We start from the raw sequence: 60,948 nt of genomic DNA on the forward strand, positions 1-60,948 counted from the left end.
AGGTAGCTGGACTCCCGGGGTTCCATGGTCAGCCAGCCTAGCCTGATCTATGAGGTCCAGGCCCTGTCTAAAACCAAACCAACAAACAAAAGCAGTCACAACAGCTGGGTGTTGACCTTTGTTTCCATGTGCATCTTCCCCCTGCCACGTACACATATATAATGAATGTGTTCCCTGTACACACACACACACACCACACACACACACACACACACACACACTCACTCACTCCCCACTATGAAGGCACATGACTGGTTCCAGCCAATCATAAAGACTTATGTGAAGAGGTGACAACTGAATGGGGTTTCAAAGGCTGAATAGGAGTTCTGGAGAAGATTGTAAGTCAAGGCATAGGGACCAAGAGAGCTCAATAAGGCTGTCTCTAATCCAGCTTTATCCTCCTGCCTTAGCTCCCAAGTGTTAAGATGACATGTGCGCACCACCATATCTGCTCTAACTTAGCCATAACTGAAATCCACTCATATGAAAGGACCCTACCTCTGGAAGCTGTCTCTGCCTCCCAGTGCGGGCTCCTGCCTATCCTTTCCTGTGAGTTTGCCATTCTGTTCTCCCTTGACTGTCATCCATAGTCCATCTCTGAGCGCCCTAGTCTGCTTTTTCCAAGCTGGCTATTTATTTCTGGGAGCATTTTAGGGAACTCCTGTCTGCCTCTCCCTTGGCCCTTCCTACGCTGGGCTACTAACCTTCCTCCTTAGCTGTGAGGGAGATGACAGGGAGGGTCCTGCCTTTCTGTTTATTCCTCCTCCTTCCCCCTCTCAAGTCCTAGAGACAGAAGAGATTGCTCAGCAATTAAGAGCATTTGCTACTCTTGCAGAGGACCAGGGTTTGGGACCCAGAATCCACATGGTGGCTCATAGCTGCCTGTAATTTCAGTTCCATGGGGGATCTAATGCCCTCTCCCAGCTTCCTGTGTCACCATGGCTGTGGGTTGAATTCACTCTGGCTGGAATTCACTCTGTAGACCAGGCTAGCTTGGATCTCACAGAGATCTGCCTGCCTCTGTCTCCTGAGTGCTGGGGCTAAAGGCGTACACCACCATCTCTAGCAATAAATATGTCTTTTCTTTTTCTTTTTCTTTTCTGTTTTTTAAAAAAGATCACCAGACCTTCCATGCTTTTCTCCAGAGCTCCATGTCTATCCTAGAAAGATACTTCTGCTTCTCCTGCCCCATTTCCCAGGATGCCCTTTGTGCCTGCCCTTTGTCCCGATTCTCTCTGGCCTCCTGGAAGAGTGTGACCTCTCTTCATTCAGAAGTCAACACAGACAGATGCTGCCTTGATCTGAGGATCACCTCAGCTCTCACTTCTGAGGTGACTGGCTAGCCCCTTAGTCCGTTCTGATGGCTTCTGTCTGACTCGTTCACCTTAGTTTCTGTTTAACCGACTCCCTTTTATCCCCACCCTAGCTCCAGTTTTTAAAATTTGAGGCGGTAGGAATAGAAACAGAGGACTTACCCATACAAAGCAAGTACTCTACTGTTGAGCCACGCCCCTCGATCCTCACTGGGGGATTCTAGGCAGGGGCTCTACCACTGAGCCACGCCCCCAGCCCCTCACTGGGGATTCTAGGCAGGGGCTCTACCACTGAGCCACACCCCTCACTCCTCACTGGGGGATTCTAGGCAGGGGCCCTACCACTGTGTTAGATTTCAGTCTTAGTTTTATTTTATTTTATACACAGGATCTCATCACATAGCCAAGCCTTTCCCTCTGGATTCTGGCATTACAGGTGTAGGCCAGTATGTCCCACTCCACAAGTTTTATACTTGTTTGTGTATTATTTTTGAGCAGAGGAAATATAGATTAAAGAAACGTGAGAAAAAACAAAAAGCTTGGGGGCTTCATGGAGGAATAGCACCATTCCAATTGTTCAAAATATAGTATTCATTTATTTTTATTTTTTAAAATTTTTAAAAAGATTTATTTATTTTATTTATATTGCTGTCTTCAGATACACATCAGAAGAGGGCGTCAGATCCCATTACAGATGGTTGTGAGCCACCATGTGGTTGCTGGGGATTGAACTCAGGACCTCTGGAAGAGCAGTCGATGCTCTTAACCACTGAGCCATCTCTCCAGCTCCATAACTACTTTTAGTATATACATTTTGCCTGTGTGTATGTGTGTACCTCAGCTGCTGTAAACAAGAGCTAGAGACAGTTGTGAGCTGCCACGTGGGTGCTGGGAGCCGAACCCGAGTCCTCTAGAAGAGCAGCCAGCTCTTAACCTCGGAGCCATCTCGCCAGCCCTATTTGTTTTCAGATACAGTCTTGTTAGCTGGCCAAGAACTCCCTAACTTTCCATATAGACCAGGCTGGCTTCAAACTCAGAGAGAGCCTCCTGCCTCTCTGCCTCCCGAGTGCTGGGATTAAAGGCATGCAGCACCACGGCCCCATGACGATGAAAGTCCTGCCTGTGGATAACCTTTCTTGTGTCCTCCATTACCTCAGCCCACCCTGTTAGTCCCCTTACTCCCTTCCCACCACGAAGCAAAGCTAAGGTCATAACCCACGTCCTTACTCCCAGAACCAAATTTTCACACTCCCAAATGATTGGCAGTCCTTTTTGTGGGTAGCATAGTCGGCGCCCAGGCATCTCTTTAGCTATGGGGTGGGCAGAAAGAAAAACTCAGCTAAAGACTGAATGAGGGGCGCACACACCTGTAAATCCCTGCACTCCAGGGGCTGAGGCAGGAAGAGCCTGTGTCCCACTCACGTGGGGCTATACGGGAAGACTCTGCCTCCTAAAGCAAACAAGGGTCTGAGAGATGGTTCAGTGAGGAAAGACTTGTCACCAAGCCTGAGGACATGAGCTGAACCCCAGGAGAGAATCAAGTTCTGAAAGCTGACCCACATATAGCATGTGCATGTACACACACACACATGCATACACACACACATACGCAAACACACACACACACACATATATACACACACAAGCACATACACACACATACACAAACACACAAGCACATACACACACACATACACAAACACACATACACACATATACACACACAAGCACATACACATACACAAACACACATACACATACACACATACATACACACACAGATGGACAGACAGGTGTCTAAGGGCTGGAGGAAAGGGTAGAGTGTTGTTCAAGGTCCATGTGGCCTCTTAATTCCTTAGCTACTGTGTTCCCTTTCCCAAACCCGGCTGAGTTGAACACCATCCATCCCATCACAGAGTGGGGCCGGTGGGGCAGCACATGGCTTTCATCTCAACACCTGGGAAGCAAAGACAGACAGGCAGATCTTTGTGAGTTCAAGGCCAACCGGATCTGCAGAGTGAGTTCCAGACCAGCTAGAGCTACACAACAGGGAGTTCCTGTCTCAAAACAAAACAAACAAAGCAAACACAAATAAACAAACAAACAAAAAAGACATGCCATTGTAAAGAAACAAAAAGAAACAATTTGAAAAGCCCAAAGATGACTGCATCAACTCCACTCTTCAGCTATTTTCTTTGGTACTTTCTGTATACTGATTATCTCTTCCTGTTAAGACTAAAAAGAAACAGGTGACCTGTAAGATGGCTCACTGGGTAGTGGCAGCTCTGGTGACCTAAGTTCCACCCCCAGGACCCACATAAAGATGGAGAACTGACTCCTGCCCTCTGCCCTCCACATGCATGCTGTGGTATGTGAAAACCCCTTCGTCGTGCAGACACAATACCGCTCTGATGGCAGTAATGAGATGGCTCAGCACAGTGGGGGGGTGGGGGGGAGGAGCTTGCCACACCTGACAATCTGAGTTTGGTCCCTGGGACCCACAGGCTAGAAGGAGAGAACTGACTGCCACAAGCTGTCATGTGACCTCCTCGGATGCTCTGCAGCACACACACACACACACACACACACACACACACACACATACACACACACACAATTATTAGCTAATTAAAAGACTAGAAAGAACGGACAAAACAATCAGTCATCTGGGGTTTCCATTGAGCTCCCACCCTAATGGCTGAGTTTCTGGATTCTATCTCCCACTGAAGGCATCCCCCCCCCACCTCCCAAAACAAGGTCTCACTATGTACTGGCTGGCTTTGTGTGTCAACTTGACACAAGCTCAAGTTATCACAGAGAAAGGAGCCTCCTTTGAGAAAACGTCTTCATTAGATCCAGCTATATGGCATTTTCTCAACTAGTGATCAAGGGGAGAGGGCCCAGCCCATCGTGGGTGGTGCCATCCCTGGGCTGGCAGTCTTGGGTTCTATAAAAGAGCAGGATGAGCAAGCCAGGGGAAGCAAGCCAGTAAGTAGCATCCCCCATGGCTTCTGCATCCATTCCTGCCTCCAAGTTTCTACCTTGTATGAGTTTCTGTCCTGACTTCCTTTGGTGATGAACAAAGTGGATGTGTAAGCTGAATAAACCCTTTCCTTACTAACTTGCTTCTTGGTCGTGATGTTTGTGCAGGAATAGAATCTCTGACTAAGACACACTATATAGCTCTGGCTGGCCTGAAACTCACTATGTAGACCAGGTTAGCCTTGAACTCATAGAGATCTGCTTGCCTCCACCTCCCCAAGTGCTAGGATAGAAGGCTTGTGTCACTCATTATGCCTGGCTAGCACTTTTATACCATGGGGTGAATACTGGTGGCCTCTGTTGGCAATGGGTCACCTTCCAGCTGTCCTCAAGGACACTCTTGTGCTGTTTTGCTGTTCTCTCCCCTCCCTCTCACAGTTAGGAGGACCCAGCCCATCCACAGATCTTGGAGGACACCTGACATCAACAATATTCTTGGGTCTGAAATGGGGATGGGGCAAGACCACTTCCAGAGCCAGCTTCTTAGTGAGTTTGAACAGCACTCGACAGTTTACCAATGTGCTGTCTGTTGCATCACTATAAAGCGACTGAGGTAAGATGACCTCAAAGAGGGGGAAGGTGGTTTGGGCTCACAGCGTCTATCAGTCAGTCATGCATCTTCAAAGTGTGCAGTCGCAGGCATTCAGGAGCAGTTCTTCTATGAAACCATCAAGACAACACTGAATTCATCTTCTGGGGCCTGGAGTGGTTAAGAGCTCTTCTAGAGGTCCCAGGTTCAGTTCCCAGAGCCTGTGTGACAACATGGAATACTGAAGAAGGGGGGGAGGGGGGAGGAAGAAGGGGAGGAGGACAGGGAGGACAGGGAGGAGGAGAAGGGGGAAGAGAAGGAAAAGAAGAAATTATTTTATTCTTGTGTTCTTATGTGTATGGGTGTTTGCCTACATGTACGTCTGGACACCACATGTATGCCTGGTGCCTACATAGATCAAAAGGGGGAGTTAGATCCTCTGTTAGAGATGGTTGTGAGCCGCCATGTGCGTGCTAAGGACTGAACCTAGTAGCCAGAGCTTTAACCTCTGAGCAGTCTCTCCAGCTTCATCGTCCAAAGCCTTCTATGTAAGTGTCTTCCTCAGCGTTCTCTCCCAGCCCTCTGCCCCTGCACTCTTCTGCCGCTACTAGCTAGTCTGTACTTTCTAGGGTTTTATAGAGTTAGATTCATGCTGTATTCTTTTTGTTTTGTTCTGTTTGTTTGTTTGTTTGTTTGTTTGTTTTGAAGACAGGGTTTCTCTGTGTAGCCCTGGCTGTTCTGGAACTCACTCTGTAGATTAGGCTGGCCTCGAACTTATAAAGATCCACCTGCCTCTGCCTCCCAAGTGCTAGAATTAAAGTCATGTGCCACCACTGCCTGGCTTGTATTCTATTTTTAAAGCCAATATTGATTATATGTAGCATAACAGGTTTCATTATGTTATTTTCACGGGTTCATACAACGTATATTTCTCTCCCCCTCCCCCACCCCATCCTCACCCAGTTCCTCATCCTAACTAGTCCCGGATTTACTTTCTCTTTCTCTTACTTTCCTTTCTGGAGACTCAAAGAGTTTAATTGTCTGGGAGTCAGTTCTTTCTTTCCACACTGTGGGTCCTGGGGATTAAACTCAGGTAGTCAGGTTTGGCAGCAAGCATCTTTAACATTGAAGCCATCTTACCAGCCCTCCACCTTAGTTTTTGAGACTTAGCCTCTCCTCTCTTTCCTCCCTCTCCCTCTCCCTCTCCCTCTCAAGTCTTAGGCTCAGCTAGGGTGGCTGCCTATTGTCTAGGGATGGGCCTGTCTCAGCATTTCCAGCATTGGAATAAAGGCAGTGAGCCTGACTTTTTTCTTAAATTGTTTTATTTTATTTTGTTGTTGTTGTTGTTCAAGACAGGTTTTCTCTGTGTAGCCCTGGCTCTCCTGGAACTTGCTCTATAGACCAGGCTGGCCTCGAACTCACTGTGATCTCTCTGCCTCCTGGGTGCTGAGACTAAAGGTGTGCATATCCACTGCTCAGACCTTCTGTTAGTGCTGTAGGTTCAACTAAGGTCCTCATTTCTACAGCAAACACTGAACCCACTGAGCAATCTCCCTGGGTTTCCTTCCCCTGACCCTTCTGCTGTTGCTCAGAGCATCTTTGGACCCAAAGCCCTCCCCTCTTACCACCCTTTACCCTGAGCTGAAGGACCAAAGGTCTGAGGCATCCTTTCTGGCCTCCAGTCTGTACTGCAGCCATTTAAGATTTGCACAGTCTATGAAAGAAGAGGCTGTGTCCACTTCCTCCATCCAGTCTTGGCCCCTGACATAGGATTGCTTCTTCCACCACAAAGACAGAGACCCACCACCATCAAAGGACAAAGCCCAGGTCTGCCACTGTCAGCCTGCAGGAACCGGGACAAAATACAGAGCATCCTTGTGATCTGTGATCTTCCTTCTTTCTTTCTTCCTTTCTTTCTTTCTTTCTTTCTTTCTTTCTTTCTTTCATTCTTTCTTTCTTTCTTTCTTTCTTTCCTTCTAGCCATCCTTCCTCTTCTTCCTCCTCCCCCTCCTCCTCCTTTCTTCTTTGGTTTCTTTGAGATAGGGTTTCTCTGTGTAGCCCTGGCTATCCTGGAACTAACTCTGTAGATCAGGCTGGCCTCAAACTCAAAGATCCTCCTGCCTCTGCCTCTGCCTCTGCCTCTGCCTCTGCCTCTGCCTCTGCCTCTGCCTCTGCCTCTGCCTCTGCCTCTGCCTCTGCCTCTGCCTCTGCCTCTGCCTCTGCCTCTGCCTCTGCCTCTGCCTCTGCCTCTGCCTCTGCCTCTGCCTCTGCCTCTGCCTCTGCCTCTGCCTCTGCCTCTGCCTCTGCCTCTGCCTCTGCCTCCCAGGTGCTGGCTTTAGAGGGATGCACCACCATAGCCCGGTTTCCTCCTTCTTGTCCCCGCGCCTTTTAGATAGTATTTCATGTACCCCAGACTGGCCTTAGACTCATTATTATGTTGCCCAGGCTTTCATTGAACTCACAGACTTCTGCCTTCAGTCTCCTGAATGCTGGGATTACAGACTCACAACACCACACCTGGTTTGTGTGGTGTTGGTGATGGGATCCTGGGCTTCCGTGTACTAGGCAGACACTCTAACAGCCGCCCTGTATCCAACCCCTCTCTTTTCTTACTAATGAAACAGGAAGCAGTCCCCTACCTCCTCTGATTGTTAACAGATGGAGAGAATCTACCCACAGAAAGACCTGAGAAGGTCAGGGAGGGGCCCTCGAAAGCGCTGAGCACTGGCAAGTCAGAGAGTGAGAGGCAGCCAAGTGGAGCAGGGTTGCTCAACTGTGTAACCCAGAAGATTGGGAGTTCAAGGCTATCCTGGACTACAAAACAAAATTGTCTCCCAAACAAAAACAAAAGGGCTCTTTAGACAATGGTTTCTGTCCATCTTTCGGGGCCTTTCTTACACAAGGACACCCCACATCTATTGAGCAAGGGAGAGCAATCCACAAGAAAGCATCTAATCTATTTATTCCCAGTCTTCCTCAGCATACAAGTATCTCTAACGTCTTTCTTCTAAGGCTTGGTGTACAGCTTGGCACTGGAGTGCTGGACTAGAACCCCCCAGTGAGCCTCTGGGAATTCTCCTCAAAGCAACATTTGCCAAGCAAACCAGACCCCGTGTTCCATCTCCCCTTCAACCAGCCTTCTGGGACAAGGCTTGTTCTTGAAGTTTCTGCCCATCTCCACCTTGTCTCTCTGACAGAGTCCATGACCTCAGTTCTCCCTACTTCCCGTCCCCATCTTTACCCTATCCTCCTGTTGCTTTGCATGAGACAGATGTGAACACAGCTGTGCCCTTCTGGATCCACCTGAGATTGTCTACAGCACATAGCTAGAGCTAGGACAGGACATGGATGACAGTGTTTTGCCCAAATTCCTGCTTCCACCATTTTATGAATGGGTAGGGCCAACCCAGGTAAATTTGAGGTTTTGGGTTTTTTTTTTTTGTCTTTCTCTCTGTCTCTTTTTCTCTCTCTCTCTCTCCTTCCTTCCTTCCTTCCTTCCTTCCTTCCTTCCTTCCTTCTTCCTTCTTCCTTCTCTCTCTTTCTCTCTTTCTTTCTTCCTTCCTTCCTTCCTTTCTTTCTTTCTTTCTTTCTTTCTTTCTTTCTTTCTTTCTTTCTTTCTTTCTTTCTTTCTTCCTTTGGTTGGTTTTTCGAACTAGATTTTCTCTGTTTTGCCCTGACTGTCCTTGAACTCAGAGATCCACCTGCCTCTGCTTCCAGAGTGCTGGGATTAAAGTCATGAGCCACCATTGACTGCTATGTAGCTCTGACTGGGTTGGGATGCATCCTATGTCTGTGTTCTTAGTGCCGGGACTACCGGTCTGTACCCTTCTACCTAGCTGGAATGTGAATTTTCATGAAATGTTATCAATTATATTGGATTATTCATAGCTTGCTTCCAGATAACACCTGAGAACTATGGCCCGTCAGATTGCTTGCTTGTTGATGCGCTTGCTGCCAAGCCTGAGGACCAGAGTTTGATCCTCAGGACCCACTTGGTGGAAGGAGAGCCGACTCTCACAGGCTAGCTTCTGGCTTCCACATGTGTGCTTTGGCATGTGCCCAAGCACATAAACACACATGTGCACACACATAAATAAGTATTTTATTTTATAGAGAATGTTTGGCCTGCCCGTATCATGTATGTATGCATGAGTTGTGCCTACAGAGGTCAGAAGAAGGCATCTGGCTGGGTTCCTGGAGTTATGGACGGTTGTGAACTCATAGTTCACATAGTGCTGAGAATCAAGCTGTGGTCCTCTCCGAGAGCAACCAGTTCTCATAACCCAGCACCAGCTTTCCAGCTCCCTGTAATAACTTTTCAAAAGAGAAATACTGAGCCAGGCAGTGATGGTGCACGCCCTCATTTCCAGCAATCTAGAGACAGAGGCAGGCAGATCTCTGCAAATTCAAGGCCAGCCTGATCTACAGAGTGAGTTCTGGGACAGTCAGGGCTACACAGAGAAACCCTGTCTGGAAAGAGAGGTGAGAGAGGGGGTAGAGAGAGAGAGAGAGAGAGAGAGAGCAAGGAGGGAGAGGAGGATGAGGACGAGGACGAGGAGGGGACGAGGATGACGAGGGAGAGGAGGAGGAGGAGAAATACTGCAGAAAGCTTTGTTGCTAAGTGTGATGACCCACCCCTGCAATACCAGCACTCAGACAGCTGAATTAGTATTTTAAGGTCAATCCTCAGCTACTCTGAGAGAGCTCCAGACCAGCCTGGGCTAGAGATCCTCTTTCCAAAATGGAGGATTTAGGGCTGAAGAGATGGCTTGGTAGGCTAAGAGCACTTGCTGCTCTTGCAGAGGGCCCATTGTCAGTTCCCATCCAGCTACACACATACACACACACACACACACACACACACTACAGGGTGAGTTCCAGGACAGCCAGGGCTACACAGAGAAACCATGTCTTGAAACACACACACACACACACACACACACACACACACACACACACACACATCTTTGAGAAGGGGAGGATGCTCCAGGAGGGATATGGCTAGGGAGATGTGGCGTTTGGGGAAGAGAAGAGAAGCTTAGGGAACAAGGCCTCCTCAGGGGAGGACTCAGGGTAGAGCAGACTCCCTGGGAGATAGATGGAGACCAGTGAGTTCATGGAAGCTGCAGACAAGGGAGGCCCACAACCCCGAGTGAGTTTCAAATAGGGGCTGGGGCTGGGGCTGAGACTCCTTCTACTCTCTCGGTCCCAAATCTGGGGCTCCTCCCTTCTCGCACCCGGTCTACAGTTTGGGACCTAGACATCAAGCCCCCGGGGAGAGGGGGGTTAAAGGTGAGCGGGGCACGAGCGGGGCGGCAGAAGGTGATTGGCAGGCTCCTGAGCCCACGGCGCGCGCCACCGCCGCTCCACAGGCCACCAGCCTGAGGAGCGGCTGCCATCCACGTGCTAAGGAGAGAAGGAGGCACCGGACCAAGGGGCAAAGGACACCTCGGAGCGGGAGGGCGGGGGAACCTGCAGCGCCCAGCAGTCCACACCCCAGTCTAAAAGCCGGGCTTCGTGCGGGCGCAGCGCACGGAGCCCTCTGCCGCCTGCGCGGGGAAGGCGCGGGGTGAGGCCGCAGCGGCCTGAGCATCTGCAGCCTCGCGGAGACCCGAGGTCCCAGGATCCGAGCCCAGCCCGACGCCATCTGCAGATCGCGTGGAGCTCAGGTGAGCAGGAAAGATCTTCAGTTATCAGAGGGACATAGATGCCTCGCAGAGGAGGACTCAGAGCCCTGCCAGACCTCAGTTTCCAGTGTGCAATGAAGAGGGGTGTTCCTAAATCACGACTGGAGTGGGGGGCTCCCACTCTCTGTGCCTCTCAGCCCCCACTTGCACATGCTCAGAGCCAGTGGGGAAAGAGACCGACTCAGGCTCCAGAAAGGCTTGGACATCAGGAATGCTAGTCTATCTTGTTTGACCCCTTAGGATCACAGGGTCCTGTTTCCTCCTGGGTCCCCCATGCTGAGCTGGGACTGAGGGGTGATCTGGTGAAGGGGGGCCTGCCTGGATCCAGGGAGGCAGGAGGGAGGGGACAGATGCCAGGGTGGAGCCTGTGGATTTCCGGTCACCCAGCCTGGCAGCAGGCAGGGGCTAGGGACTTAGTTGAAGGCCTACCCACTCGGTGTAGCCTAAAAGAGTCAGAGCTTTGTGTTGGCCCTCAGCCATACTATTCTCAAGCCTGTGGCTATTGAGGCCACCACGGTGGGAGAGGGGACCATGTGGCCAGGTCTGGGCTGTGTTTCCGTCTTTAGATCCCTGCCTTGGTGACCTTGGCCCTTTTCTGGGCCTGGTTCTTCCTCTGTGACGCTGGAAACTTCCTCCAGGGCCACCTGTATGGAGACAGGGACAGAATAAAATAGGATACCAAGATGCCTTGGGAGGAGAGGGTAGGTGGCTTCAATTAAGGTCCCTCTGTGTCTTCACAGGGGCTTTTACACATCAGCCGGGGTGGAGATCTGCCACCCTACCCAAGAGCTCGGTTATTCTCAGCAACTGGCCTGTCTCTACTCTTCCCTAGGCCCCCTTATCCGTAGAAAGGTTCAAATGGGTCTATAGCAGGGGAGTGGTACCTGCCTATAATCCCAGTGCTCAAGAGGATGAGGCAGGGGGATTGGTGAGTTTGAGGCCAGCCAAACTGCAGTGTGAAATACTCTCTCAAAACAAACAAACAACAACCAAACAAACAAGGGCTGGGGCTGTAATCCCAGGGCAGAGCGCGTGTCTAACGTGCACAAAGCTCTGGCTTCCATGCCCAACACTGTGAGCATAAACCAGGTGCGGTGCTGGGTACCTGGAATTCTAGCATTGTGGGGGTAGGGGCAGGAGTTCAAGCTCATCCTGGGCTACACAGCAGGTCTGAGGCCTGCCCGAGATGCATGGGACCCTGTCTCATGACAGAACAACAAAGAACAATAGTAATAGGTGTCTGCATAGTGGCATACGACTTTAACTTAAGTAATCTCTATAAGCTCCAGGCCGGCCCCGTTCCATAGGGAGTTCCAGGCCAGCCAGGGTTACATAGTGAGACCCTGTCTCAAAAGAACAACCACAACCACAGCAACAATAACACACACACACACACACCATCATCATCATCATCTCTCTCTCTCTCTCACACACACACACACACCACCACCACCACCACCACCACCACCACCAACAACAACAACAACCAAAAACATAAGAACCGAGGGCTATCTTTGACCAGAGGAATAAAACTCATTTACATTTACTACAAAACAGGCACCATGTAGGGCTTTTCTTGGCCCCATCCCTCCTTCATGACCTCCTGAGACAGAAAGCATATTATCTACACTTTGTAGTGGAGGAAACAGAGGCCCAGAGAAGTCAAGGCAGCGGGTGCAGTTTACACAGCCTAGAAGCAGCAGAACTGGGATACGAACCCCGGTAGCCTGATCACAGTGCTGTTCTCTGCTTCCTCTGCTGCCTCAGACTCTTCTATTTTCTTCTCCTGGCTTCCTTCCATCCAGCTGTGCCTGTACATTATAGGCAAGTAAGTGTCCACTCTGCCTTGGCAGGCTGTGTAGGCTAAGACCCTGTCCTGGGTCAGGTCCTGAGTGTCCAGAAGCCACATACCTGCCTCTTCTATCTTACCTCCGCTCTCCCCATCTGTCTTAAGCCTGAGACTCCAACAGGGTGGCTCACGCCTGCCTCTCTTCTCTTTGAAGCTGGTGATGCTGACATTAGAAGAGAGGGTCCCTACCTACCCACCTGGAGAGGGTCCCCACCCACCCACTAGGGCTCGGAACACAACATCCCCAGAGCTAGCTGTGACACTGATAGATCCTGATGCCCCTCCTTGGCGAGCCCAGGACAGAGGTTCAAGTTCACAGTCTCAGAGTCACTGCCTACTGGATGGCTCTGGGGGTCACCTCAACTTATGTCTCACAATCAGCTGCTGGGTGTGTGACTCCTGATAAGAGATTTGTCCCGGAGATCTGTTTTCTCTCTTGGCCCAGGGACCTGATGCCTTAGCATAGCTGTTGTGAAGCACTGATCCCAGAGCGGACAGGGCTGACACTCCAGGCAGAGGAAAAGCTGTGGCCTGTCCCCGCTGACTTTGGAGACCTTTTCCATCCCTACGTCCCTTTGAGAAATCTGTCAGACTTCTAGGTCCTTATTTCCAAGTTCTATCATGCCTTTATTGTTGTTGTTGTTTACATTTTAATCTCTTGGTGTGTGATGTGTGTGTGCACGCACATGGTGGTCAGAGGACAACTCTCTGGAGTTTCTCTCTCCATCACGCAGTCCCAGGGATTGAACTCGGATCATTAGACTTAGCAGCAGGTGCCTTTACCTGCTGATTCGCCCTATTTAACTTTTTGCATCAACACTATAAAGTAAATGGCACATCGTGTGCATCATAGGCTTACCCACCAAGAAGGCAGAACCAGCCTCCCAAGCCGCTGAGCTGCTCCTATGAGAGTGCTCCTTCTCGCTGCTCCCGTGGAGTGCTCCTTCTTGTGCAATGGAGCCCACGGCCATGCAGTGGGAAAGTGTCTCAGTTGTGCACTCCGTACCAGGGAGCCCTGAACCGTATAGACCCATAGCTCCTCAACGGCTGTGCCTGACGCTGCTCTTCCCCAAGTAGATGGTGACTGTAGATAGAGTAACTTTGTCAATCACCTTATGCCCCGAGATTCTCCATTTTCTTCTCAGCAACGTGCACAGAACCTGCCCAGGCATGTGGGGGAGGCTGGAGATAATGTATGTCTTCTGGTAATGTCCAAATCAAGAGGCTGCACTATAGAACATACCTGCTGAGTGACATCAACCTTTCCACCCGGAAAATGGGCAGATTGTAACCATAGTTTCTACACTGAACCTTCTGCATCTCAGCCTTTCTTTTCCTCTTTGTCTCCATCTCTCCATTTTCTGTCTTCATTTCCTTCCTGTCTCATAGGCTTACCCGCCAAGAAGTCTCCTGTCTCTTTACTTCCCTTGTCTGTCTTTCTGCCTCTCTAGTTTTATCTTTGTCTTTGTTTTTCTCTCTCTGTTTTGTGTCTGTCTGTCTTTGCTCTCTGTTTCTTTCTCTGTATATCACTCTCCATCTCTGTCTGTCTCTGTCTCTCTCTCTCTTTCTCCCTCTCTCTCTTTGAGACAGGGTTTCTCTGTGTAGCCCTGGCTGCCCTGGAACTTACTCTGTAGACCAGGCTGGCCTCAGACTCAGAATCTCCGGAGTGCTGAGATTAAAGGTGTATGCCCCCGCTACCTGGCAGGTCCCTCTTTTTTTTTTTTTTTTTTGGTTTTTCCGAGACAGGGTTTCTCTGTGTAGCCCTGGCTGTCCTGGAACTCACTTTGTAGACCAGGCTGGCCTCGAACTCAGAAATCCGCCTGCCTCTGCCTCCCGAGTGCTGGGATTAAAGGCATGTGCCACCATGCCCGGCTCCTCTTTTTAAAAAATCTGCCTCTCTCATCTTTCCCTGTCTCTTTCTCCTCTCCCCTATGTCTCTCTTGGTCTTTCTGTTCCTTCCCTCTTTTTTCTCATCCGTCTTTCTCACCTCTCTGTCTTTTTCTTTTCTTTCTGGCTTCCTTTTTGAGACGTTGCTTGTTCCCTGGGGAGCGAATGCCACAAGGGACTTAAGGCTGGTTTGCATCCCTTGCCTACTTTCTCTGCTGGCCCAACCTGCCAGACTTCCTTGCCAACAGGGGATGAGCCCCATCCTTCCATTTCCTCTCCCAGAGCCAGGCCAGGTTTCCCAGCTTGCCTGCCTCACTGCTGGGGGTGCAGGGCGGGGTGGGGGCGACCAGCAGGTACCCACTGTTCCACTCAGCCTCAGCCTTACCTGGACTCATCTGGCACACAATACTGGTCAGAAGAAACTTAAAAAGCAGGTCCCCAGTAGCCCCATGAGAGATGCACAGTACTGCCAGATGGAACATGTATGGAATTGGGGCAAGGACACTGTTATTTTTATTATTTACATTGTAAACAGCGGTTCTTAACACTGGGTTGAGACCCCTTTGGATGTTGACTGACCTTTTCCCAGGGGCCGCCTAAAACCATAGGGAAACACAGGTATTTAATTACAATTCATAACAGTAGCCAAATTACAGTTATGAAGAAGCAACAAAAATAATTTTATGGTTGTGGTTGGGGGTCTCTACAACATGAGGAACTGTATTAAAGGATCAAAGCATTATGAAGGTGGTGAACCAGTGGTCTACAGGGTTTTGCTGCGAAGTTCTGTCTGGCTTTGAACTCATAGAGGTCTGCCTCCAAAGTGCTGGCATTAAAGGTATTTGGCACCGTGCACAGCAAGTTGTTGTTTAAAGATTTATTTTTGTTGGGTGTAAATCCCAGCACTCAGGAAGCAGAGGCACACAGACCAATTGAAGCGTTCTGTGTGCATATGAATGTGCGGGTGTCCTCGGAGGTCAGGATAGGGTGTTTGAGCCCTTGGAGCTGGGGTTGCAGGTAACCAAGGGTGCGGGGGAACTGAACTCAGGTCCTCTGCAAGAGCAGTCCAAGGTCTTAACCACTGAGCCATCTCTCTAGCCTTCATCAGTGTGTGGTTTTGTCTCTTGTCTTTTTTTTTTTTTTTTTTTTTTCTTGGTGCTGGTGACTGAACTGTACCACTGAGCTACAACCACAGCCCCTGATTAGTTACTTATCTGTTTGTGTTGGGGTGATTTTTTTCTTTTGGTGTTTTGTTTTGTTTTGAGGCCCTGGCCTCAGACTCACTGTGTAGCTGAAGCTGGCCTTGAACTCCCAACCCTCTTGTCCCAGGTGTATGCCCCAGGTGTATGCCATAGGTGTATGCCCCAGGTGTATGCCCCAGGTGTATGTCCCAGGTGTATGCCCCAGGTATATGCCCCAGGTGTATGCTAACACGTTTAGCTTCCCGTTCTCTAAGATATTTCCAGACAGGATCTTCAGTTGCCCAGGTTAGTGTGTAGAACTCACTGTGTAGCCTAGGCTGGCCTGGAGTGGACGGTCTTGGCTTTCTCAGTGCTGGGATTGCAAGCGTATGCCAGCACAGCAGGCTTGGCCTGAACTTGTGTGGTTTAGATGACTGAGGTTGTGGTCCGGAGGTTTGATTAGACTGACTGACAGGTCTGCAGGCAGCTGCCATGTTTGTAACGGGAGCATGCTTTTGTTTTCTAAGGTTGCTGGTGACCCCAGAGAGTTTAAACATGTGTGCTAGGTAGCAGAAACTGAGGCAAAGAATTGGCTTTCCTTTTCTTTTCTTTTTTCTTCCCTCCCTCCCTTCCTCCCTCCCTCCCTGTCTTCCTCCTTCCCTCCCTCCCTGCCTCCCTCCTTCCCTGCCTCCCTCCCTGTCTCCCTCCCTTCTTCTCATTTGAAACAAGGCCTCACTGCTTAGCTCATGCTGTCCTGAAACTTGCTCTGTAGACCAGGCTGGCCTCCAACTCACAGAGATCCACCTGCCTCTGCCTCCTAAGTATTAGGACCAAAAGCATGTGCCATTATACCCGGCTGAAAAGGTTAAATTTTCAACAACTCTTCCACTAACTTCTAGGGAAGGAAAAAGAACTGGAGGTTGAGTTCAATCCCTGTATCTGACAGTTTTTCGTTCCTGTAACAAAATACCAGGACTTCTAACGTTATAGAGAAAAAAGGCCCGGGCTGAGAATGTGGGTCAGCTGGTCGAATGTTTGCCTAATATGCACAAAGCTAAGAGTCCCATTCCCAGCACCATCTAAAGTCGTTGTTGTGGCACACACTTACAGCCTTAGCACTCAAGAGACAGAAGGAAGAGGATTGTCATGAGTTTGAGGCTAGCCTGGGCTATATAGTAGCTTTCATTTGCAGACTACCTGGGTCTAAAATAACATTCTGGGGTTGTGTTTTTGGTTTTGTTCCTTTCTTGCTTGCTTGCTTGCCTGCCTGCCTGCCTTCTTTCCTTCGCCTGTATGTAGGATATGTATGTGTGTGTGTGTGTGTGTGTGTGTGTGTGCGCACACACACACACATGCACACACAGTTGAACACAATGGGGAGGGGGTGCACACTTGGAGGTTAGAGTACAGCTTTTGTGGAGTTGTTCTCTTTTGCCTTTTCATGGGTTCTGGGAATCAAACTCGAACTTCCAGGTTTGCGAGGCAACTTTGCCAGCTGACCAATCTTACTGCTCAAAGAAGGAAAAATTTCCACCCTCCTCATATTATTGGTGTATAACTATAGTGATTAAAAACTGTAATTCAGGGAAATAAATCATATTCAAGCCCAGCAGTCACCAAAGACTTAGTCATCCACAGTTGTATAATACAGCCTCCATCAAAACCACTGTTCCAGCTGGGCAGTGGTTCGTGTCTTTAATCCCAGCACCTGGGAGGCAGAGGCAGGTGGATCTTTGAGTTTGAGACCAACCTGGTCTACAGAGTGAGTTCAGGGACAGCCAGGGCTACGCAGAGAAATTCTATCTTGAAAAACCAAAAATCGGGGCTGGCGAGATGGCTCAGTGGTTAAGAGTACCGACTGCTCTTCCAAAGGTCCCGAGTTCAAATCCCACCAACCACATGGGATTTGAACCCACATCCATCCGTAACGAAATCTGATGCCCTCTTCTGGAGTATCTGAGGACAGCTACAGTGTACTTACATATAATAAATAAACAAATCTTAAAAAAAAAAAAAAAAAAAAAGAAAAACCAAAAATCACCACCAGCATCACCACCACCAACACCACCAGCAACAACAAAAAACCCAACTAACTCTACAGTAGGGCTCAGTGCATAAAGTGCTTGCCTTCCATCACTGACATTGCATGGGTGTCGGTGTAGTGGTGCTGGCACGATCCTGGCACTGGGGAAGAGGAGAGGGAAAGATCCAGAATTCCAGCCTGAGTTATATGATGTTCTGTTTCCAAAAAACGAAAGAAAAATTAAAAAGCAACATCCAGATATACCCCAGCACTCAGGAGGCAGAGGCAGGTGGACCTCTGTGAGTTTGAGATCAGTCTGGGCTATATAGTGACCTGTACATATACCCTGTCTTTCTTTTAAAACTCAATCAACCTAACTGCCCATCTGTCTGTCTGTCTGTCCACCCATCTATCTGTCTGTCTATCTATCTATCTATCTATCTATCTATCTATCTATCCATCCATCCATCCATCCATCCATCCACCCACCCACCCACCTATCTAACTATCTATCTATCTATCTATCTATCTATCTATCTATCTATCTATCTGTCTAGTGTGTGTGGTATGTGTGTGTGTGATGTTGGGAATAGGCATTCTCCATGCTAAATACTCTATTTCTGAGCTACCCTCCAACGTCTTGGGCTAGCATACAATCTCCTGAGCACCCCTCTCAGCTTTCCTGAGATAAGTCCCTTGTGTGGGTGTGGGTGTTTGGGTAGCAAGTAAATGAAGAACAGAAGAATAAATACACTGGATGTGTGCAAATGCCTGCAGGTCTAGTATTCAGGAAGTAGAGGCAACGGAAAACTTTAAATGGGAGGGCAGGTGAATGTACACATGGGAATATGGAATGACATGTAAAGAAATTGACTGTAGGAGATTGGTGGATAAACAGGAAGATGAAGCCAGGTGAGGTCCACACATCTGTGGTTCCAGCACTCAGGAGGCTTAGGCAGGGGAGACAGACAGACAGAAGGACACACACACACACACACACACACACACAATGAGTATGATTGGCAGCTGTGTTGGATGGGTCAGTGGATAGGTGGGTGGACAGTTGGGTAGGTGGATGGATGGAGACATGACAGATGTGGATAGACAATAGATGGTAGATGATTGATAATTGGGGGATGGCTAGATAAATAGGTAAATTGTTGGTGTTCAGGAATCTCCACACAAACCATACAAACACTGATCTCAGCTAAGCAAGAGCAGTTTATGGAACGTTCCCCTTAATCCTTACCAAACCAGGGACATAGCTCAGAGTAGGGTCTCGGACTATGTCACCAAACATCTCTCAGAGCAGGCTTATAAAGGAAAAAACGAACAAACCACAAAACCCACAATGAGTTCATATGCAGGTACAGGAAGTGCAGCCCACTGGTCAGCTCTGACTCAAGATATTTTAGACATACAGCTCATATTGACCTTGAACTTGGTGGGTCCTACGTGAAGCTTTGTGGAATTTTTCAAGATTAACAAACTTTAACAAACAAACTCCCTCCCTCTCAGAGCACAGAAATGGACAGGAAGCAGTTTGCATGGACAGCCATTGTATAAAATGTGTGACCAATGTGATTGTTAATTGTGTGGCAGTAGCTTTGCTGTTGCTGCTGGTTTGAGGCCGAGGCTCACTATGTAGCCTCCAGCTCACATTCATGCCTCAGTCTGCCAAGTGGGGAAATTAACATTCCATCACTTATGTAGCCCAGGCTGCCCTTGCACTTGCTACGTAGTCTAGGCTAACCTTGAACTTCTGGTCCTCCCGCCTCCTCCTTCTGAGTGTTGGGATTAAAGGTGTGCATCACCTTGTCCGCGTTGATGTGGCCCAGGGAATCAAACACAATTTTGTGCATTCCAGGCAAGCATACCACAAACTGAACCAAATCCCCGCCCCAGGTTCATTTTTTTTATTAGATATTGTCTTTATTTACTCCAGGTTCATTTTTCTTTTTTTCTTTTTTGAGACCAGGTTTCTTTGTGTAGACCCGCCTATTCTCGAATTCACTCTGTAGACTAGGGTGGCCTGAACTCAGAAATTAACCTGCCTCTGCCTCTCTAGTGCTGGGATTAAAAGCATGCGCCACCACCTGGCTTCTCATAGTTTGATAGAAAAATTAGATATTTGTTACAAAAATTCGTCCAATATGACTTTCTTTCTTTGACATATTTACATATATGTCATATCAATGTATGGGAGATCAGAGGACAACTTGCAGGAGTCAGTTCTCCCATCCACCATGTGGGTCCTGGGCATTGAACTCAGGTTGGCTGAGTTTGCAGCAAGCTCCTTTTACCTGCTGAGTCACCTGGCCTACATTTACCAGTGACTTTCAAACTCAGTCATGCAGGGGCTCAAAGCTCACATCTAGACAAGGAAGTGGCTTCCCTCCTTGATACTAGTTAGTCACATAGCTAAGTCTCTCTGTCTCTGTCTCTCTCTACAGACTTTCATCCTTAGTCCCAGCTGCTTTGGAATTTACTATGTTGCTTAGAATGCCCCCAAGTCTCAGCAATCCTCCTGCTTCAGCCTCCCACATGCTGAGATTAGAAGCATGAGTTGTTATGCCATTAGTCTTCTTAGCTACATAAGGCCAGGCTTTTCGACAGGTAGTAGTGTCGGTGCACACCTTTATCCCAGGACTCAGGAGGCAGAGGCAGGTGGTTCTCTGAATCTGAGGCCAGTCTGATATACAGAGCGAGTTCCAGGACAGCTAGGGCTAGAGAGAAATCCTGTCTTGAAAACACACACACACACACACACACACACACACACACACACACACGCAGAGAGAGAGAGAGAGAGAGAGAGAGAGAGAGAGAGAGAGAGAGAGAGAGAGAGAACACATGTCTTTAAAAACTAAACAAATAGGGCTGGAGAGATGGCTCCCCGGTTAAGACCACTGACTGCTCTTCCAAAGGTCCTGAGTTCAAATCTCAGCAACCACATGGTGGCTCACAACCATCCGTAATGAGATCTGACACCTTCTTCTGGGGTGCCTGAAGACAGCTACAGTGTACTTACATATAATAAATAAATAAATCTTTTAAAAAGCAAAAAACTAAACAAATAGAGAAAGAAGCCTAAAACAAACCTATCAACAGTTCTATGTCTTCAACAAAGCTTCCATTCCTGTCTGGAAAATGGGTATAAAGTCAGGAGTCTGCAAAGGACCAACATCAGTTGTGTAATGAGCAGCCCATAAACACCAGCTGTTTATTTATTTAATTTTTTTGTTTGTTTATTTGTTTTTCGAGACAGGGTTTCTCTGTGTAGTCCTGGCTGTCCTGGAACTTACTCTGTAACCAGGCTGGCCTCGAACTCAGAAATCCGCCTGCCTCTTCCTCCCGAGTGCTGGGATTAAAGGCGTGCACCACCACACCTGGCTTCACCAGCTGTTTATTACCAACACTCACAGCACCCCTCTGAATATCTTTACCCTTAGGAGCCTCGATTTTCCCTTCTGTAAAATGGATGTGGAAATGTTAGCTCGCCTACATACCCACAATTGAGAGGATACCCAGAAAACAGAATCAGGTGCACAAGTCCCTATTTTTTCTTCATTTGTATGCATTTTATCTGCGTGCATGCCTGGGCGCCACATGTGTGCCTTAGTGTTCCCAGAAGCCGGAAGAGGGCGTCAGATCCCCTAGGACTGAAGTTACAGACAGCTGTGAGCTGCCATGTGCGCGCTGAGATTGTCCCTAGGTTCCCCAGAGGAGCAGCCAGCGTGGTCAGCCTCTGAGCCATCTGTCCGGGGGGTGGGTTCCTAGATTTTATGGAGCTATAATTTTATGTATTAGAAAGGTCATCCATTTCCTTTTTGGTAAAACTTTAAATTATATTATTAATTATTTGTGTGTGCTTGTGTGTGTGTGTGTGTGTGTGTGTGTGTGTGCCAAGCACACATGGCAGTCAGAGGACAACTTTTAGGACTTTGTTCTCTCCTTCCACTGTGTGTGTGTGTGTTCTAGATATCAAACTCAGATCTTCAGTTTGGCAGCAAGCACCTTTACCCACTGAGCCATCTTGCCTGCCCCATCCCCCCTTTTAATTTTTAAATAGTTAATCCATTTTTCAATGGTTCTTGGTGTATTCAGGGTTGTGCAACCCTTTCTGTTATTGAATTCCACCAGTTTCATCATTGCACAGGATATCCACATCTGTGCAGTCTGCCAAGGGTGGCACTGACTTACTGTTAGTCAGCACTCACGAGGTGGGAGGCTGGGGGATCAGAAGTTCAAAGCCATCCACAGTTACATAGTGCACCCTGGTCTACAAGAGATCCTATCTAAAAAAAAGAAACAAACCAAAACCAAAACCAAAACAAATAACAAAGAAAACTCCTGCTTCCCAGAAAAGAAACAAAGAACAGAGAATCATTACTGTACCCTGTCAGCTTCTGAGTCCCCGACTCCTGGTCCCTGGAAATTGTCATTTCTGCTTGTTTGTTTGTTTATTTGTTTGTTTTTCAAGACATGATTTCTCTGTGTAGCCCTGGTTGTCCTGGAACTCACTCTGTAGCCCAGGCTGGCCTCAAACTCAGAAATCTGCCTGTCTCTGCCTCCCAAGTGTTGGGATTAAAGGCATGTGCCACCACCGCCTGGCTAGGTTTATTTTCATTTTATGAATGTTTTGCCTGCCTGCGTGTATGTACGTGTGACGTGTATGTGCCTGGAGAAGGGGTATCAGACTCCTTAGAACTGGAGTTGCAAGTGGTAGTAAGCCACCACGTGGGCACTGGAATTTGAACAAGTGGCGTTATTTGCTGAGCCATCTCTCAAGCCACAGTTAGTACCCTTTCAAATTACATTTTCATTTATTTATTTTGTGTAAGCGAGTGGGCACGAGAGTGGCTTGGCACATGTGGAGGTCAGAGGACAGCTATAGATGTCGACTATCTCCTTCCTCCTTGTGGGGCTCAGGGCCCGAACTCTGATCATTTGGCTCGACGCAAGTGCTTTCGTCTAGTGAGCCGTCTTGCTGTCTGTTGCTAATTTATTTTCAAATTCTATGGCTTGTGGATAGCAAAGCACTAGATAATTATTTTTCCTGATTTTTTGTTGTTGTTGTTGTTGTTTGAGACAGGGTCTGGTCCTGTAGCCCAGGCTGGCTTTGGACTTCTTTGTTTTTTTGTTTTGTTTTGTTTTTCGAGACAGGGTTTCTCTGTATAGCTCTGGCTGTCCTGGAACTCACTCTGTAGACCAGGCTGGCCTCAAACTCAGAAATCCGCCTGCCTCTGCCTCCCAAGTGCTGGGATCAAAGGCGTGCGCCACCACGCCCGGCTGGCTTTGGACTTCTGATCCTCTTGCTTCAGGGCCTTGGACTGAAGATATGCATCTCCATACCTGCTACTTTTTAGAGTTGCCGCTTAACTGTGATCGGTTAATTAGCATATTTAGACACACACTCCAAAAATGTAGATTACTGAGATAGCTGCAATAAAATGTATTTCATTCCCTCTCTCTCTTCCTTGGTGTGTGTAGATTGATATGTAGAAAGATGGTAGATGGGTAGATGTATTTATAGACAGATAGTTGGATGACAGATACATGGGTAGGTATAAGAATTGGGGGATGAGCCGAGCAGTGGTGGCGCATGCCTTTAATCCCAGCACTTGGGAGGCAGAGGCAGGAGGATTTCTGAGTTCAAGGCCAGCCTGGTCTATGGAGTGAGTTCCAGGACAGCCAGGGCTACACAGAGAAACTCTGTCTCAAACAAACAAACAAACAAACAAAAAACCAACCAAACAAACAAACAAAAGAATTGGGGGAATGAGGCTAGGTGTGGTGCACACCTTTAATCCCAGCACTCAGGAGGCAGAGGCAGGCGGATCTCTGTGAGTTCCAGACCAAGATGGTTTACATCGTGAGTTCCAGGCTAGTCACAGCCACACAGTGTGACCCTGCCTCAAAGGGAGAAAGAGAGGGAAGGAGGGAGAGGGAGAGGGAGAGGGAAGGAGGGAGAGAATGGCTTTTGTTTTGAGATGGGCCTGTGGACATGTCCAGAATGGGATTCTTTTGACCTTGTTCACTGAGAGAAGAAGACCCATCCACTGTGGGTGGTTCCATTCCCTAGCTGGGATCCTAGACTGTGTAGATGGGGAAAGGTTGCTGAGCAGCAAGCAGCTTCCATGCTGTCTGCTTCCTGATAGAGGGTGTGCCCAGATGCTTCAAGCTGCTGCTGCCTTGACCTCTCCTCCATGACACACGGTGCCTTTGAACTGTGCACTAGAGTAAACACTCTCTCCCTTAATTTACTTTTGTTGGAGTATTTTATTACAGCAACAGGAAACGTAACTAAGATACAGTTGATGGGATGCATCGGCGATGGGGAGATTGATCAATTGAGGAACAGATGAATAATAGATGGATAGATAGATATATGGGTAGGCAAATGGATTGAATGCATCCACAGATAGTTAGATGGGTCAATAGATAGATGGATTGGTAGATAATGGGATGGATAAGTAGAAGCTTGGATGAACAGATGAACAGCTGAGTGGACAATAGATCAGATAGATGGACAGTATATGTGCAGACAGACAGGTAGATGGTTGGACAGTGGGTGAATCCATGGATAAATAGATGGTGAGTGGACTGGCGGATGGATAGATAGATGATGGGTACCCATGAGTGACGGTAGACAGGCAACTAAATACATGATGGCCAGAGAATAGATGGATGAGAGATGGAGAGATGATGTACAGATAGAACAGGGACAGATGGACAGATAATGGACAGACAGATGAAGGGATGGATGGATGGATGGGTGGGTGGATGGATGGATGGGTGGGTGGATGGATGGATGGATGGATAGATGGTTAGATGGATAGATAGATAGATAGATAGATAGATAGATAGATAGATAGCAGGTGAATGGGTGGACCCACATAGCTAGTAGATAAATGTGATACAAACTCGTCTATTCAGCAAATAATCAATAGCTTGGTTGTATTTGTTTGATTGGTTGCTTTGGTTTGGAGACAGGTTCTCACTATGTAGTCCTGGCTGCCCTGCTGTGGAGCTCACTGTGTAGATCAGGCTGGCCTTGAACTTTCAGAGATCCTCCTGCCTCTGCACTCCACAGTGCTGGGATTGAAGGTGTGAATCACCACATCTGGCCACTTTGAGAGGAGGTTAGACTGTAGAGAGGCACAGGGTCCGCCGAGGAGTTTGCCATCTAGTGGGAAAGAGAGGCCTCACACCCTCTGTGAATCTCAGGCAGAAGAAAATCAGATCAATTGTGATCAGAACCAGGGTATAGAGAACTCAGGGAGGAGATGGCATTTCGGTGTGAGCAGACCAGGGGGGAAACCTCGAGAGGCACCCAGAAGAGGATGTCAGGAAGGATGCCAGGGGAACTGGCTCTCTACACCCAGTAGGGAACTCATCGTTCAATCTCTGTGGATCGTGAACCCTATTTATTTATTTAAAAGGCTGTGAACTCTGGGCATCGGGTACTAGAGGGCAGGCGAGAAAGGCAATGAGAGGTGAATCAGGCCACTTACACCATGCCACCTGGAAGGGGCATTGTGTCATGTCCCCCGTTGCCACCCGAGGACGAAATCAAAAGTTTGAAGAATTCTTGCATTTGTTTGTTTTCATTTATTTTGATGTTTTTGTTTTGGCTTTGTTTTACACTTATTTTATTCATTCATTTGTGTGTGTGAGAGAGAGAGAGAGAGAGAGAAGGAGAGAGAGAGAGAGAGAGCAGGTGCCAACAGTAAAGTCTGTCAACAACTTGTGAGAGTTCTTCTTCTACCATGTGGGGTCCAAGGATTGGTCATCAGGCTTGGCAGCAAGCACCCTCACCCACTGAGCCATCTCACAGGCTGTGTTTTATTTTGGAGGGATGGTGGAGGTGGGGGGGGGTGTCTCACTATGTAGCCCAGGCTAGCCTCAAACTTGCTATGTAGCCAAGCATGACTTTGGACTCTGATCCTCTGCCTCTATCTTTCTGGAGCTGAGATTACAAGCATGCAATGCCACACCTGGTTTAGGCAGAGTTGGGGATAGAACCCACAGCTTCCTAAATGCTGGGCAAGTTCTCTACCAACTGAACTACAGGCCCGGCCTGAGACTGGAAACTATTTCCTGTTGTTGTTGTTGTTGGGAGTGGGCGTTGGGGTTGTGGTGGTGATTTTTGTTTGTTTGTTTGTTGTTTGGTTTGGTTTGGTGTTTTTTTTTTTGTTCCTTTGTTTTTGTTTTTTTGTTTTTTTTTTTTTTTACAAGACAGGGTTTCTCTTTGCATAGCCCTGGCATAACCTCAGCAAAATCCTGGGTTCAATCCCCAGCAGGGCACAAACAAACAAACTCTTGTCTGAGGCACACCACACCGGAATGACAACAAAGCCAAACATCTCAAAGCCTGATCTAGATGTCTAGATGTGGTTGAAAAATTGCTTTAGGGACCCCTAGCTTCCCCAGCAGTGTTCCCCAAGCCTCCTGTCCCAGTGGAAAGGTTAGCTATGTCTGAGTGGGGTGGAAGGATGGAGGGTGACTCTACTTCATCTCACCCCCCAACCATCGGTTGCTCTCCAAACAGCTTCATCTGCATCTCCATTCTGTCTCCCAGGCCCCGAGAAAGTCTTTGAGGACCTCAGCAATATCTAGAAAGATAAGCTTGTCTATAAAACTCCCATCGCTGTGGAAGCAGAGACAAGAAGACCATAAAATTTAAATTCTACTCTCCATGGAAAGTTCCATATCTCTGGGTGGTGGTGGAGGTGCGTGCATTTAATCCCCGTGCTCCCAAGGCAGGGGCAGGCAGATCTCTGAGTTCCAGGCCAGCCTGGTCTACAGAATGAGTTCTAGGACAGCCTGGAGTACACAGAGAAACCCTACCTAGAAAAACAACAAAACAAAAATAGAAAAAGAAAGAAAGAAAGAAAAAAGGAAAGGAAGAAAAGCAGGAACAGAAAGAAGCTAGGCTTCAGGGCTGGTGAGAGAACTTCCCGAGGAGAAAGCCCGAGTGCAGGGAGGTGATCTAGAGAAGGTGAACTCTTAGAGTCCACTTCTGAACTTTGCTGTAGAGGCATAGGACAATCATAAGAGCGCCTGGGTACAAGCAAGCATTGGGGTTCAACCGCACAGGACCCTGGGAAAGTGAAGAAGGCAGGCAAGCGATTTACTGAACTCACTATGAAGCAGAGGATGACCCTGAATTTCTGGTTATCCATCTATCTATCTTATCTATCTATCTATCTATCTATCTATCTATCCTATCTCTCTCTCTCTCTCCATCTATCTATCTAGTGTTTATGTGTCTAGGAATACATATGGATCTCAGAGGTCAAATTTTAAAAATCGAGTATTTTCTTCCAACATGTGGGTCCTAGGGTTTGAACTCTTGTCCTCAAGCCTGGTGGCAAAGGCTTTTACCGGCTAGCGGTCTTGTTTGTTGTTTGGGATTTTTTTTTTTGTCTCTTTCTTTCTCTCTCTCTCTCTCTCTCTCTTTCTTTCTTTCTTTCTTTCTTTATTTCTTTCCTGTCTGTCTGTCTGTCTATCTGTCTGTCTGTCTCCACCTCCCGAGTGTTACACTTACAGAATCACCCCCATGCTAGTGTCTGTGGTTCGGAGGATCGAACCCAAGGCTTTGTGCACGCTAGCCAGCCCCAGCCCAGTCCCAGCCCCAGCCAGACTTTCTGAAACCTGAAAAGTAGAGACTAAAAAGTGCTCTCAACAGAAAGAAAGGCGAAGCACCGCCAAAGCTCCAGGATCAGTGGTTTCACACCACGCTCACTGGTTATGCTAATTTAAACATCACCTGCCAACTAAGGGCCACGCCCACCACAAGGACCTATCAGGAGAACAGGGGCGTGGCCATGGTAATTAGGCGCAGCTGGCTACGTTAAGCGCTCTCCAGAGCGCCCGAGAGTTGGCGACAATAGTGGCCATGGCGCGCGCGCTGGCGGATCTATCCGTGAACTTGCAGGTCCCCCGGGTCGTCCCTAGCCCGGACTCGGACTCGGATACGGACTTGGAGGATCCGAGTCCCCGGCGCAGCGCGGGTGGCCTGCATCGATCACAGGTCATCCACAGCGGACACTTCATGGTGTCTTCGCCGCACAGCGACTCGCTGACCCGGCGACGCGACCAGGAGGGGCCCGTGGGGCTCGCCGACTTCGGGCCGCGCAGCATCGATCCGACACTCACCCACCTCTTCGAGTGCTTGAGCCTGGCTTACAGGTGAGGGCGGACCGGGGAGCCTGAGTCCCAGCTTTCCGTGGTGGGACCGCGCACTGGGGCTCCTGTCCCAAACTGCTACGGGGGACGCTGGACACAACTTAGGCATTATCTTCCTCGCCTGGTCCTGCGCAACCCACGGACCCTCATGAATCATTTGTGTCCCATCACTTGCTTGTGGCGCCACTGTCCTGTCCTCCACCTTTGTCTCCACCTTTGCAGGGCCTTCTACGGTTGGGCCCCCGCTCTTTGATTCTTCTGCTTTTGCACTTAAATGCCAGGTGTCTTTCACACTCCTCAGACTATAACCCATCCCGTCCACTGCCTCCCTCCACTCGTGGTATGCCTGGACTGTTTCGTTCATCCTCAGCAGTCCCTGCAAAGTCCCACTCTTCCCTGCACGCTGCAGTTATCCCGTGGTCGCCCTCATAGGCAGTGTCCACTTACATGGAAACAGTTTCTTGCTCACTTGCCCAGACACCATTTATTTTGGCTTGATTTAGTTTGGTGAGCCAGAGTCTCACTCTAAAGTTCAGGCTGGCATTGAGCTAGGTAGCCCAGGCTGGACTCCCATCTCGGCCTCCCAAATACGGGGATTACAGGCATGAGCCACCGTGTCTGATTTAGAACGCTACGTCAAGGTTGGCGGGAAGACGGTGCCCAGCACCTGCCCAGAGCCAGCAGAGGGTGCTGCAGTCCACCCTAGGTCGGGTAGGGAAAACCTGGTCTCCCCGAACCCGGTAAGAGGCTGCAAGGCAGCCAGGAACCCTGTAACTACGGCTCAGACCTCCGGGGCCGCACCCAGCTTCAGCCCCACCTATGTGTCCCCGAGGAGGGCGCGAACTGGGGTCTTGGCCCAGTGCCCTGGAGCAAAGTTCCCGGGAGCAGTGGGAAGAGGATAAATTATCAACCGAAAACAGTAGGAGAGAAAGGGGGATCGGCCGGCCTTGATCTTTCTTCTCTGTAAATATCACGCTTCTTCAGCGAGCCTCCTCCCCTTCGTAGAACCGCTGGCTGTAGACCGGCACCTGCAGCCCCACAGGGGACCTGGAGCTGGGGTGGGAATTGCGGAAGAGCGTGGCCCACCTCGTGGCGGCAGAGCCACGCGACCCCATTGGCTGGAGGCAGAGTAACCTTGGCCCACAAGTTCTGGCCTCAAGCCCAGGTCATGTTGCAACCTGATAGTTCAGGGCGCTGAGACCAATGTGGAAAGTTCAAATTCCCTGTCCCGTTGCCCCTCCCCCGCCCTTGGACATCATGAGACTGCCTGGGAAGGGGCCATCTAAGGTCTCAGAACACCAGAAGCAGCTCACACTGGGGCAGTGCTTTAATTATCAAAGACTTCCGATTAAAGGAGAGGGAGAATATCCCTCACTCTCTTTCTCTTATTGAGTCCCACACTGTAGACTAAGCTAGCCTGGAACTCACTGTAAAACCGAGGCTGGCCTGGAATTCTGCTCTGGCCTTCCAAGTGCTGGAACTACAGGCACGAGCCACAAGAAGCCTTGGGTCCCCATGTTCCCCCAAAGGGTCTCCCGTTTCCCGACCACTCCCAACTCAGGCTTCCTGCTTCGGCCATACATTCCACTTGGGCAGGTTTAGAGGGCTTTCCAGCTCAGACCTTGGGCAGACAGAAGGGAAGCGGTTTTAGAGAAAGAGCACGTGGAGGGTCTGAGGGCACTCCCTAAACTGCAGCTCCCTAGGGTGGAGAGTGCCGTGTCCCCCACCCGCCAAAGAGCCAGACTATTAAATTCTCTTGAGTGGGATTCTGAGGATACCCAAGTTAGCCAAGTACACAGGAGTTTTTGGTGAAGAAAAAAAAAAAAAAACATAAAACAAAACGTGGGCCAGGAGAGGCTCTGCCAGGGAGGGTGCTTGGTCCCGGACTGGTGACCTGAGTCTGATTCCCAGTACCCACATCAAAGTGGCTGCAGGGAATTGACTCCATAGTTGTCTGAACTCTGACCTCCATGTGCCACCCACGAGCTCCCCTCCCAGTGAGACATAAAAATAAAAACAAAAGCAAATGCCCCGTGCTCACGCTCATGAACCCTGTGGGGTTGGGCATGCCTAGAATCCTAGAACTCAGGCTGAGGATGGAGGGCCAGGAGGTCAAGGTTGCCCTCCACTGCGGAGGAACTTAAGGTCTGAGGCCAGCTGGAGATGATAGGAGATCCTACCATCTCAAACAAACAAACAAACAAACAAACAAACAAATCTGCGGACTGTAAGATGTGACTAGGGGTTCTCTGAAGCCAAGGGTATTGCAGAGGGTGAGGCTCTCCAGTGAACAGCTAGAAATGTGGGGTTGGGGCAGCCAGGCAGGGGGTCTGGTGGTGGGTGGAACTGGTCAGTTAGGCAGGGAGAAGGACAGCCTGCAGACAGCCCACAGAGGCCTGGGCACCTCACCCCTGCCAAGAAGCGCTCCTGGCACACTCTGTTCCCTGCTTCTGTGGGTGGAAGCCCCAGGGAGGATAGCTGTAAATGGTCCAAGAAGGCACTTGTCTAGGGAGTGGTGGCATAGGCTGGTCATCCCAGCAGTCTGTAGGCTGAGGCAGGAGGATGAGGCTCCAGACCAGCCTGGGGCTACAGAGCAAGGCCCCGCATTAAAACAAACAAGCTAGCTGGCAAAAATTAAAAAAAAAAAAAAAAAAGAGGGACTTGGTGTAAAGTTATTTGTCTTACAAGCTTAAGGACCTGAGTTCAAGCCCCAGAACTGACAAGAAAAAAAAAAAAAGAGTCTGGTTTGCTGGTGTGTGCTTGTGATCCCAGTAGTCAAGACAGAGATGGCTAGCCAGCTGCCTGTAGCCTGCCAGCTAAGCAGCCTAGCTTACTTGGTTGGTGAGTTCCAGGCCAATGAGAGAGACTGTCTCAAAAACGGAGGCAGATTCATTTGAGGAACCACGTTTGAGTTTGTCCTCTGGTCTCACAGAGTGTATGCACCCCACATCCTCCCTCTCTCCCACTTCTGAGGTTTTCTGGTTCACCCCATTGCACACAGCTTTTGAACCTTGGCCCTAGACTTTTTGCACCAAACCGGACTCTTCTCTCACGTGCATTCAACCAAATCCTTTCCTCGGGACTTGGATATTGTCACTGACTCATCCCCCTCATCCTAGGCTACCAACCCTCTGCGGGAGTTGGAGGAGGGACAGCAGAAGGCTGGGGTAGGACCCTGGGGGAACAGAACCTAATGGTTGCTGGGATACAGACAGAGGTCACAAACTTAGGAGTGTCCCCCATTTACTCTATATGACAACAGGAGCTGGCCCAGGAAGGATTAGTGTCCCCAACCCAATCATGTTCACTTCTTGGACAGATGGTATTTATCTAGCTATGGGAGGTAGGGGACCAGCCATCAGGCTAGGGTGGCCTATTTGGGTAATGAAGCCCATTGTCTCCTGAGGTGGCAGCCCCTGCCACCCCACGTCCCACACCCTGGCAGCCACCATTAGCTCAAAGCAAATACTGGAGCTTGGAGACGAGAAAGGAGAGGAGAGCCAATGACCCATGCACTCAAGGTAGTGCAGGAAGAGGAGGAGGGCTCAGATGCTCACCCCTCATCCCTTACCCTCATCCCTCACCCAGGGGAGCTACCCAGAGAGCAGGCCTTCGTGTGTGTTGTGTGTGTGTGTGTGTGTGTGTGTGTGTGTGTGTCTATACAGTCTATACTGTCTATACAGTGTTGAGGATGGAATCCAGTCGTGTCCAGTTCCTGGGAAAGCTGCCACTGAGCCACGCCCCCAGCCCCTCACTGGGGATTCTAGAAAGTGCTCTGTTGGCAGAGCCACACTCCCAGCCCCAGCCTGACTTTCTGGATGGCTAAACCTTTGAAGCTTTGAGTGAGGAGTTTGAAGATGGGCCAGAATGACTCGGAGGCAAGATTGGTTTGTAGACCATGAGGAAGGAAAGTCAGGACTAAAGATAGGACAGGAAGGTGTCCAAGACCTTGATTGTCTTCATCTTGGCCTCTTGGGCCAGCTTCCAGGTACTGATAACTTAGCCTGTTCTCAGAGGAACCTTGAGAGTGGAAGCCATTGCTTGTGCATACCACCTGCACACCATATGCTCGCTCAGTGGACCCCTAGATAAGGTCGAGGTTAAGATTCTATTTCTAGCCAGGAGGCGGTGGCACCTGCCTTTAATCCCAACACTCAGGAGGCAGAGGTGGACAGATCTCTGAGTTCAAGGCTAGCCTGGTCTACAGAGTTGATTTCAAGGCCAGCCTGGTCTATATAATGAGTTCCAAAACAGCTAGGGCTACCCAGCAAGATGCTCTAAGTCTTACCGTATCCCTTTGGAGGTATCTCTTTCCCTCTGTGACCCTCAAAGAGATAGATTATGTCATTGGAGCTAGAGACATGGTTTGGATTGATTAAGAGCACTGGCTGCTCTTGCAGAGGACCCAGGTTTGCTTCCCAGCACCCACATGGCAGCTCACAGTCATCAGTAACTCCGTTCCAGGGGGTCCGACGCCCTCTTTTGTTGCTGTAGCCACCAGGCATTCATGTGGTACAGATGGACTCTCATACACATAAAATAAAAATAAAACCTTTTATTTAAAAAAAGTGTAAGAGCCAGCCTGGTCTACAGAGTGAGTTCCAGGACAGCCAGGGGTACAAGAGAAACCCTGTCTCAAACAAACAAACAAAGTTTAGAAGGTGTAAGAGTTGGGCATGAGAAAGTGGGCACGCCTGTAATCCCAGCATTCTGGAGGCAGAGGCAGGAGGAGCGGAAGCTCAAGGCCAGCCTTGGCTACATATTGAGCCCGAGATGACACACTGAAGACTCATTCTGCTATCTGAAGATGAGATAAAGACCCTGTGTTGGGATAGAGAGGTGGCTCAGTGGTTAAGAACACTGACTGCTCTTCCAGAGTCCTGAGTTCAATTGCTCACACCCACATGGTGGCTCACAACCATCTGTAATGGGGTCTGATGCCCTCTTCTGGCATGTAAGTGTATATGCAGATAGAGCACTCATACACATTAAATAAATAAATCTTAAAAAAAAGAAGACCCCCTCCCCCAAAGACAAAAGAAAGCTGTGAGAGCCCTGCATGGTGATATATACCTCCTATAATCATAGTATTGAAGATGCAATGCTGAGGCAGAAGGATCTCTGGGGCATTTAAAGTCTTTTTATTAGCATATGTTAGTTACACAAGAGAGCATTTCATTATGGCATTTTTATGCACGTAGACAAGAAATTTAGATGACACTCTCTTGTCTTCTCTCATATCAGCTCATCTCCTTCCTCTTCAAAATTCTCTTTTACTTTCATGTCTTACTTGGTGCTAGGGATGGGGGGTAGTCTTTGTGTATTCCTGGCTGTCCTAGATCTCACTCTGTAGACCAGGCTGGCTTCAAACTCAAGAGATCTGCCTGTTTCTGCCTCCCAAGTGCTGGGATTAAAAGTGTGTGCCACCACCACCTGTCATCATATCTTACATTTAAAAATAACATTTATTTAGTGTGTGTGTGCATGTGCAGGGTTGCAGTGCATGCCCTGGTGTGGTGGTCAGAGAACAATTTGTGAGCTCTATAGCCTTCAAGCACATGGGTCATAGGGATCAAACTCAGGTCATGAGGCTTGGCAGCAAGCACCCTTACCTGCTAAGCCATCTAGCTGGCCCTCCTGCTTTCTTTTGTACTTTTGATCCAGTGAGTGTAGGGTTGCTACAGGTTTGTGGCTGAGGGGTTATTTCAGAGCACGACCATCCTAAGTGTCTACAGCACGGTAGAAACCATCTCCCCCTCACCCCCCTGTACCCACTCGCCACTTATAGGACAGAGTGGAGCCTCTAGAGTGTCTCCGACCACGACGAGACAATGTGATGTCTAATTCCATGCCATCCTGGGCTACCTATAGAAACTCTCGGGCTTGACAGATGGCTTAGCAGAAGGAGCTAGCCAATAGCTAGCTGAGCTCAATTCCTAGCACCCACATGGCGGCTCACAAATGTCTGTAACTCCAGTTCCAGGGGATCTGACACACAGACAGACAGGCAGAGACTCCAGTGCACACAAAAATAAATCTGAAAAAATCTGAAAGGGGAGAAACTCTTTCTTCTTCTACACACACACACACACACACACACACACACACACACACACCCCATACTGGATGTGAAAACTCTTGCCTTTAAGGCCAATGGACGGTGTTAATCTGGAGACAATTGATAACAAGTACCTGCCTTCGGATGGGAGGAGATGGCCCATGGACAAAGGGTGGGCTTTGGATGGGCTGTTAATAAGGTTTGACTTCAGGATGGGGATTTCGGGCTGTTAAATAATAGATGGGATTTGAGGACTGCAGAGGAATTGTAGCCATCACGGCATGCTACTGCACAAATCCTCCCGTCGTCTTTTCTGGCCCCACCCTGATATTCTTTCTGCTCCCTCTGTCTAACAGTGGCAAGCTGGTCTCTCCCAAGTGGAAGAACTTCAAAGGCCTCAAGTTGCTATGCCGGGACAAGATCCGGCTGAACAACGCCATCTGGAGAGCCTGGTACATTCAGTGTGAGTGGGTGCCATGGGTCCCTTGTGTTTGGGAGGGCTCCGTCTAGTCAGAGGGCTGCACCCATGGAGCCAAGAGCCAGCGCCCATGCCCATAGGGTGCACAGTGCCAGCCTTGTGGGGGAGAGGGAACTGCGCAAGGACCCTTGAACAGCTTCCAGCCTTCAGAGGGTCTTGAGGAGTCTGTCCCAAAGGTCACTTCCCACTGTGAGACATGATGCGGCAAAGGGCACCTTGAAAGCTCTGAAGGAGGCCGCGCCGTGGGTGCCGGGTCAAGATCCGGTCAGCAGCCCTTTCATTGAGTAATCTACTTGGAATGCTCTGGTAAAAAGAAGTCAGTTCGGGCCAGAAATGTGGCTCAGGGGTAGAACACCAGCCCAGAGTTCCCCTTACTCAGTAGGAGAGCACCCGCCTAGAGTCCCGGGTTTGGGGGGGGGGGGGTCGTCCAGTGGAAAAGTGTCTGCCTAGAATCCACCAAGGAGTGACGGCTGCCGGATGTGGATCAGCAGTAACACATTTACTAAGCATATTCAAGCCCCTTGGTTCCAACTCCAGTACCATACAAAGGGTATGGGGGCATTTACATACCATGCCGGTCCCATTCCAATGCTTTGTAAGTGAGGAAAATTCTGCAGGGCTCACCATCAGCCTTTCTCTGTATAGCCCAGAGCTCCTCCATAGACCAGGCTGGCCTCGAACACAGAGATCCTCCCTCCCTCTGCCTCCGGAGCGCTGGAATTAAAGGCTTGCACCACCACTACCCAGCACCGTCAGTCTTTCAATGAACACCCCGTAGGGACCTGCTGGGATTTAGGCAGAAGTCCATAAAGCCATGTTGAAAAAGACGCTGGACTCAGAGTTGCTCAGATGGGTTTCGAGGCTCTGCATCTTACTAGCTGTGTGATTTCAAGCAAGTTGCCTAATCTCTTCGAACTTACTTCCCTAGCTAGCCATGAAGCCAATATTCCTAACTTCTCATGGCTGGTATGATAAAAACAGATATAAGTGGGTATCTTAGTTAGGGTTTTTATTGCTGTGAAGAGACACCATGACTAAGGCAACACTTTTTTTTTTAAAGATTTATTTATTTATTATATGTAAATACACTGTAGCTGTCTTCAGACACACCAGAAGAGAGAGTCAGATCTTGTTACGGATGGTTGTGAGCCACCATGTGGTTGCTGGGATTTGAACTCTGGACCTTCGGAAGAGCAGTCGGGTGCTCTTACCCACTGAGCCATCTCACCAGCCCAACACTTTTTTTTTATTATTTATTTTTATTTTATGTGCACTGGTGTTTGTCCCTTATATATGTATGAGGATGTAGGATCCCCTGTAACTGGCATTACAGACAGTTTTGAGCTGCCCAGTGGGTACTGGGAATTGCACCTGAGTCCTCTGGAAGAGCAGCCAATGCTCCTAGGGCAACTCTTATAAAGGACAGCATTTCATTGGAGCTGACTTACAGTTTTAGAGGTTCAGTCCATTGTCATCATGGTGAGAACCATGGCAGCATTCACGCAGGTGACACACTTCCTCTAACAAGGCCACGCCTACTCCGGCAAAGCCACACCTCCTAATATTACCCCTCCCCATGGGCCGAGCATGCAAACACATGACTGTATGGGGGGGGGGCATATCTATTCAAACCACCACAGAGAACCTAGCATTGAGCGGAGGTTTTGTGAATGATATGACAAGAAGAGGTTACAGTCATGTATTTGGGGACAGCCCCTCTGTGGCAAGGCAGTAAGATCAAAGGTTGTGTTGAGCCGGAAACACAGCTCTGGAGGTAAACACATTTACCTTTCTCTTTACCGGCCAGGCTGGATCCCATCCAAGCACCGTGGAACTGTTACACTGTAGCTTCTATTGATCCATGTGACCTGCACTTGAATAAATTATCTTATTTAAGACTCAAAAGAGGCCAGGGGTGATGACGGGAGTCTACAGGCAGAGGCAGGAGGATCTCTGTGAGTTTGAGGCCAGCTTTGTCAACGTAGTGAGTGAGTGTCAGAACCGCCAGGTCTACAAGGTGAGATCCTATGGAGATCATAGAAGCGGCACTGAGAGTGACAAGGGCAGCTTGCAAACACCCGACTGGGCAGCCTCAAACGTGGCAAGCAGAAGCAGGGGAGCATCCTTCATCCATCCTGCTGTAGCAAGTTCCGGGCCAGCCTGGACTAGGTGAAGTCCTATCTGACAAGAAGGTGGGGGTGTGAGAACACGTCCTCAGGGAGAGGTTTCACCCTCCCACTTTCAGCTGTCCAGCTGTGTCACTTGCCCAGCATCGTCCAGGGAAGGACCCACAGCCAGTGGGGGTGTGGCTCAACCAGGGAGCACTTGCCTAGACACCCCCCTCCCCAGGCACACAAGAACTACCTGCCGTTTTGCATGGCTTCTCTGGGTCTCCAAGAAGTTATCTGACAGACTCTAGGCAAATTAGGAAACCGGAATGTTGTTGAAATTTTTAAAACTTTTTTTTAAAGATTTATTTATTTTATGTATGTGAGTACAATGTAGCTGTACAGATGGTTGGTAAGCCTTCATGTGGTTGTTGGAAATTGAATTTTAGGACCTCTGCTCGCTCAGTCCCTGCTCCCTCCGGCCCAAAGATTTGTTTATCATTATACATAAGTACACTGTAGCTGTCTTCAGACGCACCAGAAGAGGGCGTCAGATCTCATTTCGGGTGGTTGTGAGCCACCATGTGGTTGCTGGGATTTGAACTCAGGACCTTTGGAAGAGCAGTCAGTGTTCTTACCTGCTGAGCCATCTCGCCAGCCCTGAAATTTTTAATCCCAATCCAAGATTTCGACCCTGCCTTTCCCCATTTAATTCCTGGATGAAAGACACACACAACCTTTATATTTACAATAAGCCTTACTCAGCACTAGAGCTGAGCAGTTATCTACCCTCTATGCTATTAATGCTTTACTGTTCTATTGATAACCCTGAGTTATTACTTTCTGTGTTTCATCTGGGCTGCTCTGAACTCCAATTGGCCAGCCCTCAGGCCACGTTTTCATGACTCACCTAACCCATGGTGGCTTCTCTCTCTCCCTTCACCTTCTCTCCCCTCATAGTTTTCCTCTGACCCCGGGGGGGCCCAACAATCACCCAGCTTCTTTTTTTTAACCTAAATTGTGAGCATCGAGCATAGACCCTGATGCTTCCAGAGCTTGTACTGATGGCGCCATCTCCTCCCTCTCTTCTTTCCTCCTTTCAAAACAGGGTCTCATATAGCCCAGGCAAGATCTGAATTCAGTACCAAGGTGACCTTGAACTTCTGATCTTTCTCTACCTCCTTAGTGATAGGCATACAGCGAATCACCATACACGCAGCCTACTGTGAGCTTGCTTGCTTTCTCCTCCCCTTCTTTTGAGACAGGGTTTTACTACGTATCCTTGACTGTCCTGAAACTTGCTATGTAGACCAGGCTGGCCCCAAACTCACAGAGGTGGGCCTGCCTCTGCCTCCCAGGTGCTGGTATTAAAGGCGGGTGCCACAATGTTAGGCTTTTCCAAGTGGTTGTTTGTTTGTTTGTTTGTTTGTTTGTTTGTTTTTTACTGCTTAGTTCTCAGGTATGTCTGTGCATATGTGTATCACTTAGCCGGCTCCTTGGAGGTGGGGAGGCTGGGACTGCTCGTTGTCATTATGATCAGAGTGGCAATATGTTCTTGTCTTAGAGCAAAGCCTGGTGTGATGGTATAGACGCCAGCTTCCTCAGGCTGAAGAAAGGTCTGGAATTCAAAGTCAGCCTGTGTAACCTACTGAGACTATATCTCAAAATAAAATCTATAATGTAAGCAAGAGATGTAGCTCATTGATAGAGTGTCAGCCTAGAATCCCCCAGGGAGGGGTTAGAGGTGTGGCTTAGCATGGTTTAGCAGTATCACATTTGCAAAGCATGCAGGAGGTCCCAGGTAATATTCAGCACAATTAATAAACCAGTCAGTAAATATATTTGAAAAATTAGGAAGCTAGAAAGCCAGGTGGGCATGACTTCCCCCACCTTTGAGTTTCTGGGGACTGGAGAGATGGCTCAGTGGTTAAGAGCACTTGTTGCTCCTGTAGAGGACCTGGGTTTGGTTCCTAGCATCCACGCAGTGGCTCCTAACCATCTACAACTCCATTTTCAAAGGACCTGATGCCCTCTTCTGACCTCCACAGGTACCAGGCACACACACACACACACACACACACAAACACACACACGGATGGACGGAAAACACTCAAATAAATGAACCTTTGAAATATTTTAAATATCTAAATAGGTGATTGTGGGCCCCAGCAGAGGTGGTGTGCACTTTTACTCCCAGCACTCAGAAAGCAGAGGCAGGCAGATCTTCGAGTTCGAGACCAGCCTGATCTACATAGTGAGTTCGATGATAGCCAGAGCTACACAGAGAAATCCTGTTTGAAAAACAAAAAACAAACAAACAAACAAACAAAGTGATTGAGATGATGGAAGTCTGTAATATCTGTAGGTACTGTAGAGGCTACGGGAGTTCAGTTGGGACTACACAGAAAGACAGTGTGTGTGTGTGTGTGTGTGTGTGTGTGTGTGTGTAGGCAGGTAAGATGGTTTGGTGGAGAGAGGCGCTTTCCACTAAGACTGACAGCCTGAATTTGCTTCACTGGATGATACGAAGGTGGATGGAGAGAACTAGCTCTAGAAAGTTCTGACCTCCATATGTGCACCATGGCACACATGTGCTCCTCTTCCCTCCCACACAAAATGAATGATGGTCATAAAAATGTAGCTCATCATAATAGTGGTAAAGCTGTGGATGTAACTCCAGTGGTACATCCTGAGCAGTGGTGGTAGCTCCAGTTCAGTCCCTAGTTGGAGAAAGCCTGGCTCACCCCCCCCCCCCCAGCAGAAAGTGTCATCTCATATCACCCAGCAGGGGGCACTACTGCTCCACTGCAGTTCCCTAAGTTCGTTGTGACCTGCGGTGTCCTTCCCTGTCTGCGCCACTCCTCTCCCACACTCCCAAAGCCTCTTGGTTTCTCCTCAGAGCTGCCAAGGCACTTTGCCCTTCTCCCTGGCAGGAGGGACTTTCCACTTGGCTTTATCTATCCCATGTTTGTTTTCCTTATCTCTCCTCCTACTCTGAGCAGCCCCGATTTATCCCTGATCCTCTCATCCCAGTGTTGGCCCCTGCAAAGGTGCAAAGGGTTAGTTAGTGAATGGCGGCCAGTGGGGGAAGGAGCACCAACCTGGAATGCCCCCAGGGAGGGGCTGGGGACAAGGAGGGGTGGCAGAGCAAATGCACAGAGGGTGTGGTTGGTGTTACATAAAACCTGTCACAGCCGTCTGTGCAGACCACAGGGTCCCTGAGTGGGGGAGGAGACAGGCAGGGCCCAGTCGTTCCTGGATATGTATACTCTTTCCTGGTGATCATGTTTGTATTTGGGAAGTCAGGAGGGAGATGTTCTGGAACCTTCCCTGCTCTAGGACCCTACTGATCTACACACACAAAGGTCCATCCCTTTGTCTTCGCTTCTTCCCTTCCACCTCCCTTTCTTCTTTGTTGGATCTTAGGTAGCCCAAACTAACTTAAGCTTCGTGTCACATTTTGACCTTCCTGCCTCCATTTCCCAAGTGCTGAAAGTGTAGGCGTGTGCTATCTCATTGGCATGAAATTTCTAGTCCCCCCCATACCTCTTTCCCTCCCTCCCTCTTTCTCCAGCTCCTCTTCTCTTTTATTCCTCCCTCCTTTTCTCTCTTTGTTTGTGATACTGAGGCCAGAACCCAGAGCCTCGAATGTACTAGCCATACTCTATACCACTGAGCTACGCCCCCCCAGCCCCTCCCTGGGAGATTCTAGGCAGGGGCTCTACCACAGAGCCACGCCCCCAGCCCCTCCCTAGGGGATTCTAGGCAGGGGCTCTACCACTAAGCCACGCCCCCGGCCCCTCCCTGGGGGATTCTAGGCAGGGGCTCTACCACTGAAGTACATAGCACCCAGCATGGCCTGTGATGAAGGCCTGTTGAGTTAATTGACCCTGAAGAGAAATAACTGACAGTGGAAGAAATCACAGTAAGAACTGGAGGAAGGTGTTTTTGGTAGAAGGTGTTTCTGTCTTCTAGAGAAGAGTCTTGTGGCATGGCTCATGCCTGGAGTAGCATTCAAGAAGCTATAAGGCAGGAGGATCACAAGTTCGAGGCTGTCTGGGACTATATTAGGACCTGTTTTATAAAAAAACAAACAAATAAGAAAGAGTGTAGGCTATGGCTTCAGGGTGGGACACATGATGGAGATATGGGAAGCTGGGCAGCCAGGTGAGGAGGAATTTGGAAACCAAGCGGGGTCTGAGAGGTGTGCTTCCGACCCTGGAGGCTGTGGGGGGCTATGGAATGTTTTAGAGTGGTGGCAGCAGAAATGGTGAGCGGCTGCGTAAGTTTAGGCTTGAGTCAAGGGAGGTCCATTCAAGTAATGATTGAGCTAGGGGATACTCGAGAAAGGATGGAGAGGAGGGGACAGTGGATGAACTGTCACGAGCCCTGTTGAGTTGACATGGTTGGACGTGGAACACTGAAAGCTGGGAAGGAAGTTTTGCAAGTTTTTGGGATATTTGCAATTCAGGGAGCAGCACAGAGCACTCAGGAGGCAGATCAAGGCGGGAGCTCCAGTGGCTTGTGGAGGAGGTGCGTGCTGTACAGGGTAGGGGTAGAGGGATGGAGTTGGGCCTTCTGCGGAGACACTGAGATCCCAGCGCTGAAGATGGGGCGGGAGGGGTGGGCACATGTGACACCTGCAGAACCGGAGCGTGAGAAGGACAGGTCCACTCCTTAGCGCAACAAAAGAGGAAAACCGTGGGCATTGGGAAAGAGCCCAGAGCTAAAGCAAAGTGGGAGGTTTGAGATGGCTCAGTGGTTAAGAGCACTGGCTGCTCTTCCAGGAGTCCTGAGTTCAAATCCCAGCATCCACATGGCAGTTCATAACCATCTATAATGGGATCTGGTGTTGTAGATGTGTATGCAGACAACACACATTATTTATTTATTTATTTATTTATTTAATGAATAAAGTTGGAAGCCTGGGCTACATAGTGGGTCCAGGCTAGCCTGAACTATAATAGTAATAATCGGTGTCAAAATAAAAAATAATTTTCGGTGCTGGTGAGATGGCTCAGTGGTTAAGAGCACTCACTGACTGCTCTTAATTCAATTCCCAGCAACCACATGGTGGCTCACAACCACCTATAAGGGGATCTGATGCCCTCCTCTGGCCCATGGATGTATATGCAGCAGAACACTCATGCATTAAATAAATAAAAAGAAACGAGTGTACACAAGGCTTAGTGTGTATCTCCTCAGTACACTTTCTCAGAACCATCCACTGAGGATGGGGGTGTGGCTCAGCAGTGGCGTGCCTGGACTGTCCCAGTGAGAGACAGGGAGAGAGAGAGAGACAGAGAGACAGAGAGAGAGAGAGACAGAGAGAGAGGGGGAGATTCAGTAGTAGAACTTGTAGCGAGAGATAGGAGGAGGCAGGGAGGGAAGAGAAGTGGCTCAGTGGGTAGTATTTCTAGCATGCAGGAAGCTCTGGGTTCCTTCACCATCGCTGCATAAAATGTACATGACACTGCTCTTGGGAGGTTGAGGCAGAAAAACAAGTGACTCAAGGTCCCTAATGACTTTGAGACCAGCAAAGGACCAATGTCTGAACAAAAGATAAGGGTCAGGCAGGCATCGACTTCCAGTCTCGATGGGTGGAGGATGAGAGGTACGGGTGCCTCTGACCTGGCCTTCTTCCCTCAGATGTGCAACGGAGGAAGAGCCCAGTGTGTGGTTTCGTGACCCCTCTGCAGGGGTCTGAAGCAGATGAGCACCGGAAACCTGAGGTAGCTGGAGAATGGGCTGCCCGCATCCGCTTATCCACCCAGAGGTTCCCTCCCGCGGTGGGGATTGGGTGTGAGATGGGAATTGGGGAGATTGACCATCTGGGGTGTCACCCTTCGCACTGATCCCTGACACCTGCCCTTCCCCAGGCTGTCATCCTGGAGGGTAATTACTGGAAGCGGCGCATCGAGGTGGTGATGCGCGAATACCACAAGTGGAGAATCTACTACAAAAAGCGGGTCAGTGGGACTGACACCTGCAGACCTTGGGTCTTAAGAGTCCTGGAGGGGATCGCACGACCTCACCCTAACCCATACCTTTGAGCCACCCCAGTTAGTCCCAGCCTAGTAGCTGCACAGGGTTTCCGCAGCCCTGCACCATGGTGGAAAGGGGCGGGGTCTGGGGAAATAGCACCAATGGATGTGGGTGGATGGTGGATGAGTCGGGACAGAGGATCCAGTGTATAACTTTGTGTCTTCATAGCTCCGTAAGTCCAGCAGGGAAGGGGATTTCCTGGCTCCCAAGCAGGTGAGTGTTCCGTAAGTCTAGCAGGGAACCTAGGAACATGGAAGCTGGAGAATGGAAAATGTCTGCCTGGCTGACTAAAGGCGGGGTCTGGACAAGGTGACTGGGGTATGAGCAGTCTCTAAGTTAGGTGTGGATCATCCTGCAACTTTCTCTTTTGGAGAAGATCCAGTTGTGAGGTAGGAGGATGGCAGTGAGTTCCAGGCTAGCCTGCATTAAATAATGACTCCAACGCCAGTGTGGGCTTCAGAGACCTGTCTTAAGAAAAGCAAGCAGGTAGTGGGAGGCCTAGGGGGAGAGGGTCCAGAGGACAGATGTCTCAGAAGAGCTCAAGCAGAGGACAGACATCTCAGAAGAGCTCAGATAGAAAGCCAGGCATCTGCTGATTTCAAGTTTACGGTCAGCTCAGGAAGTTTGAGGCAAGCTTAGGGGCCCTGTCCTCAAGAACTAAAACAATTGCCTTGGCTTGATGGTGCAGATAAGCAGTGCTACCACTAAGGAGGTAGAGGTAGTAGGATCATGGCTATCCTCTACTACACAGAGAATCCAGGCCAGCCTGGGCTACCATGAAGCCCTACCTCAAAAAATTAAAGCCAGCAAGATGTGTTGGTGCCCTTTTTTTGGGGGGGGGGGTTTCAAGACAGGGTTTTTCTGTGTAGTCCTGGCTGTCCTGGAACTCACTCTGTAGACCAGGCGGCCTCAAACTCAGAGGTCTGCCCGCCTCTGCCTCCTGAGTGCTGAGATTAAAGATGTGCGTGCTTGGGCTGCCACCACCCCCACTGCCACCACCATCGCCTAGACTGGTGCATGTTTTTAATCCGAAAACTTGGAAGGCAGAAGCAGCCAGGTCTTTGTGAACTGAAGCCAGCCTGGTCCGTCTGGTCTACATAATGAGTTTCTGACCAGCAAGGTCTATATAGTAAAACCCTTTATAAAAACCAAAACCAGAACAACAATGAAAAAACAAAAACAAGAAACAAACAGCCAGCCAGCCAGGCAGTGGTGGCACATGCCTTTAATCCTAGCACTTGGGAGATAGAGACAGGTGGATTTCTGAGTTCGAGGCCAGCCTGGTCTACAGAGTGAGTTCCAGGATAGCCAGGACTACACAGAGAAACCCTGTCTCAAAAAAAAACAAAACAAAACAAAAACAAAACAAAAAAAAAACAACAACAACAAAAACAAAAAGAAAGAAAGAAAGAGAGAGAGAGAGAACGAAAGAACGAAAGAACGAAAGGAAGGAAGAAAGGAAGGAAGGAAAGAAGGAAGGAAGGAAGGAAGGAAGGAAGGAAAAAAAGAATCAGCTAGATTGTAGTATAGAGAAAAGGAAAGCCTATTGGCGCCCCCCTCTGCTTTATACAGGGAGTACTTAGAGGCCGATAGGATGACCTTAGCCTTCCAGACAGAGAACCAGGTTCGCCAGGAAAAAGGGAGGTGGTGTCCTTTAGAGAGGCTTTCTAGCCGGTATGGGGAACCACTTCATCCCCAGGCAAGGGGTAACATGGAAGACCAGGGCAGTGACCTCTGTGTCCTGCCAGGTGGAAGGTGGGTGGCCGCCACCAGAGCGATGGTGCGAACAGCTCTTCTCCAGCGTGGTGCCTGTGCTGCTTGGGGGCTCCGAGGAGGAGCCTGGGGGCCGGCAGCTTCTAGACCTGGACTGCTTCTTGTCCGATATCTCCGACACACTCTTCACCATGACACAGCCCAGTCCTTCGTCCCTGCAGCTGCCCCCAGAAGATGGTGAGGAGTGACTGGGGGTAGCGAGGGGAGAAGGCTGAGACGGCTTCCCAGCCTGCAGCCTCCAACCTCACCACTGTCCCTCCAGCTTATGTTGGCAATGCTGACATGATCCAGCCAGACCTGACGCCGCTGCAGCCCAGCCTAGATGACTTCATGGAGATATCAGGTGAGAGGGGTCCTTTGCCACTAGGCAGGGCAGACTGAAAGGAAAGGGTCAGGTTAAGTAAAAACTCTAGGAGACTGTAAGGCTTTGCACCAGTGGGAAGATGAATGGTGCTTTAACTTGAAGTGGTAGGGGGAAAGGATGTATTAGTTGGAACTCAAGACCCTGTGCCTGCTAGGCAGGGGCTCTACCATTGAGCCATGCCCCCAGCCCCTCCCTGGGAGATTCTAGGCAGGAGCTCTACCACTGAGCCACGCCCCCAGTCCCTCCCTGGGGGATTCTAGGCAGGGGCTCTACCACTGAGCCACACCCCCAGCCCCTCACTGGGGGATTCTAGGCAGGGGCTCTACCACTGAGCCACGCCCCCAGCCCCTTCCTGGGGGATTCTAGGCAGGGGCTCTACCACTGAGCCATGACTTCAGCCCCTCCCTGGGGGATTCTAGGTGTGGGCTCTACCACACACATCCTTTATGATCTGGCATGGGAGAATCCTTGGGTTCAATCCTGAGCACTTCATAAGCCACTGTGACTGTCAAGAGAATTCGAGGTGTCAAATCTCTTGTCTATTTTTGAGACAGGCTCTCGCAGTGCAACTCTGGTTGTTCTGGAACTCACTGTGTAGACTCGGCTGGCCTCAAGCTCACAGAGGGTTGCCCGCCTTTGTCTCCCAAGTGCTGGGATTAAAGGCCTGCACCACTACATCCAGCTTAGAAGCATCAAGGGTTGTTTGTTGTTGTTGTTGTTGTTTTAAAGCATTTTGCAAAGTGGCAGGTTTTCCCAGACTCCTCTTTTCTCAGGCTATTGGGTTTCTGATGTGTCTGAGTTTTTCCAGATACCCTGACCCTGTCAGTGCGAGTCTATGAGAACAATTCTCCCCCAGACCTTCTTTTGAGACAGGGTGTTTTTCTTTCTGTTTCTATGACAAATGCTCTGACCAAAGGAAAGGAAGGGTTTATCTCACCTTAAAGGTTACAGTCCGTCACTGAGGGAAGTCAGGGTGGGAACCTTGGAAGAATGAATTCGAGGACTCAGGGCTCCTGTTGCTGTGATGAAACTAAAACATCATGACCAACAGCAACTTCCATATCATATAGTCTATCATTGGAGGAATTCAGAACAGAAACCTGGAGCAGGAGCTGATGCAGAGACCATGGAGGAGGCTGCTTATTGGCTTGCTTCCCTAGGCTTGCTCAGCCTGCTTTCTTATAGAACCCAGAACCACTGCCATGGTGGGTGGGGCCCTCCCCCATCCACCACCAATTATCACAATGCTTCAGAGGCTCACCTGCAGCCTGATCTTACGGAGGCATCCCCTCAGCTGAAGCTCCCACCTCTCAGATGATTCTAGCTTGTATCAAGCGGACATAAAATGAGCCAACACACTTAGCTACCTCCACATCAGTTAACAATCAAGATGATCCCTAGCAGACAGGACAACTGACCAGTTTGATCTAAGCAGTCCTTCAGTCCCATTCCCCCCCTTCACGTTACCGTAGGAAATTGTCAAGTTGACAGTTAAAGCTAACTAGGTAACAAGGATATGAGCCAGTCCTGGCTGGTCTTGAACTTGCTGTGTGGCCAAGCTGTCCTGAACGCTGATCCTCCTGAGTACTGGAACTAAAGGAACGTGTGTATCACCATGCCTAAATCGGGACTAGAGGATAGACGTGTGTTTCATCATTCCTAGAGCGTGCCCTCTCCCTTTTCCTCTCCCGTTCCCTCCCCTACTCTCCATTCATTCTCCCCATCACCCCAGCACACACACACACTTCTTATTTGAGATAGAGTCACTATGTAGCCCAGGCTGGCCTTGAACTCATGATCCTTCTGTCTCAGTCTCCTGGGTGTCTGGATTCCAAGTGTGAGTCATAATACAACTTGCTTCCTGTTTTCTGATAGGGTCTTCCTTCCCCACACTGTTGTCTTGCCTGCTCTCTCTCTCTCTCTCTCTTTAAATTTTTATTTATTTATTTATTTTTAGTTTTTACATTTGTTGTTTGTTTGTTGTTGTTGTTTGGGGCAGGATTTCTTTGTGTAGCCTTTGCTGTCCTGGAACTCACAGAGATCCAACTGCCTCTCTGCCTCTGCCTAAGTGCACTCGCCACCACCCAGCACTGTGTGTATTTCTTGCTCGCTGCTTCTTATGGGGATTTATTTGGGGGCCTTTAAAGCTCCCTAAATGTTGGGGCTCAGGAGGATATCAGAATATCTTACCCAAACCTGAAAAGATAGAGACTTTGAGAGAGAAGCTTCATTCGAGTGACACGCCCCCTCCCAGCTTCTTCCCTACAGGGTCCTGGGCCTGTCATTCAAGAGGTGAGGCCTATGGGAAGGGTACTAGGGAATGAGGAACCACCCCCACCCCCACCTCCCCGGCCATAGCCCTGGGAGGGTGGGGTCTGCCAGGGGCAGAAGTGTTGATGGCAGTGCCCGGGAAGCAGACTTGTCCCCCAGGAGAGCCGCTCACTCTTGGCCCACAGACCCCTACCACAGGTAGGAGCTCAGCTGTGCCCACCCATGCTCTGGGCAAAATGTGGTTGGTTGAAGTTTGCAGTAACTTGCCAATCAATCCTAGGTGGCCGCTGATTGGGGGCAAGCCTGGCTCTCCCAGAACAGGTGGTTACAGTGACCCTCTCAAGCTGGCCATGCTACGGGAGAACCTTGAGCCATGAGGGTTTCCACTCTCGTCTTTCTGGAAACCCTGTGGAAGGCACCAAATTCCACAGAGGCAGGAGGTTGGGGGAGGGCAGGTTCAGGGGCAGAGATTGTGGCTGACCAGTGTGAGGACCAGGTCAGGGAAGGACTGGGGTTTGATGGGAGACTGGGAGAGGGAGGGAATCTCTGGAGGCTGCTGGGAACAGGTGTGGACAGCTCACAGTACAGGAGCAGTCTGAGGCTCTGATATGATGGGCTGGTTTGCCAGAGGCCAATCTATGCTCTAATCCCGGGCTCCAAATGACTTACTGACAAGGCAGAGAGCAATGGAACTCTGGTGACCCCTTTCTGGTCCTTCCCCATATTCCTTTGTAAAATGTGGGGACACAGGACAGTGTCCGATACTGGGAGAGATGTGGGCATGCCGGGTTCGTTCAGTCATATCTGAGGGACAGACAACCAAAGAGGCAGACAGCTTCTTGTCACTGTATACTGGTACTCAGAGCCTGTCTTCTGGCCAGGTAGAACCACCTAAGACAAACACCCACACGAATACACACACACACATACACTCACATATATTCACACATGCCACGCATAACACATATATTCATACACAAGCATCACTGCACACAAACACTTTATGCACACGCACACACACATGGTCACACACATATGCGTTCACACATGGACACACATGACAACATACATACATATACCCTACATATGCTCACCCACATGTTCAGAGGCCTACATGTATACATATATGTATATACACATGTAATCATATACATTGTATACACATATATGCACATTTTAACATATGTACACACACATGGATATACACATGCACATACATATATACACCTGATGCACTCCCATATACACTCTCAACATATGTATATACATAAATATACACACCACACAGGCATACGCACCGTGATCCTGTGACCTTCCCTAACTAACTTGGTGTTGAGAGGTGATGTATGTCAGAAAAGTCTGAGCAGCTCTCCTGGCTGGGGATTCTGGAGGGGGTAGCTGCAGCCCACCAAACCCTGCGAGAAGCTACCATGTTGGGGTCTGCTCTGACTGGCCCAGGAAGCCTTGGGCACAGAATACAGGCTGGCCAGGGTCAGAGAAAGGTGCCCGGAAGGGAGAGGGTAGGCGGGTGTCGCCCCAGCCCGGGATGTGGTTAGGCCATGAGCAGCTTGCTTCCCAAAACCAGAATAGCCCAGAACTTACACAACTCACACCCCTAAACAATCTGGCTGCCTCACCCGCCTCTCCATAAACTTTTCAGGGTCCCTGGCTCCCTGCCACTTACACCCCAACTCTGAGCCCATCCTGTGTCCCCCAAATGTCAGCCAGGACTTTATTCCATACAGCTTCAGTTTCCTGATCTCTCAGCAAGTCTAACCTCTCCCTGACCTACTGACCTCATGAACCTGTTCACCCTTGATTCATCCCTGACATATTGGGGCAACTCCCCTGTACCCCACCTTTTTCCTTCACAGGGCCTCTCTGTGACCCCTTCTTTCAAGAATGCCAACAGTGCTAGAAGGGGGAGCAGACACAGGGAGGGGAAGTGATCTAGCATTGGGACTCCATGGGTGAGCAGCTTCCTGGGGCTCTCACATACTCCTAGACCCCACCATCTTCCCCAGGGCAATCCTATCTATCTCTACCTCAGCTTCCCCTGAGTGTTCAGGAACTATTTCACAGTCTCTTGTAGAAGCCTTCCACCTCTCCTGGTCCCTATCCAACCTCTCCAGTGTGGGAACTGTGTCTATGGCCTCTTCTGAGTTCTTAATATCATTTGCTGTCCTCTGTGTCCCAATTACAGATTTCTTCACCAATTACCGCCCCCCTCAGACACCCACATCTTCAAACTACATAGAGTCCCCCAGCTTTGGCCCCATGGCTGACTCCCTCTTCAGCAGTGGGATCCTGGCCCCAGAGATGCCATCTCCAGCCTCGTCTTCCTCCTCCTCAGGGATGACCCCTCACTCAGGGAATACACGCCTACAGGTGAGCTTATCCTGCTCTGCAAGTCTGGCCAGAGCATGTGAGAGCTAGCTCGGCCTCTGCCTGGGGCCAGGAGGTAAAAAGACATTTACTGGGCCAACCAGGCAGAGGGCCCCAGAGAACCTAGGCAGCAGAGAAAGAAAACCCTACAAAACAGAATTACACGAACTGAATGGGGGTGGGGGGTGGGGGCAGATGGCAGAAGACGCACAGAACAGGGCACAATCCAGAAGAAAGCTTTTAGTTCTGTTTTGTTTTTGATACATGGTCTCAGGGCCCTGAATGGCCTTGGATTCATAGAGATCAACCTGTCTTTGCCTCCTGAGTGCAGCCACTAAAGGTGTACACCATCTGTACCTGCCTAGTATTCTGAGTCTTAGTGAATGACAGGCTAGGGAAAGGGCAAGCCAGATTGGAAGGGCCAGGAATGTGTGCATGGAAACAGAATGGGTGTGTGTCTAGACAACTGTAAATTGGCATCTTGTTTCACTAACTCCTGTGCCCAATTCAGAAGTCATTCCCCTGCCACTGTTAAGTGTCCATTCCAGTTTCATTTCTGTTGTTGTACTAAAATACCCCAAGGAAAAAGCAACTTAGAGGGAAGAAAGGGGTTCATGTTAGCTTGCAACCTCAGGTTACAGTCCATCTTTGCGGGGTAGTCAAGGCAGGAACCTCAGCAATCATAGCACATCTACAGTCAGGAGCAGAGAGAAATGATTGCGTGCATGCTCACCTACTCGCTTACTTATGTTCAGCTCCATTTCTCTACTTTTACACCGTTCAGGATCCTCTGCTTAGGGAATGGTGCCACCCACAGTGGGCTGGGTCTTCCCATATCTCCTGACTTCTGACAATTAAGATAATCCCCCAATAGACATGGCTATAGGCCAACCCAGCATTAGCAGATTCTCACTGAGACCCTTCCTATAAGAACTCCTGGTTGTCATGTTGAAAGGTAATCCTAACCACCCCAGTGTCTTCCTCCTATCATTGAACAATTCGGCTGCTTTTGCAGCTGATCTTGAGAGGTCTTTCTCCTCCACTGGACAGCTTGCTGGAAGGGGTTGTCTTGGTCATTATTACATTTGCTGTTTCTAGTCATTTCCATACACAGATTGCCAATCAATAAATGGTTGCCCAGTGAGTGAGTGATTGAGAATACAAAGAGACTTATGCAGCTGTAAATGGAAAGATCGTGGTAGACAATGGTGTGTGCATCTGTGGGTAAGGGAATGTAAAGTAGAGTGGGCTGGTTCAGAACTGATGAACTAGTGGGTGGATGGCCTCCGTGATGCATGGCTTTGTGAATGGCTGTTTAGAACTGATGAATGAATTAGTGGTAGTTGACCCAGTGATGCTTGGCTTTGTGAATGGATGAGCGATTTGTTGCCTTCGTGGCTGGTCAATGTACAGATGGTAGATGGATAGACAGATGGAGTATGGATGGGTGGATGGGAGAACAGAGAGTTCAGATGGTTGGATTGCTTGGTAAATGGCTCAGCTGGCCTGTCAGCTCTCTCATCACCAGGACACACCTAGAAAAACAACCCCAGGGAAGGAGTTACTAGGCTCTTGGCTTCAGAGGTTCTAGTCTAGCCTGGGGGAGGAAGTGTAACAGAGCTAGGAAGGAAAGATGGAGAGGTTGGGGGTGGGGGGAGTGCCTTTACTAGAGGACTTCCACCCCCCCCAAGTTATTCCATTTGGACCCCAGACTATGAGAGGAGCATTCATGGCATGTCTCCCCCATATTAGTTACCTCTCCCCTTGACAAGATACCCGGCTTAAGGAGCTTACTGAGAGGTTTCTTTGGGATCAGTTTTGAAGGATACCATGGAGAAGGTAAGAGAGAAGTACCACGAGGCAGCTGCTCACACTGGGTGAGGGAGCAGAGGGGAGAAGGCTGGTACCCGGCTCACTTGCTTACTTTCATGTGGTGATGACAATGATGATGACGATGGCAATGAGCAGGAGGAGGAGGAGGAGTGTGTGTGTGTGTGTGTGTGTGTGTGTGTGTGTGTGTGTGTGTGTCCAGGCGTGATGTAGAGCACATGCATGTCACGGCATGTGTGTGGAGGTCAGAGAACAGCTTGAACGTAGCAGTTTTCCCCTTGCACCATCCTATCCTGTGGGTCCCAGGCACTGAACTCAAGTCAAGGCTTGGTGGTAAGTGTTCTACCTACTGAGCCACTTTGCCAGCCCCCATACTTACATTTTTAAAATTTTATTTTGTGTGTTTTCACGTGTGTGTGCCCATGTGGAGGTCAGAGGATAACCTTCAGGAGTTAGTTCTTTCCTTTCCCCCATGTGAGTTCCTGTGGTCAAATCAGCCTATCAAGCTTGGTGACAAGGGCTTTTAAGTTTCTGAGCCATCACGCTGGCCCACATCGTCTTCAGTCTGGTATCCCACCCCTATGGAATGGTTCTGCCACACCCAGGATGAATCTTTTCTCTCTGTTAACCCTCTCGGGAAACATCATCAGAGATACACCCAAGAGGTGGGTCTCACTAATGCCCTACCCATTTCTTAACTGAATCACGTTGACAATGGCATTTAACCAGCACACCTCACCTTCTTAAGTCTATCCCTTCTGGAAATGCCTCAAAGAAACACCAGTGTACCTCACCCAGACCTAGACATTCCTCATTTTAGTCCATCCCAGCTGGAGTTGGAGTAGAGAGTTGGGTGAGTTCAGGATGAGAGACTAAGTTGGTAAATGGGTGCAAAAAAATGGATGGACAGACAGTTGGGTGGATGGACGGATGCATGGATGGACAGGTGGGTGGATGGATGGATAGAAAGATGGATTGACAGATGGACAAGTGGATGGATGGATGGATGGATGGATGGACAGGTGGATGGATGGGTAATACATAAGATTAATGGGTAAGTCAGTGGGGCTGGGCATATAGATGGATGGATGGATGGGTGGGTAGGTGGATGGATAGACAGGTGGATGGATGGATGGATGGATGGATGGATGGATGAGCAGGTGGATGGGTGAATGGATGGACGGACAGGTGGATGAATAGATGGACAGATAGATGAATGGATGGATGGATGGGTGGATGGACGGATGAATGGATGGACAAGTAGATGGATGGATTGATGGATGGATGGATGGATGGATGGATGGGTGTATGGGCAGGTGGATGGATGGGTGGGTAGGTGGTGGGGTGCATGGGTGGATAAAGAATGGATGAATGGAAGGTTTGATGAATGAGTTAGTGTTTTGATGGATGAAGAATAGATAATTGGAAGGATAGATGGTGGGTAATTAGTGAATGAATTAATGGATGACTAGATGGCTAGATAAATGAAGACTAGATTAGTAGCTGTCTTGGACAGATTATTTGGTGGCTGAGTGGATCATCTGTAAGACTGATCCATGCCTAATTTGTGCACAAGGGTTATGTTGGCCACGGCTGTACATGAGGTTGTAATTTCTAAAGTGTGCATGTATGCATATGTGTATGCATGTGCGTGCACATGTATGGATCAGTTCTCATCTATACCCAGTCCAATACATAGCCAGGATAGAGGTTTCCTGGTAGTTGCAAGAAGGTGGCTCCATCCCCTGCTCTCTGACTATCATCCTGTCTTCCTCTGCCCCTCCCCCTAGGCTCGGAACAGCTGCTCTGGACCCTTGGATCCCAACCCCTTTCTGAGCTCTGAATTCCTTCTTCCTGAAGACCCTAAGACCAAGATCCCACCTGCTCCTGGACCGACCCCTCTCCTTCCATTCCCCACCCCTGTCAAGGTGCATGGCTTAGAGCCCTGCACCCCCTCTCCCTTCCCCACAATGGCTCCGCCCCCCTCTTTGTTGCCAGAAGAATCTCTCCTCTCTGCCAGGTTCCCATTCACCTCAGCCCCTCCTGCTCCAGGAGTGTCTACGCTTCCTGCACCCACAACCTTTGTCCCCACCCCACAGCCCGGCCCTGGTCCCGTCCCCTTCTCTGTAGACCATCTGCCCCATGGGTACCTGGAACCCGTCTTTGGGCCTCACTTCACTGTGCCTCAGGGTATGCAACCCAGGTGCAAGCCCTCCTCCCCATCCCCTGGGGGACAAAAAGCAAGTCCACCCACCTTGGCCTCTGCCACCGCCAGTCCCACTGCCACTGCCACTGCCAGAGACAACAACCCCTGTCTTACACAGCTGCTCAGGGCAGGTGAGATGGGAGAGGCGAATGGACGAGATACTGGGAGGAAGCGACTCTGAAAGGCATGGGAAAGCCTGAAAGGCAGAGGGCTGGGGTCTCAGGGTGGTCTTGGGAGACAGAGAAGGTGGAGTGATATTAGGGATGTGAGCTATGTCTGACAGGGGTGTGTGGGCTGCTGGGGACAAGAAGGGGTCTTAGTTGGTGATGGACTTGATTGGGCCAGTCTAGTGGTCCTCATAGTCCTGCCTGTACCCAGCCAAGCCTGAGCAAGCACTGGAGCCTCCGACTATGCCCGGTACCCTCCTCCGGCCTCCAGAGTCCCCGGTAAGATGGTGGGCACTGGGAGGCGAGGGTCAGTCTAGGGCCTTTACTCCAACTCTCTGCCCTTCTCCACCCCAGCAGGATACAGTTTCTGAAATCCCCCGTGCCCGTGCCTTTTTCCCCCCAATCCCGGCCCCTACACCACCCCGGCCACCTCCAGGCCCAGCCACATTGGCTCCTCCCAGGTCCCTGGTTGTCCCCAAAGCAGAGCGGCTCTCGCCTCCAGCCTCCAGCGGTAAATAGGGGCTAGAGGGGTCGTGGGTCTTAGGGGATAGGGAGGGGAAGGATGAAGGGGGCTGTGAATGGGGTCAGGGCAAGGGGACTTTCTCCCTTGTGTGTCGGTCTGTCTGTGGGTCTGTCCCTGCCACAGGCAGTGAGCGGCGACTATCAGGGGATCTCAACTCCATACAACCCTCGGGGGCACTGAGTGTCCACCTGTCTCCCCCTCAAACTGTCCTAAGCCGGGGTCGTGTAGACAACAACAAGGTACGTGCCGTCCCCTGACCCCTAAGACGCAACTGGCTTCCAATCCTTCCCTGAGCCTTCCCACTTAGACCCACCGCACTTTCTGCTTTCTAAGATGGAGAACCGACGTATCACACACATCTCCGCGGAGCAGAAGAGGCGGTTCAATATTAAGCTAGGATTCGACACCCTGCACGGACTTGTCAGCACGCTCAGTGCCCAGCCCAGCCTCAAGGTGAGCCCCCAGCCAGCAATGCACACTCCCTTAGAGTCGTGGAACCCCTCCTTGGACCAACACCCAACACCAGCTCCCAGGGCTTGCCAACACAGAGGCCCACATTGGTGGCGCTCGCAGGTGAGCAAAGCAACCACGCTTCAGAAGACAGCGGAGTACATCCTGATGCTGCAGCAGGAACGGGCAGCTATGCAGGAGGAGGCGCAGCAGCTGCGGGATGAAATAGAGGAGCTCAACGCTGCCATCAAGTAAGCTGGGGTGAAGCCCAGCCTAGAAAACCTGGAGGGAGGGGTTAGAGGCGTGGCTCCGAGGTACCGCACCTGCCTAGCCTACTTCATTGAAGGCCTGGGGGCGTGGCTTAGTGAGAGAGTGCTTTCCTAAATATCTGCTAGTGAGGGTTTGGGGGTGTGGCCCCGTGAATAGCGACTGCCCAAAATCCTCCACTGAGGAGCTCCGGATGTGGTTTGTCCTAGGGTGCTTACATAGCATATTTAAGTACCGGGTTTCGTCCTCAGCACCTTAAAAAACCAAACAACAACAGCAAAAGTCCTCAGGGGCTAGGGTGAAGGAGATGTGTCTACATTCCCTGAACGGGGACTCTTCCCCTTCCTAGCTTGTGCCAGCAGCAGCTACCGGCCACCGGGGTGCCCATCACACATCAGCGCTTTGACCAGATGCGGGACATGTTTGATGACTATGTCCGGACGCGCACGCTGCACAACTGGAAGTTCTGGGTGGTATCCTTATTTGGACTGATGGCCTGAGGACAGTGGTGGCTGCTGTAGCTACATTCAGTCCAGCCTGGGTCTCAGACCCCAGTCTGAGCTGTAGAACCTGCCCCACCCCCACCCCCTTCCACCATGGGCTTTGGTTCTGCCCTCTACCGTCAGACCCTAGCATTGCAAGACTGCGTGGCAACTGGGACTAGGAGCTGAGAGGAAGCAAGAGTAGGGGTAGGAGGTTAGGGATGTCCCTGAGGCAGACTGGAAGGATCTAAAGTCTAAGTCCTTTGAGGCTTTGAGAAGGAAGGGTCAAGTTGTGTTTGTTTTCCTATACTAGCGATCGCACATGACCTTCTTCCCAACCCTCTTTTAACTTTTTTATTTTGAGACAAATTCTCACTAAGTTATTCTGGCTAGCCTTAAACTCATGATCCTCCTGCCTCAGCCTCCTAAATGGCTGGGATTGTAGACCTGTGCCATTAGGCCAGTATTCAAGTCCTTGACTGAGCCTAGAGATGTGGGACCCACTAATACAGAATGAGGGTTCTGGAGGGACTAAGGGGAGGGACTGAGAGATAGAGAGGTGAGTGGATAACCCTTGGTGGGAGCGAAAAGGCAGAGTGGCTCTCCACAGGGTCCATGGTTCAACACTGACAGGCCTTTCTTGGCCCTGGCTTGGGTCAGGTGTCATGGTTCTATGTGGAGTGGTGGGATCCTGTCTGGACCACTGGTGGGCTCCTTGACTCCAAATCCAGTTCAGCATCCTCATCCGACCTTTATTTGAATCCTTCAATGGGATGGTGTCTACCGCCAGCTTGCACAGCCTCCGCCAGACCTCACTGGCCTGGCTGGAACAGTACTGTTCCCTACCTGCTCTCCGGCCAAGTATGTGAGATACCTTCCTGCCACTAAATTGTGAGGCTTTGTAGAGCACTGGCCTAGACTCCCCCAGCCCCAGGGAGGGGCTGGGGGCGTGGCTCAGTGGTAGAGCCCCTGCCTAGAATCCCCTAGTGAGGGGCTGGGGCATGACTTAGCAGAAGAGCGTTTACATCATCACAAGTAAGACCCTGAGTTCAATTTCCAGTGACACACATGTATACACATGTGCACACACATATGTACACATGTGCACGCACACATACTTGTGGGTTTCCAGAACAGAGAGTTCAAACCCAGCCTAGGATTTGAGACTGTTTTACCATCTCTCATCCTGAATGGTCCTTTAGACTCTAAATCCTTCTAAAGGAAAAGGTCCTAGGGGAGGGCCACCTGTTTAGTGTAGGGTAAAAAATGGGGTCCCATGTCTGCTCAGGGCTAGGAAGTCTGACTGCACCATGAACCCCATGGAAGCGCCGGGTGGGCATTGGACTTTGGGAAGCCATGGGATCCTGCTCTGGGGATGAGGAAGACACAGTGTGGGGTTCCTGTGGAACTGTGGAAGTCGGACTCCAACTCTTGGGCACTACAGACTGCTGGGCAACATGGAAGAGCCGGTTCTGGGGTCCCTGGGCCGCACAGAGGCCAGGGACAACAGGTTCTCGCTCTCGGACATCCCAGACACTGCTATATCTCAGAAGAGCTGAGAACAAAGTGGAGACCCTCGGGTGGACTCTGGCCCAGGGGCCGAAGGGAAAAGGGTAGGAGGAGAGCTCTGGCAGGTTACCGTGGGGAGGAGAGTCTGGCTAGTTCAGGCAGCTGGCTCGGTGGGCTGCTTGGTTTGGCTGGCAGCCGTGGCTGGAGTGCAGGTAAGCCTCCTGACAGGAGGATAGACATGCAGCTCTTTAGAGGGAAACCTGCTTCATTGTTCCAGCATAGTGGGTTCTGATGAGCAGGGACTGTCCATGGTTTTAAGGTGTTTATTGTAGAAAGGCAGAGAGAGGGAGAGAGTAAAGCAGAGGCTGGCTATGGCCACATAGAGAGAGGGGGGAAGGGAGGGGGAGAAGGAGGGCTAGAGGCGAGAGAATAAGAGCAAGAGGGTAAGAGAGGGAGCAAAACAGAGAGGAGGGGGCAAGCAGCTCCTTTTATAGTGGACTGGGCTAACTTGCCGTTGCCAGGTAACTGTGGGGAGAAGCATACCTGGCCAGGTAACTGTGGGGGTGGAGTCTGAACAGCCTACATGACTGATGGCCACAGAATTATGGAGTTGAGTCCACGTGTCAGGAGCCTATGTCTGGGAGCATGGCAAACAGGCCTTCTGTCCCTTGCGGATTAATCTGCTGGGTCTCTGGGGTTTAAACATAGCTCAGCCCAGAAAACAGGCTCCCTTTCACAGTCCTACAGTTTAGCTATCTAGTATTGACTTCATCCCTAACTGTAAAGACGTCTGTCTTAGTTAGGGTTTCTACTGCTATGAAGAGACACCATGACCAAGGTAAGTCTTATAAAGAACGTTTAACTGGGGCTGGCTTACAGTTTCAGAGGTTCAGTCCATTATCAAGGCAGGAAGCATGGCAGCATCTAGGCAGGCATGGCACTGGAGGAGCTGAGAGTGCTCCATCTTCATTCAAAGGAAGCCAGCTAGGAGGAGGGTGTCAAAGCCCACCCCACAGTGACACACTTCCTCCAACAAGGCCACACTTCCTAACAGTGCCACTCACTGGGCCAAGAGTATTCAAATCACCACAGCATCTCACTCTCTTTTTCCAGCTGTCCTGAATTCCCTTCGCCAACTCAGCACTTCCACAAGCATCCTGACTGACCCCAGCCTTGTGCCTGAGCAAGCCACACGGGCAGTCACAGAGGGCACCCTGGGGAGACCATTATAATCCTGGTGAAAGTTTCCAAGCTCCAGGAACAACTTGTGAACACGCTTCTAAAAATCCTGGCTGGCCGTTTCCCTGCAGATCTGGAAGGTTCCAAGTGTTGCACTCACCACCTCCTTGGGGATGGAGAAAAACCTAGTTCCATTCCTGCACTGTTGCTAATGCTATGATCCCTGGTGACTCATATCCCATCTTTGGACCTCCCTTTAATAACAGAGGGCCCCAAATGCATTAGCAGCTGCAGCACTGGGGACCTAAACAGGAGCTCTGATGAGAGATGTCGGTCTGTTTCCTCACAACTTCCTGCTTTGGATAAAGGGTACCATCCTTAGTTCCTGAGCAGAGAGGCAGAGCAGGAGATCTCCTCTCTTTGCCTTTGCACTAGTGACATGGGGAGCTATAGGGTGGCTTCCTGACTGAGGCCACTGGGGTCTGATGCCAGAAGAGATCAGGGCAAGGGCTAGCCAGAGCATGGCAGGCATCTTGCATGAATGTAGATGTGTGTGTGCGTATGTGGATTTTATAAAAAAGAAAATGTTCTTCATCAATAAAAGCAAAAACTGTCTGCAAGGGTTGGTGTTGGTGTGACTGGCAATGTGTCTCAGTATGGGACTCAGAGCTGCCAGCAGTGAAAGGTGACATAGAAGACCGATCCTGTGGGTTATAAACAACCTTTGAGTACTTTTGATTTGTTATTTTTGTTTTTGTTTTTTCGAGACAGGGTTTTTTTTGTGTAGCCCTGGCTGTCCTGGAACTTACTGGATAGGCCAGGCTGGCCTCCAACTCAGAGATCCACCCACCCCTGCCTCTGGAATACTGGAATTAAAGGCATATGTCACCACCACCCGGCCCTTTGAGTACTTTTCAACTTGCTTGTGTGCAGTTGTGCTCACCTGTGCTTGTGTGTGGAGGCCGTCGGCTGACCTGGGTACCTCCTTCGTGCTCTCTGCCTTAATTTTAAAATGCTTCCGAATATATTCTAGAACTGGGCATGGTGATGCACACCTTTAATCCCAGTACTTGGGAGGCAGAGGCAGGTTTTTAATGAGTGAGACCAGCCTGTTCTGCATATGGAGTTATAGGCCAGCCAGGGCCATATAGTAAGACCCCGTGTGTACATACACACACATACACACACAGAGTTACTTTTATATATTATTTTGGGGGCAGGGTCTCTGTAGTCTTGGCTAGCCTAGAACTTGTTATGTAGACCAGGTTGGGTTTAAACAACCAGATCTTTCTGCCTCTGTCTAAAAATATTTAAAATTACATTTATTTATATGTGTATGCACACATGCAAATATCATACCTATGGAGGCCAGAGGGTGACTTTTTTGGAAATAGTTCTCTCCTTCCACCATGGAAGTGATGAGGAGTAAGCTCTAGTTATCAACTTTGGCAGCAAGTGCCTTTACTGCCTGAGCCATCTCACCAGCCCCTCTGCCTTATTACTTGAGCCAGGGTCCTTCATTGAACCTAGCACTCATCAGTTTGGCTAGGCTGGCTGGTCAGTAGGCACCTGAATCTACTTCTCTTTACCACCCCAACAATGGGGTTACCACTCCTGGATTTTAGATTTTGGTTGTAAGTCTGCTCTTTAATGACTGGACCATTTCGCATCCCCATTCATGTAGATATGTATGTATGTATGTATGTATGTATGTATGTATGTATGTATGTATTTTTCCCCTCAAGACAGGATTTCACTGTGTTGCCCTGGAACTCACTCTGTAGAAAAGACTGGCTTCAAACTCATAGAGCCGTCTGCCTCTGCCTCTGCCTCCTTAATGCTGGCATCAAAGGCATTGAGGCTCCAGGTTGAATACACAGCTGCTAATAAGTAAACAAGTACATTTTTAAAAATGGTGTTTCAAGAAATATTTACCCTGTAGAGGAGGTCAGGGTGGGAACTAGGAAGCATACCCTTTGCCAGAAAATTCTACTACAAAAGTTCAGTTCCACCAATGTTCTCCTTGGGCGCCACTGAGTGAGTGTGGGTGGCATGAAAGCAGGCACAATGGAAGGTCTGCATCCAGCAGGAATGATAGCTTCCCCCATAGCTACATACATGGAGCACCCTCCTTCCTTCTAGTGTCTAAAGAGAGGTCCAGAGTAGGTGTGTGTTGTTGACATGGCCACAGCCATGCTTAGAACCCTAGTTCCATGGCCTCATGGGAATGACAAAGCCTGACTCAGTGGTCCAAGAAGGGTGAATGTTGACAAGTGTCTGCAAGAAATGTCAAACATGGCTTTCTCCCCGCCCCCTCTCTCTTTGCTTCCTGCTTGTGTTTGAGGATGTGGATTCTCAACTTCCTGTGGTTACCATGCCTGATCCCTGCAATCATGCCTTCCTGCCCCGATGGACTCATCCCTTGGAAACATAAACCAAAATGAACTCTGTTTTAAAATAAGTTGCTTTGATTGTGGCATTTTATCACAGAAGCAGAAAATGAATACACCTACTCTCTGCTGAGCATTACATAGTAATGCCTGGGTCTGCATGCTCTCTGCCATCAAAGATTTCCCTGTGTGTTGTCTTGGCTGGCTTGGAACTTTCTCTGTAGACCAAGCTGGTCTTGAACTCACAGAGATCCACTTGCCTCTGCCCCCTGAGTGCCGAGAGAACAGGCATAAACCGTCATGCTGGGTTACATCCTGTTTTCCCCAACCCATCTCTTTCCAGAAGGCTCCTTCATTAAAATATGCCCTTGCTGGCCTTGATGGGACACAGGTGTGATCTAATAGGAGGCTGAGGCAGCAGGACAGGAGCTGGAGGCAGCTTGGGATACATAGTGAGTTCAAGGCTACCCTGGGATACCCTGGGAACAAAAGCAGGAAGGTTCTGGAGAGATGGCTCAGTGGTTAAGTGTGCTTCCTGCTCTTCCAAAGGACCCAATGTTTCACCTGCTCCAGAGGATCTAACGCTGTTTGTTGGTCTCCTTGGGGACCCGGCAAAACGGTAATAATAATAATAATTAATAATAATAATACCACCATAATAAAAATACCATAATAATACCATTATAATAATACAATAATAATAATACCATAATAATAACAACAACTTTGCAGTGGTGGCACAGGCCTTTAATTCCAGC

The 60,948-nt window shown here is 49.6% G+C and overlaps 1 protein-coding gene across 16 annotated transcripts; it reads left to right on the top strand.

The window, feature by feature from the left end:
* The first annotated feature begins 10,382 nt into the window (after nt 1-10,382).
* On the top strand, nt 10,383-60,261 carry Mlxipl (MLX interacting protein-like). Of its 16 annotated transcripts, none has more exons than NM_001359237.1 (17): nt 10,383-10,553; nt 34,120-34,226; nt 41,999-42,081; nt 42,229-42,318; nt 42,563-42,607; nt 44,143-44,344; nt 44,430-44,510; nt 49,006-49,190; nt 52,808-53,354; nt 53,602-53,669; nt 53,745-53,901; nt 54,037-54,152; nt 54,247-54,366; nt 54,487-54,614; nt 54,980-55,103; nt 55,844-55,973; nt 57,735-58,694. In NM_001359237.1, exons 4-17 carry the CDS (start codon nt 42,277-42,279, stop codon nt 57,851-57,853), a joined length of 2,064 nt encoding a protein of 687 aa, NP_001346166.1. In that variant the 5' UTR covers nt 10,383-10,553; nt 34,120-34,226; nt 41,999-42,081; nt 42,229-42,276; the 3' UTR covers nt 57,854-58,694. The 16 variants fall into 16 exon arrangements, 9 of the variants coding, with proteins under 9 accessions (NP_001346166.1, XP_006504545.1, XP_006504544.1 ...); XM_006504481.3 differs by lacking the exon at nt 10,383-10,553 and adding an exon at nt 27,370-27,708 and having other exon boundaries at nt 53,748-53,901; nt 57,735-60,261; NR_152880.1 differs by lacking the exon at nt 10,383-10,553 and adding an exon at nt 27,384-27,708 and having other exon boundaries at nt 53,574-53,669.
* Nucleotides 60,262-60,948: the final 687 nt, after the last annotated feature.

Source organism: Mus musculus, chromosome 5 (genome assembly GCF_000001635.26).
Source record: "Mus musculus strain C57BL/6J chromosome 5, GRCm38.p6 C57BL/6J".
NCBI classification, from domain to species: Eukaryota; Metazoa; Chordata; class Mammalia; order Rodentia; family Muridae; genus Mus; species Mus musculus.

Bases quoted from the DNA above. Each gene is read 5' to 3' on its own strand.
- Mlxipl (XM_006504477.4), top strand. From the start codon at position 27,416: ATGGCGCGCGCGCTGGCGGATCTATCCGTGAACTTGCAGGTCCCCCGG. The intron at 44,345-44,429 runs GTGAGGAGTGAC...CTGTCCCTCCAG, and splicing joins GCAGCTGCCCCCAGAAGATG to CTTATGTTGGCAATGCTGAC. The intron at 55,104-55,843 runs GTATCCTTATTT...CTCCAAATCCAG, and splicing joins ACAACTGGAAGTTCTGGGTG to TTCAGCATCCTCATCCGACC.